General features: G+C 52.7%; 1 protein-coding gene across 5 annotated transcripts; it reads right to left on the bottom strand.

Annotated features, from left to right (window-relative positions):
* Positions 1-29,613: 29,613 nt before the first annotated feature.
* On the bottom strand, positions 29,614-69,680 carry CD6 (CD6 molecule). Of its 5 annotated transcripts, none has more exons than XM_047848565.1 (13): positions 69,421-69,680; positions 41,571-41,639; positions 40,148-40,498; positions 39,046-39,357; positions 38,001-38,303; positions 36,740-36,805; positions 34,485-34,625; positions 34,048-34,146; positions 32,877-32,999; positions 31,121-31,192; positions 30,769-31,023; positions 30,364-30,465; positions 29,614-29,837 (listed from the first exon to the last, which is right to left on the bottom strand). In XM_047848565.1, the coding sequence occupies exons 1-13, from the start codon at positions 69,479-69,481 to the stop codon at positions 29,773-29,775; spliced, it is 2,019 nt and encodes a 672-aa protein (XP_047704521.1). In that variant the 5' UTR covers positions 69,482-69,680; the 3' UTR covers positions 29,614-29,772. The 5 variants fall into 5 exon arrangements, with proteins under 5 accessions (XP_047704521.1, XP_047704520.1, XP_047704524.1 ...); XM_047848564.1 differs by having other exon boundaries at positions 30,346-30,465; positions 69,421-69,679; XM_047848568.1 differs by lacking the exon at positions 38,001-38,303 and having other exon boundaries at positions 30,346-30,465; positions 69,421-69,679.
* Between the last annotated feature and the right edge of the window lie 606 nt (positions 69,681-70,286).

Below are 70,286 nucleotides of genomic sequence, written 5' to 3'. Positions count from 1 at the left end.
AAGCGTCTGACTTCAGCTCAGGTCATGGTCTCACGGTTCGTGAGTTCAAGCCCCACGTCGGGCTCTGTGCTGACAGTTCAGAGCCTGGACCCTGCTTCGGATTCTGTGTGTGAGTGTGTGTGTGTCTCTCTGCCCCTTCCCTGAGGGTGCTCTGTCTCTCTCTCAAAAAGTAAATAAACATTTAAAAAATTAACAAAAACAAGAACAAGATAGGCTGGGTGGTGGTAAGGCAGCCGGGGAAGGTCCTGGGATGTGACAGGATGCGACATGAGGTAGAACCCAGTGGGGCCATGTGGGGAAACAGAGTTCTACGGAGCAGCACCAGAGGGACCAGGCTCAGGGCAAAGGCCTCTGGGGGACACAGAGCGGGCTTTGGTGGCTTCTCTCTGCTTTGGACTCCTGCGGTGCAGGCCTCACTGTGACTGTAAAACTCGGAGGAGCCTCAATCAATTCATTTTTAAAAAGGACAGCAAAGAAAATCAAATTAAAGGAATGATTTTCCATCACAAAGCCCTGTTTCATTACCAAATATAAAAGACTAGTGAAGAAAAGCATCCTCTTCCCCCGGGGGTGAAACTGCGGTGGTTGGTTATTCAAAGAAAACAGAATTCAGCTGAACGGGCTGTGAGAGTGTGTGAAAAACACATTTCAAGGGCTTTGAAAACTTAGAAGTAGTAATAACCGCCGAGCACCAACAGCTAGGATTTATTGAGCACTTACTATCTGCCGGGCACTGAGCTGCCACATTGTCCCAGATGGCCGCTGTCACCGTCATTGCTGGATGCAAGCGCTGTCCTTGAGGGCCTCTCACGCCCCAGCTCACTTAGAAGCACAACCACCCAGGGAGCTGAGGAAACAGACCGAGAAGGGAAGTAAACTGCCAGTTAGTCATGTGAGGTGGGCGCCATGATTACCCATGTTTCACCGGGTGAGAAGTTAGAAGCCCAAGCGGGCAAAGTCATAGCTCAAGGTCAGAGGTGTGCCAGCTGTCCCATCTGTGGCATGAGTGAATGAGTGTGTGGCCGGGACATGTGGTAGTTCAGAGCGTTTCTTTAGAAGCACTGTTCTGTGATGCTTGGCTGCGTGTTGGGGTTCGTCCCAACCTTGACCCCGACAGACCCTGCAGTGTGGAGCATTGACTCCCTCTTTGCCGAGGCCAGGTCTTAAGGACAGCTTTGAGATTTAGATACAAAGAACAGGGCAATGAGCCAGGCAGGTAGCTTTCTATGAAGTCACTTCAAACCATGCTAGCATGTTAAGATCAGGCAGCTACTGGGTTCCAGAAAAAAGCGCCACCCCCCCCCCCCGCCCCCACCAGCCCCCGGCTGCCTGGAGTTGGAGGTTGGGAGTTGGAAGCAATGACCTGCCCAACTGTGCTGAGCCTACAATAGGTGGAAAGATGATGGAAGAGAAAAGAGAGGGCCCACGGGGCCTGGAGGGGTTGGGGAGGCTTCGTGGGGGGGGAGGGGCGCACTCTGGGGCCTCACCTGGTGGCTGGGCCCGAGGGAGGGCATGCCAGGTTCGGGAGACAGCCAGCAGGACAGCTTAACGAGTGCCAGGAGGGGGCTGTTTGTTCGGGGCCGGGCAGACGTGCACCCTGAGTTGAGTGTCTTACTTGCTCTTCTGCAGAAGTGCGGGAGCTTTAGAGGGGAAAGGGTGTTGTTCCTTTTGTTTTGTGTTTTTATTTTTATTTTTTATTTATCTAAAAGAATTTTTAATGTGTATTTATTTTGAGAGAGAGAGTGAGTCGGGGAGGGGCAGAGAGAGAGGGAGACACAGAATCCGAAGCAGGCTCCAGGCTCCGAGCTGTGAGCACAGAGCCCGACGTGGGGCTCGAACCCACGAACGGTGAGATCATGACCTGAGCCGAAGTCGGACGCTCAACCGACTGAGCCACCCAGGTGCCCCTGTTTTGTGTTTTTAACTGAGACTTTTTTCTCAGCCACCTTAGAGCCAGGTAGGTCACTGGTTTAGAGTTCTGGATCCACAGGTGGCCTTTCAAGGGCAATTTTGATTGCCTGACTTTGTGGCTTTACCTGGTGGGCGAGGAGAACAGGTCTGTTTGGATGGCTGAAGAAACCGTAGAAAGGGCCGGTGACGCCCTTTGTTCTGAAGTTATCGACTAGTTGTGACTCAGATCATTGTATGACTGATAAGACGACACCTCCTCCTTGGGTGACCCAATCACTGAGTCAATGATCGGGTGACCGGTCCTCTGTCCTGCCCCTGACTTCTGACATTCAGTTACTTCCCTTCTCATTCCCCCAAGAATATGAGGCAGCAGTGGATAAAAGGGAATGGGATGAAAAATTAGAAAAACCTGCACGGGGCACCTGGGTGGCTCAGTCGGTTGAGCGTCCGACTTCGGCTCAGGTCATGATCTCGCGGTCCGTGAGTTCGAGCCCCGCGTTGGGCTCTGTGCCGACAGCTCGGAGCCTGGAGCCTGCTTCGGATTCTGTGTCTCCCTCTCTCTCTGTCCATCCCTTGCTCATGCTCTGTCTCTCTCTGTCTCAAAAATAAATAAAAACATTAAAAAAATTAAAAAAAAAAAGAAAAAAAACCTGCATGATAGGAAAAGAAGGCTAGAACATAAGATGAATTTGTCCCCATGATCCACCAGTGCTGAAAGGTCTGTCCATCTGACAGGTGGGGAACCATTTGTTTGCTTCTGAGTTTCCTGGTGGCCAAAGCAAAGAGGTAAATCCAGTGGCCTGAGGGCCATCTCTACTGCCTTTAAAGAAGTTCTCATAGGGGCGCCTGGGTGGTGCAGTCGGTTGGGCATCCGACTTCAGCCAGGTCACGATCTCGCGGTCTGTGAGTTCGAGCCCCGCGTCGGGCTCTGGGCTGATGGCTCACAGCCTGGAGCCTGTTTCCGATTCTGTGTCTCCCTCTCTCTCTGCCCCTCCCCCGTTCATGCTCTGTCTCTCTCTGTCCCAAAAATAAATAAACGTTGAAAAAAAAAATTAAAAAAAAAAAAAAAAGAAGTTCTCATAGCCAACATGAGCAGTGGACAGGAAGTTTCATGGGGCTCTTTCTCATGAACTCCCTCAAGGCCGAAAGGTCTGCCCCAAAGCACAATTCGGTGAAAGCAATTCGTCAGGGGCCAAAGCAAACACATGCTCTCGGAAGAGGCCTTAATTATTGTCAAGGCCTGGTTTTGAGGGTCAGAGACACTGTGTAAAGCTGGGATTCTTGGCGAGGGTTTTCCCTAAGGGTCTCAGGCACTGCCCAGGCCTCAGAAATAAAGTGACGCGTGAGCTGTGCTTAGAACAGTGTCTGGCGCGTAGTAGGTGCTCAGTTAGGCTGTTCCGCTGTTGCCGTTGGGCCAGCGCGGTCGTGCCCAGTCGAAGCGCGCTCTCGTGCTTGCTACGCAACATCAGAAGCTCTTTGCAAAGGAGAGGCTCATTTCGAGAGCGTCTGGAGAGGGTCTGGTGATGCTGGCAGGGGGATTATTGAGAGATTTGCTGCAGAGCAAACACCGAACTCAAGACACCCTAATGCGTGCATTTTCGAGGTTCAGGGAAAGATGGCAGGGAAGAAGAGGGGGGCTGAGAGGGGTCTGCGGGTGACGGGGCGGGCAGCACGGGGCTGTATCACCGTCGCACGGCTTCTGCCTGGTTGAAGACAGGGCTGCATTCCCGAGGGTTTGTGGCCCAAGATGGGCTTTGGAAGTCACTTTCCAGTCACTCTCTGGATCAGGAAGTGAGCCTGGCAGAGATCTGGGGCCCTTCACAGTATCATCTGAGAGAGGAACCCTATTTTGAGCTGTGCCATTTATTCGAAATTACACTGAGCACTTTGTGTTCTTGAAAACTCAGCTGCCATCCCAAGAAATCAGACTGCTGCAGCTGAGGCGTCTCAGAATTCATCTGATGTTCTCCACATCCTCGTGTTGCCAAGGAGGAGACTGAGGACATGATGGGGGATAGTGAATTCGCAGTAGATGTGACGAACTAGCCCGGAGGCTGACTCCCAGTCCAGCTCACTTACTGATACGCTAATTGCTAAGGGAAACATTGCCAACAACCTGCATGTGCATCAGTAGGGGCATTAGTGAAATAAATAATGGCACGTTCACCAACAAGATGGCTGGGTGGGAATATTTTAATGCAGACCATTAAAAAAAGAATGAAGTAGATTGACATTTATGGATGTGGAAGGATGTCCATGATGTATTGATGAACGGAAGAAGCAGTTTGCAAAACAGTATTTGTGTGTGTGTGTGTGTGTGTGTAATATCTATCTATTTAAAAAATTTTTTTAATGTTTCTTATTCTTGAGAGAGACAGAATGTGAGCGGGGGAGGGGCAGACAGAGAGGGAGACACAGAATCCAAAGCAGGCTCCAGGCTCTGAGCCGTGGGCACAGAGCCCGACATGGGGCTCCAACTCACAAACTGTGAGATCATGACCTGAGCCGAAGTCGGGTGCTCAACCAACTGAGCCACCCAGGTACCCCATGTATAGATTTGTTACGATAAAAGTGTATTAATTTTGAAAACCGTTAATGGCTCATTTAAAATAGGTTTGAGGGACGCCTGGGTGGCTCAGTTGGTTAAGTGTCCAACTTTGGCTCAGGTCACGATCTCACGGTTCATGAGTTCAAGCCCCTCGTTGGGCTCTGTGCTGACAGCTCGGAGCCTGGAGCCTGCTTCAGATTCTGTGTCTCCCTCTCTCTGCCCCTCCCCTGCTCACTCTCTCTCTCTCTCTCTCAAAAATGAATAAACTTCAAAAAAAATAAAAGGTTTTAAATATCATCAAAGAAATACATCGTGGAAAACTATTTTTTTAAGCTTATTTATTTAAGAGAGTGAGGAAGAGAGTATAAGCCAGGCTAGGGAGAGAGAGAGGGAGACAGAGGGATCCAAGCAGGCTCTGCACTGTCAGTGCAAAGCCAGACATGGGGCTTGAACCCACGATCTGTGAAATCATGACCTGAGCCGAAATCAAGTTGGATGCTTAACTGACTGAACCACCCAGGTGCCCTGGAAAACTGTTTTTTGGCTTTTTTAAATGTTTTTATTTTATTTTTGAGAGAGAGAGAGAGAGACAGAGCGCGAGCCAGGGAGGAGCAGAGAGAGAAGGAGACACAGAATCCGAAGCAGGCTCCAGGCTCTGAGCTGTCAACACAGAGCCAGATGTGGGGCTCGAACTCACGAACCGTGAGATCATAACCAGAGCCGAAGTTCGATGCTTAACCAACTGAGCCACCCAGGCGCCCCCAAAACTTTTTTTTTTAAATAGAAAGAAACAAGAATCCCAGCCAGCCCTACCACCCAGAGTATCATGGGTAATCCTTGTTTGCTGTCCATCGTTTGCTGGAATTTATAAAAAGAATCACTTCTGAGAGCGGCCTCAAATTCTATCTGATCTGCATACCGGAGTTGACTGAATGGTTCTCCTAGATGGTGGGCACCTGGTTCTAGTTTTTCCTTGCGATACAGATGCTAAAGGACATGCTTGTGCATATACGTTCATCCACACGGTGTTCTTAGCGGCTCCTACACGTGGGTCTCCTGTGCAGAAGCACAGGCATTTCTACTCTCGGCAAGTATTTCCCAATTGCTTTAAAAAGCCGCCTATCAATTTACATTCCAACTTGCGAGCCGTCTTTTAAAAATATTTGCTAAATTAGTCATCTTTGCGCAGGCTGAAAATCGGGAGGCCAGGGCAGAGCTCCTGGGTGCTGTGGGCGTCACCTACGGTTGGCTTCACGACCTCCTGCATCCCTTCCAGTTTGATCCAACAAACATCAAAGGACATGAAAGGAGGGTTGTCACAAAGGCATCCTGAAATATTGGATGGAAAGACCGAGGGTCATAACTTACAAGCTCAAGGCAATTCTCCCCAAACCCAAACAATATTGATGTGTGTGTGATGGGAGGGAGGGTGGACTTAACTCGTTTTCAAGTTCACGTAAAGGATAAACTGATGAGAGTTACCAGGGACATTTTTCAAGAATGAGAGTGGTGAAAGAAAGCTCGTCTTTCTAATTCTTAAGCTTTTAGTATTCTACAAAAAGAGAAGAAGGTGATACAGGGCAGTGTTTATCTGATTTAAGGACAAAGGAAAGACTTGCTAAACACCCAATCATGAAAAAGAAAACACACAAAGGGAAAATAGAAATAGATTTTAAAGTTCTGTAAATAAATACGCATTGTGGACAAGAATGTAAGCCATCTGATAACTAAGCACGTATTTGCAACATGTAATGGGAATGCAAACTGCTGCTATGGAGGTTCTTCAAAGAATTAACAATAGAAATACCCCATGATCCAGAAATCCCGCTGTAGGGTATACATCCAAAGAAAATGAAAACACTATGTGTCATAAGGCACCTGCACCACCATGTACATTGCAGGATTATTTATAACAGCCAGGATGTGGAAATAATCTAAGTGTCATCAGTGGATGAAAACATAAATAAATGATGGTGTATATATATATACTGAATTATATATATATATATATATATATATACTGAATATATATATATACACTGAATATATATACTCAATATATATACAGTATATACTGAATATATATATATCCATATATCTAATGGAATATATATCTAATGGAATATTATTCAGCCATAAGAAAGAATGAAATCTGGCCATTTGTGACCACATGGATGGACCTTAAGGGCACTATGCTAAGTGACATGAGTCAGGCAGAAAAAGACAAATACTGTATGATCTCACTTATAGGTGGAATCTAAAAAAAAGAGAAAAACCCCCCAAGATCATAAACATAGAGAACAGTTGCCAGAGGAGGGGGTGGGGTGGGGTGGGGTGGGGTGAGGGTGGGGGTGGGAGAAACGGGTGACGGGAATCAAAAAAAGAAAAATACCAGTGCAGGCATTCTGTCCAACAGTCTTGGACTTTCACAGACGAAGACATTTAGATTAAAATAGGATTCCTCCATATTCTCATCGGATCAATATTTTAAAATGTCGATGTGGAGCTAATTATGTGTCAGATATTGTACAATGATAATAAAAAGTAGTCATACACTGTATTGAAGTGAATGATATTGCACCGACATTTTCCCACTGTTGACAACGTATCCTGGTTATCTAAGAGACTATTACTGGGGAGAGCTTGAAGGGCCCACAGGGACTCTACTTGGGCAATAGCTAACGAGTCAATCTATTTCAAAATAAGAGAGGTAATATAAACAAAGAGCACAACCAAAAAGCATCGTGAGCAAAAATTTAAGCTGATAAGTGAGAGCACATATTTGCAACATGTAGGAAAAAAGACTAATATCCTGGGATTTATTCATTTGCTTCACATTTACTGAGTGCTTATGATGGTTGAGGCATTGTTATAAATGCTGGAGATCCACAAATACATGAAATACTTTCATAGTTCCATAAGAAAAAGATGAGACTTTAACGGAAAAGTAGGTGAACATAAAAGCGATTTGCAAAGGAAAAGATAGTAACGGAAGATCAGCAGATTCTAAACACCCAGCCTGAGCATCGCGAACCTGCAAGTTAAGTCAACAAGGAGGCATAACTTTGCACTCTAAAAATAGTTTAAATGTTTTAGAACAATTCAATTGAGTTTTGATCTGTTGAAGAGGAGAGTGGTGAAAACATTTTAGAGATAATAGGGTTTTTTTTAATTATTAAATTAAATTCTAGAAATTCTAACTGAGACTTTATCTTAAGCAAGATGAATGAATCAGAGATGCAGGCAAGATTTACTGAAAAGGATGATTATTATGGCATTCTCTCTCTCTCTCTCTCTCTCTCTGTCACACACACACACACACACACACACACACACACACAAAGGGTCTCATCCAAAGTGCTCAACATTTGAATAATAGTTGAATAAATTAAGGTGCATCTGTATGTGGACCTTAAGTAGACATTAAAAACTTTGTTTTCTAAGGAATTTTAATGACATATTACTAGGTGAAGAAAACGTTAGGATGTAAAAATCCTATGAATTTTTAAATTATACGTCTTTAAAAGCACGCAGTGTTCCTACACGTGTGTGTATGCAAAGGGCTGGACAGAAGTGATACATGTGGGCAAGATGCACAGCCGGTTGCTGGCTTTGGGGGAGACCTCTTCTTTCTCTTTTACAACCAGTATTTTGTTTTTGAATTTTTGCTAGGAGGAGGTAATGCTTTTGTAAATAAGGAGCTGTTTTAGGAAGTTAACAAAGCACAATTAGCATCATCGAACGCCCACACAGCCGTCTAGCAAAACACGCAGGAAGTAATTCTGGCATGTCGATGATGAGGATTTTGAGCTATATTTTTGTTCTTTTTTATATTTTCTGAATTTTCTATATAATAAGTGTAGCTTTCATGGCCAGGAAGTGAACCACAGCTGGTATTATAGAACGTCTAGAACGTCTAGGTGACCCCCCCCCCCTCGCCCCTAGTGATTTTTGCACGCTCAGGGTGTTCACAATCCCAGGAAACAGTATAAACTTACTTTAAACCATTGTTAGTTACATTTCCAATCTTCAACCTCTAGATGCTTTTTCTCCTGAAATACCTGTAAACTTGAAACAATGTGTCCAATCGTTAGTGTGGAAAAAAAGTGCAATAAAATATCGCTTTCCCAGACTTTCTGGACCCTCTGTAGCACCTGAGGACATCTAGCAAAGTATTTGAACATTTACCATGCTGTTTACAAACGACTTTCGCTGGTGGAACTATACACATGGAAATACACACTTTGGAAGACAGTTTGATGTTGTTGCGTACAGTTAAACACTCACGTGACAGACAGCACAATAATTCCGCTTCTGGGTGTTTACCCGAGAGAAATGAAAGCTATGTCCAGACACGGCTTGCCCATGAATGTTCCCAGCAGCACCGCTCATCACAGCTCCAAGCTGGAAACTGCCCACGTGCCCATCAACAGGTAGAGGGACAGAACTGGTATATATCCACACGTCATTGTAACAATAAAAAAGGACAGACAGCGATAACATTACCGCAGGATGGACCTCAGAACATGGCATTGAGGAAGAAAAGCAGACGCAGGAGTGCATATTGCACAATTCTATTTTTATAGGAGTCTGGAAATGACAAAGTCAGCCAGAGGGACAGAAAGCCTCTGGGTGGTTGCCTGGGTCTGGGATGGAGGGCGTGACCAGGCAGGGCAGGAGGGATGTTTCTTTCTTTCTTTCTTTTCCTCCTTTCTTTTTTTCTCTTTCTTTCTTTCTTTCTTTCTTTCTTTCTTTCTTTCTTTCTTTCTCCTTCCTTCCCTCCCTCTCTTTCTTTTCTTTTCTTTCTTTCTTTCTTTTTCTTTCTTTCTTTCTTTCTCCTTCCCTCCCTCCCTCCGTCTCTCTCTTTCTTTCTTTCTCCCTCCCTCTCTTTCTTTCTTTCTTTCTTTCTCTCTCTCCCTCTTTCTTTCTTTCTTTCTTTCTTTCTTTCTTTCTTTCATCTTTCCTTCTTTATTATTTATTTTATTTATTCTCAAATTAGTTAACATACAGTGCAGCCTTGCTTTCAGAAGTAGAATCCAGGGATTCATCGGTAACATACAACACCCAGTGCTCATCCTGACAAGTGACCCAGGAGGCAACTTTCTGGGGGGGTGATGGAGATGTTCTCTGTCTTGCCTGTGGTGGTGGTTACGTGAATACGTTTGTGAACATTTGTTCACCTGTCCGCTTCAAATGCATGCATTCTGTGGTGTGTAAATTATACCTCCGCAAGGTTGATTTTTTAAAAAGTGAGTTTATTCTATGCAGAGCCAGCTACATCATTAAGAAGGGGGCAGCAGACCAGTAAAGCATGCCTAGCGCCCTTCTGGGTGTGGGACCCTGCACAGGTCCTGCACATGAGGCCGACTCTGGTTCTGTTTTCTGATTTTTCAGAAACTCTCAGACACCCGTGTGTGTGTGTGTGTGTGTGTGTGTGTGTGTGTGTGACACTACTTTACATAAATGGGATCTCACTGAGAACGCTGTTTTTAAATTTATTTTTTCCCTCAAAAATATGCTGAGGTCTCCTCTCTAAACCAGTAAATCCAGCTGCACATCGTTCTTCAGAGAACATTCCACGGTGGGGTGTGCCATAACTGAGTAAGCCATCTCCTCGTGGTAGTGTTGAGGGTGTTTTCTGTTTTCACCAGAACTGGCACCCACCCCCACTGTATGGGGCTCTGTGCACAGAAATTTCTAGGCCCTTTCCCAGAAGCCGGGGCCCCTCCCCGCCAAGGCATTATCTCTGATGTACCTAAAGGTTGTTTGCTTTTCATATTTCCCTTCCTTCTTTCTTTCTTTCTTTCTTTCTTTCTTTCTTTCTTTCTTTTTTCTTTCTTCTTTCTTTCTTTCTTTCTTTCTTTCTTTCTTTCTTTCTTTTTCTTGAGCTTTAAATAGAGTGAGTAGGTCTCTCCAATCAACTTTCTTTAGCTTAAAGGCTTCTGCCACTGTTCCCCCTCCAGGGAACCCTGGCCCCTGACCCCTCACTGTGCCCAGATTATGCCTGTCACTCCAGAGGCCCTGAAGGAGGGCCACAAGGCTAGAAGCTGTACAACTGGGGTTCCTCAGGGCCAAGCAGTCCGTGCTCCTGCCGGCAGGATCATCCCTAAACGTTCCCTGAATTTCCCTCAGCCCTGCCGGGCCCTAGGACGTGTACTGAGCCTCGGGGCTTCCAGAACCTACGGTGAGAGGACGGGTTTATATCCCCACAGGGGACAGACACTGCCACATTTCAAAAGAAGGGAAGTGTCAACTTACATTTTTACCATATACAGCTCGGTGTGGGCTTTCCACGCCCAGCACAGTCTCGGAGGCCTCCCGCCGCTGGCTGCAGAATGGGCCGAGGTTAACGGAGGCGTGTGAGGCACCCGGAGCCGCCCTCTGTCAGTTAGGCAAGCATTAATTTGGCACATGTCACGTGCCAGGCCACGCAGCACCGTTTGCCACCGCCAGGCTTGTTTGAAAGGGAAGAGAGTGATGGCCTGTGACTAGCTCTGCGGCCCGGGAAAATCACCTGGTCCCCCCAGCTTCCACTTTTGCTGGACAATGCGATCTTTGCACCAGACGACCTGGAAGCATCTTTCGGGTTTCTTTCCAGGCCCCAAGTGTGAGGGTCCTGTCTGCCCCCTCCAGACGGGACGCACTTTCCTCAGCTTAGAAGGACAGCAGCATGTTCTCTAGGGAGTCTGCCCTAGGGTGGGAGGTTGGGGGGTTCGAAGCCCGTTGTTTTAACTTGGCCGGACGGGCTGATGGGGGTCCAGTGTCCGCGAGGGCGTTGAGCACTCCTGGGAAGGGTTCTCGGGCCCCATGTGGCCTCAGATCCCTTGGCAAAGAGCATCAGTAGTTTTGCTGGGGGGAAGGGAGATGCTAACTCCTGCAGTAGGGAGGGCAGTCCAGAGCGTCAACCGAGCTCAGGTGCCAGTCACACAGCGTGACTGCGGAGTCTGGAGAGAGGGTGAGGGTGCAGTGAGAGGGGGCCGGAGTCAGGGGAGCGACAGATTCCCAAGAGCAGGTAGGGGGGTTGGTGAATGTCAACTGATCAGGTCAGCCGGAGTCTGCTAACCGGCTTTTATCAAAGCCCGGATTCTACTCTGAGGCAGGGAGGCAGAGGCCCCGTCCTTCCTGACAATTGCATTCAAAGGGATGGTCCTCGGGTCCTTGAGAAAGACAGCCCTGGGTGGTGGGAGATGTGGGTACATCTCGGAGGGACAGAGAAAATGTTTACGATTCTAAGCTTTTTTTTTTTTTTTCCCAATAAATGCTCCGTGGAAAGGAAGCCATCCACGCTTGTCGGCCGGAGCAAACAGCACAAGGAATGAAGTGACCCCGAGAGAACAAATCACTTCTCGAGAAGGATGGGTTCTCGTGTTTTTATCCTCAACAGAATCCGAAAAATTTGACGCTGGATTACTTTGTGATGTTTGGGATCTAAGCTGGACACAGTTGAAAAAATGGACGGGCCTCACTAGAAAAAAAAAAAAAATCCCTTCCAGTGTCATCCAGCCAGCGTGTGCATCCTGTAAAAATGCAAAACGGAATGCTGGTGTCTGTCTGGTTTTAGCAATAAACAACATCCATCCGTGGGTGCATCGACTCAATGAGGAGGAGAAAATACCTAAACACCTCATTACGAGAGAGATGCCTTTCTAATAACATTTAGCCTTTTGTGGCTAATCATCATTTAGCAAAATTGTAATACCCACATTACTGTGATTTGTGTGCTAAGAATAATTGTAATGACCACCTGGTGGAGGGGGGAAATTTGATCAGAGCCTCATGACCGCGGAAGTGGTAAAGTTTTAATGTTTTAATTTATGTATATCGTTTTTTTTTTTAATGTTTATTTGTTTTTGAGACAGAGAGAGACAGAGCATGAACGGGGGAGGGTCAGAGAGAGGGAGACACAGAATCTGAAACAGGCTTCAGGCTCTGAGCCATCAGCACAGAGCCCGATGCGGGGCTCGAACTCAAGGACCCCGAGATCATGACCTGAGCCGAAGTTGGCGCTTAACCGACTGAGCCACCCAGGCGCCCCTATATCGTTGTTTTAAAACATGGTCGGAGGATTATTATGAGGCTTTACTCGCATACAACTGATGCTGGCACGACACGGGTTTGAACTGAGTGTGGGTCCACGAATATGCGGATTTTTTTCTATCGCTATATGAATAGTACTATCGATGTATTTTCCCTTTCTTATGATTTTCTTAGTAATATTTTCTGTTTTCTAGCTTGCCTTATTATAAGAATACAGTATGTAATGCATATACCATACAAAATATGTGTGGATTGGCTATTTCTGTTACTGGCAAAGCTTCTGGTCAATGGTAGCTGTTAGTAGTTAAATTTGGGGGGAGTCCAAGGTTATATGTGGATTTTTGACTATGTGGGGAGGGGGGTTGGTCCCCCGCATTGTTCAAGAGTCAACTGTAGTTTTTATTTTTTCATTTTTATTTTTCTTAATGTTTTCAAATTTATTTTTGAGACAGAGAGACACAGAGCATGAGCAGGGGAGGGGCAGAGAGAGAGGGAGACACAGAATCCGAAGCAGGCTCCAGGCTCTGAGCCGTCAGCACAGAGGCCGACGCGGGGCTCGAACTCACGGACTGTGAGATCATGACCTGAGCCAAAGTCGGACGCTTAACCCACTGAGCCATCCAGGCGCCCCATCAACTGGGGTTTTTAAATAGATGATGGCTGCACACTGGGGGGAGGCGAATGTGTTTTTAAGATTTTATTTTTTAGTAATCTGTGCACCCAACGTGGGGCTCGAACCTACAACCCCAAGATCAAAAGTCACACGTTCTGTGGACTGAGCCAGCCAGGGGCCCCCGGGGGAGGCAAAGTTTCACCTCCAAGTCTGTTAGGTTTCTGGCTGGGCTTGAGAAACTGACTTAAAATGGATTAATTAGCAGGAAAAAAGCACTGGGGGCCTTGTGATGAATGAAGACCCCAAGACATGATAAAAGCCTGCGTGCTTTTGTAACAGGTTAAACAAAGAGCGGCAATGGTGGGAAAGAAACTAAACCAGACGAGAGGCTAAAGGGAGATGAGAATTATTTTAACAGATTCTGTTCAGACAGAATTTTCCCCATCTCAACTTCTGGTCCTTGATGATAAGAAAGTTACTTTCCTTCTGGTCTTAGAAGGAAGACGTCTTTCACATGGAGATTTCATCTCCTGCTTTCAAGAAGAGGAAAGAAGGCCAGAGTGTTTTTCTTGTATTCGCTGTTTTCCAAGTGGCTTTAACTCAAAATAATCCTTATGCCAAAGTGGTGTATTTTAGGGTGGTATATTCTGCCGTGCTCCCACACCCATGTTCTTGGCATCACTGTTCACGACAGCTAAAATGTAGAAGCAACCCTTTGACAGATGTGAATGGATAAGCAAAATGTGGCCTGTACTTACAATATTATTTTGGCCCAAAAGGCTGAGTACAAAGGAAGGAATTTTTCTTTCTTTCTTTTTAAAAAAAATGTTTAGTGTTTATTTATTTATTTTTTCAACGTTTATTTATTTTTGGGACAGAGAGAGACAGAGCATGAACGGGGGAGGGGCAGAGAGAGAGGGAGACACAGAATCGGAAACAGGCTCCAGGCTCTGAGCCATCAGCCCAGAGCCCGACGCGGGGCTCGAACTCCCGGACCGCGAGATCGTGACCTGGCTGAAGTGGGACGCTTAACCGACTGCGCCACCCAGGCACCCTAGTGTTTATTTATTTTTGAGAGAGAGAGAGACAGGTGAGGAGGATGGGTAAAAAGAGAGGGAGACACAGACTCTGAAGTAGGTTCCAGGCTCCGAGCTGTCAGCACAGAGCCCCATACACGGGGCTCGAACCCACGAACTGTGAGATGGTGACCTGAGCCGAAGTCAGACGTTCAACCAACTGAGCCACCCAGGTGGCCCCAAAGGAAGGAACTTCTGACACCTGCTCTGACCTGGATGGACCTTGAGGACATTATGCGAAGTGAAATGAGCCAGTGGCAAAAAAACAAATCCTACTGCATATTCCACTCCTGTGAGGGACTGGAAGTGGTCAAAATCATAAAGACAGAGAGCAGAATGGAGGCTGCCTGGGGCTGGAGAGGGCGAGGGTGAGCCAGTGTTTCATGGAGACAGAGTTTCAGTTTTCCGAGATGACACAGGCTATGGGCATGGCTGGTGGGGACGGCCGTGCCACGTTCTGAATGTATTTAATACACTGAACTGTGCACTTAAATATGGAGAAGGTGGTAAAACGTGCCTTGTGTGTATTTTACCACAATAAAAATATTTGGAAAGAGAAAGGGAGGACGGTGGATGTCAACATTCTATTCCACTAGGTTCGTTGAAAAGGATAATGGTAACTTTTTTTTTTTTAAACATGTCAGTATTTAAAATGTGACATTGAATATGAAATATGAATCACATCCTGCCTCATCAGACTCTTGATGCCACATTTTAGAAAACAAGCAGAAAAGGTCCCAGGATGTCTGATGCAGTTCTCTCGAAACCATTCACGAGACCAGAGAGGAAGCAAACTCTCGCCCTTGGGCGGTCGGGGCCCGGGGCTTGGTTTTGCATGGCCTGCAAATTAAGAAAGGGCTCCTGCATTTTTATGGGATTGAAAAGAAGTAAAAAGAAGAATAGTTTGTGACACATAAAAATGGTATGAAATTCAAATTTCAGGGCCCATAAATAGACTTCGATTGGAACGCAGTTAATCTCATTCATCTACGTCTCGTCCCTGGCTGCTTTCCCAGCACGAAGGAAGAGTTGAGTAGTTGTGACACAGACCATATGGCCCGCAAAGCCTGGAATATTTACTATGTGGCCATTTGCAGAAGGTGTTTGCCTACCACAGACTAAGGAAATCGGGGAAGTGGTTCCGGCTCTGCTCCCAACCGTGGACAAACCACTCCAGGGCTCTGAGACTCGGGCTTCTCATCTGAAAGAAACGTGCCACTTGGACAAAGTCGTGTTTGAGTTCTCTATCATCTCTAAAAACTTGGCAAGCTTGGGAAAGCAATGCACACTCAGGTATTAATGGCCAATACCTCCCAGGAGTACTCACCTTTGACAGTGACCCCGGAAGAGGCAGCTTCTTAACCCAAAGAGGTGGGGTGCTACCCCACCATGGGTTGGTGGCCGCCATTTTGGTGAAGGGGTTCTTTCCAGCATCGTCCATTTGCAGTGTTTGTGGTGAACAGACAAAGGTTTGAACAAATCAATCTGTCCAGTGACGAGCATCCACCAACATCCCCTAGAGGCCACTCCTGGTTCGTTCCCAGCCCACCGACTTCCTGTAGAGGCCTCAGGAAGGCCGGGCACATGCAGGACAGAGTGGGCACTTTTCATGCCCTCTGTCTCTGTCTATGGAGAGCTCTTGTTTCATGCTGGGCTTGCAGGGAAGGCGAGGTTACAGGCAGACCAGGGGCAGGCCACACTGAGTGAGGCAGGCCATGCTGTGCAGGCCCCACCCACTCCAGCGGGCTGTGCACTGGGGTCTCCCACAGAAGGAAGGGAGGGCTGGGCGTTCAGGGTCTCCCTCTGACTCCCCCAGCTTCCCCAGCCAAGGTGCCAGCATGCCCTGCTCCCCCATGGGTCAAACGTGGCCCTGCTGGCTTTTGTGGAAGGCCAGTGGGGTGGGGGAGGGGTGACGAACCCAGTGCCAACAGGGTCCTAGTCTGGGTGACAGGCAGCCTTGTCCCATCTCAAAGGGGCCCCTCGTCTGGCTCTCGTCTGTAGCCGATTGTTGAAATTCCAGGTCTGGGGTTGCCAGCATTTCCAAATTTTCTAAAGAAACCGGAAATCTGGAATTCAATGGGAAATCTGATTTCCAAATGTTGGCAGTTCGTTTCAAAAACATTAAAAAACCGAGCTGGTCTCTCAGGAAAGCACATCTATGGGTCAAAATTAGGTTCCAGGCTGCAAGATCAAGGCCTGTGAGGGGGCAAAGCCTAAGCTCTGGACTTGGGAGCCCAGGTGGGCCTCAGCTCTGCCAGTGTGGTTGACTGAGGCCCCCAGAGCATCGATTTCCTCACTTCCAAGGTGGGATGATCGTCCTCACGGGCATCCTCATGAGCGTCCCTCCTTTCCTGACTCGGAAACTGGCCATGTCTCCTGATGACAAGAGAAATGAAGGGGCCGGTTGTAGGGTGGGTTTGCTGTGCTGCCCACCGCTCCATTTCTGGATGCTTCTGGAAGGGCGGGCGGGACTTACCTGGGTAACTGTCTCATCTTGCCCTCTCAGGCACTGCCTTGAGGCACCTCCACCCACCCGAGGAAGCCTGTCAGACGGGAGATGCTTAGATCCCACTGATCGCCACCCTGGGGAGGGGGGGGCTGCTGAGATGGCCCTGATAAGAGTTTTGCAGCGAGGGTGACTCTTTTCCGGTTTTCGTGTGGGCGTTTTCCCCTTAGAGGAAGATTAGAGGTGGGTCCACCACGTTTTCCCTGCCGCAGGTGCCTTGACCGTGATGGTGACCGCACGAGGCCATCCTCGTGGGGCGCAGCCCCGGGTGCTGCCGGGTCGGGGGGCCCGGGCGGGTGCTGGCGGACCCGGGTTTGAATCCCGCCCGCAGAGCAGCGTGCAGAGGGAGGGCCGCTGGAGGAGGAGCAGGATGAATGGGGATGGCACCGAACGGATGAGTGAGGAGGAACGTTTGCTGTAAACCCCGGATGGCGCAAGAATGACTTCTCTCTGCTTGGGGAGTGCGTTCGATCCCCATCGCCACGCCCCAAAGGCTTGTTCTCTAATTCCGTTGCATCTTTTCGTCTTTTTAACCCCAATTAAGCCTAATTAAATTAAGCCTAATTTAATTAAGCCTAATTAAGCCTACTTTAAGCCTAATTAAGAAGTTACTATAGGGTGGCTCGGTCGGTTAAGCGTCTGACTTCGGCTCAGGTCACCATCTCGCGGTTCGTGGGTTCGAGCCCCGCGTCGGGCTCTGTGCGCGCCGCTCGGAGCCTGGAGCCTGCTTCCGTTTCTATGTTTCTGTCTCTCTCTCCCCCTCCCCTGCTTGGGCTCTGTCTCTCTCTCAAAAATAAATACTAAAAAAAACCATTTTTTAAAATAAATAAACGTTAAAATATTTTTAAAAAAATAAAAAGAAGGGTGGTACCCAGGAGACTTTGGTGTTCAGAGGCATCACTCCCAGCTCACGCCGGGCTCTGTGCCTGCAGGAGGGGGTCTTCTAGCTCCCTCAGGTGGGGCCTGGGCTCCTATAGCATGGGTCTCAGTGACAGTGAAGAACAACCCCTGCGTGGGTCTGGGACCTTCAGGAAACCGGTGTGTCCCCCAGAGGGCAGGATGATGGAGGGGTGCACAGCAGGAGCGGGCAGGCAGGAGGGGCGGAGGGAGCGAGAGAGGAGCGAGGCTCAGCCCCTTTATTGTTTTAAATTGGGGCAGAAATGAGGGATGACAGTGACAAACCATTCACAACTTAAAAAAAAACACAACCCTTTTGGGGACACAGATGTTCAGGTTGCAGCATAATCTATTTATAGAAACACCTCCAAGGAAGGAGCAAGCCCACTTTTCAAACAGAGAGACAATTAACCAAAGACCAGCCGAGGCCCCGTAAGAGCTGTTGAGTCTATTCCTCAAAAGGCAGGTGTCCCTGTTGTGCCTGACAAACACTCCAGGGAGCGCCTCGTCTTTCCATCCTTTCCCAGCCCCCCGGGAGAACTCATGACACGGGTCCTGAGTCCGGCCAGACTCTGCTCTGGGTCCTGCGGGTACCCCAGGAACCAAAGGGGGCAACACTCACTACCTGCCCGGAGCTGACGCGGCAGTCTGTGTCTCCTTTTTCTGGGGCCCTCCTCTTGTGATGTGGCCGTCTTGGCACGCCAGGCAGGGGCCCAGAGCTTTCGTTCAATGCTCAAGGAGGATTTATCGGCAGTGGGAGCCATTAGAGAGTCAGTGTCACATCCTGCTCGTCTTCGCATCCCTAGAGATGAGCAGAGAAAATGGCTCATAGTGGACACTCAACAAATATATTAGGGGAAGCCTGGGTCGCTCAGTCGGTTGAGCGTCTGACTTTGGCTCAGGTCACGATCTCACCGTTCGTGAGTTCGAGCCTCGCGTCAGGCTCTGTGCTGACAGCTCGGAGCCTGGAGCCTGCTTCCGATTCTGTGTCCCCCTCTCTCTCTGCCCCTCCCCCCTCACGGTCTGTCTCTATTTTATTTTTGAGAGAGAGGGAGAGAGCGTGAAGGGGGAGGGGCAGAGAGAGAGGGGGACACAGAATCGGAAGCAGGCTCCAGGCTCCGAGCTGTGAGCATGGAGTCCGACGCGAGGCTCGAACTCACAAACGGTGAGATCGTGACCTGAGCCGAAGTTGCTCAACCGACTGAGCCGCCCAGGTGCCCCTAAAATAAAAAGTGACTTTCTAAAAATTAGATATGCCATAAGAAAAATGGGGGGAAAGCCTCACTTGCCGTCTGAGCAGGGAGCAGGGTGGGTGCGGACTAAGAGGGGCAATCAAAACAAGACACTAAAGACTGAGTCGGCTTCATCTGCTCTGTCTTCCTGGGCGGGACAGACCGTGAGGCTGGGTCCTGCCACCTCGTTTCTCACACACTGACGATGTTCTCTTTTCTTCTCCAGCTCCCAGTGGCCGCTGCTGTGTGCCTGCTCCGTTGGCACCTGCTGGCCCTGGGGTCACCGCCTCTGGATTCTGGAAACTTCGGGAGAACTGGATTCAGAGAAGCGAGCCCTACCCGGGCACTTTTCCATTCTAGTGCTGCCCATAACTGTCTCTGTCCCACAGTGAGCTTCCTGAGGGCAGGGACCCTGTCTTCTTTCAGGGCCAGGGCCCTGAGGGCGCCCATTAAACTGTCACGAAATGGGTGTCCCTGAGCTCGTAGCCATAGGACAGGGCTCTAAATACCATCAGATCACAGATTGAGAAAACAACGCCCTTGTCAGCCCTGTGCCAGCTTTTCTCTGACATCAGGAACACCTCAGGCCAGTGGGAGGACGTCCCTGCACCTCCCCTCTGTTGCCCATCCCCACATGTAACCAAGAACAGGCGGGTCTTAGGCTCAGACTCAGCTGACTGATGTATCTAGCAAGAGGAGTGGCGTTGCCCTTGAAGAATGACCTTCAATTTGTAGCGAGCGAAACTGGTTTCCCCCTCACATCGGCAACACAATACTTCCTTTAAATGTGTTTTACATTTTAAAGCAATTTCAGACTTAGAGAAAAGCTGCAAGAATAATATAAAGAGGGGTGCCTGGGTGGCTCAATCGGTTAAGTGTCCGACTCTTGATTTTGGCTCAGGTCACGATCTCACGGTTCACGGGTTCGAGTCCTGCGTCGGGCCCTGTGCTGGCAGCACGGAGCCTGCTCGGGATTCTCTCTTTCCCTCTCTCTCTCTCTCTCTCTTTGCCCCTCCCCCACTTGTGTGCACGTGCATATGCTCTCTCTCTCTCTCAAAAATAAATAAATAAACATTAAAATATATATATATATATATAGGGGTGCCTGGGTGGCTCAGTCGGTTGAGCATCCGACTTCAGCTCAGGTCATGATCTCGCGGTTTGTGAGTTCGAACCCCACGTCGAGCTCTGTGCTGACAGCTCGAAACCTGGAGCCTCCTTCAGATTCTGTGTCCCCCTCTCTCTCCGCCCCACCCCTGCTTGTGCTCTGTCTCTCTCTGTCTTTCAAAAATGAATAAACATTAAAAAAAATTAAAAAAAACATATGAAATTCCTGGAAACTGCTCATTGCTGGATATCCCCTAATGTTAATATTTTACAACGTAATTACCCCCTCCCCCTACCTAACCCCTTTCCCAAACAGAAAATTTTTTTTATGAACCACTTGAAAGTAGGCTGTCCCTTTACTCCTAAATACATCAATATTTTAGTGTGTATTTCCTAAAAGCAAGAATTTTTTCTTCCATTAACCGTAGTTCACATATCAAAATCAGGGAGTTAACACTGATACAACACTATTGTTTTTTGAAGGTAGAGAGGAGTTTATTCTCTTTGTTTTCCTTTATTTTTATTTTTTGAGAGAGAGAGAGCGTGTGGGTGCACGAGCGCACGCAAGCGGGGTAGGGGCAGAGGGAGAGAGAAAATCTCAAGCAGGCTCCACACTCAGCACAGAGCCCCACGCAAGTCTCGATCTCACGACTGTGCGATCATGACCTGAGCTGAAATTAAGAGTCAGATGCTTAGCCGACTGAGCCACCCAGGCGTCCCTGGATACAGCACTATTTTCTAAACTGTAGACATCATTCCTATTTCTCCGTCTGCCCCAGTAATGTCCTTTATAGCGAAAGGAAATCCCAGATCACAGCTTGAATTCAGTTGTTCTCTCCTCAGCTCCTTTGGTCTGAAATATGTCTTGGAACTTTGTATTGGGTGATGTTAGTATTTTTGAGAAGCACACAGTCGATGTTTTGTAAAATGGCTATTTCCTTTACATTTACGTTTTCAAAACTGTGAATCCATCTATAGAAAAATTGCAGGCATACGTAGGACATATCATAGATTCGTTCCAGACCACCGCTGAAATAAAGCGAATCAAATGAACTTTTTGGTTTCCCAGTGTATATAAAGGTTATGTTCATACTATACTATAGTCTATTAAGAGTGCCACGGCGTTATGTCTAAAAATAAAAACAATGTACATACGTTAATTTAAACTATTGCTGAAAATTGCTACCTGTCACCTGAGCTTTCAGTGAGTCCAGTGAGTTATCATTTTTTGCTGGTGGAGGGTCTTGCCTGGATGTTGCTGGCTGCTGACCCATCAGGGTGGTGGTTCGCTGAAGGCTGGGGTGGCTGGAGGCAATTTCTTAAAATGAGACCATCAGGTTTGCTGCGCTGATTGAGTCTTCCTCACCTGAAGGTTTCTGGGCCGTTGTGGGCTTAGTCATTTCCCAAATTTCACTCTTGTTGCCTCTCAAGGAACAGGGAGGCCCCAAGGAGAGGGAGGGAGACCGAAACGGCTGGTGGGCGGAGGGGTCAGAACACGTACATTTATCCATAAGGCTCGCTGTCTTGCACGGCGCGGGTCACGGTACCCCCAGGTACCACAGTCGCATCAAAGATCACTGATCACAGGCCAGCATAGCAACTATAACAATAATGAAAAAGTCGAAATGTTCTGAGCACGACCAGTATGTGACCCAGAGACACGAAGTGAAGCCAGTGCTTTTGGAAAAGTGTGCACGTGAAGACATTTGATTGTTGCTGGGCGGCCAGGAAACCTTCAGTCTGTAAAACACGCACTATCTACGGAGCGCGATACTGAGAATGGCAATCAAATGAGACGTATCTGCGGAGCGCGATGCAGCCAATGGCGATAAAAGGAGATGCGCCCGCATTAAGCAACCAGAGAACAAATGGTCCCCCGATAAAGCAAGACCGTGGAGACACACGGAAAACTGAGGTTTAAGAAATGTTGATGGTTTCGATCAACTTCCTTCTGCCCCTGGCTCCTCGTCCCCTCCGGGGGGGGGGGGGGTTCCGGCCTGGGGGGCTGGGTTAGAGCCTGTGAGTCACGCTGGGCGGAAACTCAGCCTCAGGGGGCAGGCATGAGGGCGTTGGGCTCCCTCCTGGGTGCTGGTCAGCGGCTGGGGGGGGGGGGGGGGAAGGCTTGCTCAGATCTGAACGAATGGTTCATAACATGGAGAATGGAGGAAACAGCCCAACAAGGCAGCAGGAAGACTTGAATGTGGATAGGAGAGTTTTCTGGAAGCAGAGGAAGGTATCTCAGCAGCCTCAGACTCACAGCTATTGCACCCCCCTCCCCTCCCCCACACTCTGGAGTGTTCCCCAGATGTTGGAGGAGCAGGATGGCCTGCCTACTTTGGGTCCTGCGCTAACTATCCCCAGGGTAGGTGGCCTGGGGACAGAAGGCCAAGATGGTCTTGTGTCACCCAAGACCCCACAGGGACCTTCTCCAGGGATAGGCTGTTCTTGCCAGAGCAGGGGTGTGGGTATGAGCTGGGGTGGTCCTGTAGGCTCCCGGGAAGGAGAAGGAGTGAGGGAAATGGAGGAAGCCCTGGGAGGTTGGGGCACTGGTGCAGAGAAGAGGGTGGCTGTCGTGGACGTGTGACAAAAGGTATCGCTACATCTCAGTCACTCAGAAGAGCTGGGGGTTACTGACTCCAGTTATGTTAGCATCTCCTCAGACGAGAGCAGGCCTCCACCTGCCTTCACGCCAGGCCCTGGGGGCGCCGAGCGAAGCCCACGAGAGGGGTGGCCACACCTCAGAGGGGAGGCCTCGGCGGGGGGCGGGGTGGGGAGTGGGACCCCATGTTCATGCTCGAGTAGAGTGTGGCTCACAGGTCCATGAGGGAGAATGTGTTTGCGGGTACAGATGGGGATCATTTTTCTCTCCCCGCTGTGAGAGACTGGAGGGGGTCGAGAAGGGCCTGGCCCCCCTCTGCCGTGGCGGGGCGGGCAGGAGACCCCATAGGCAGAGGGGGTTGCTCAGAAGGCAGTGACGGCTGGAGGATGACTCCTCCTCTCTCCTTCTGCACTTGTGGAGGTGGGGGGCGGGGGGTGAGCCCGGAGAGAAGGAGCCAGGAAGGGACACCTGCCTTCAGCCAGGATAGGGCTGGGGTCCTCTTGGTGGGGCGCAGTCCCTCCCCAAGAGAAGACGCTTCGCGATCCTTCCTGGGCTCCAACCCATCCCGTCTCATTCTCCAGTCCTTCCACTCTTCCATCATCTTTCCTTTCTCCTTCCAGCCTACTGACTGGCTTCTCCATCCGGGTCCTAGCTGGGTGACCTCAAACAAGTCCCATGACTTCTCCGGGCTTCACTTTTCTCACTTGGAAGACATTGGAGATTAGAATATCCTGCTGCCCTGAGAGGCCCTTGAGGTCCAAGGGATGCCCAAGGCTAAGGGACCGAGGACGGTGCCCCGCTCCAGGGGAGGGGGGGTGGATAAAGTCAGCTTTGGCTGCCTGCTGCGACCCACGCGTTGCCTCCGGATTACTTTCCTCTCTGTCTCATCACGCACTCTCTCCCTCCTCCCCGCCTTTGTCTCTCTGTTCTTTGTCTTCCTCTGTTGCTATTTCGGTCCTTCCTCGACGATGCTGGTGAAGGGTGAGCCTCTTTTCATGTCAGGATGCCAGCACCGCGTCAAACTGGTAAACAGCTGAAGGATGTGGTGGGAGATGAACTTTCCACTGGGGCGACTTTGAACTTACCCCTTCCCCGATGGGTCTCCCTGCTCCCCCCGCCTTGTGGAGACTCCATCCCATCTTCGCAAAGCCAGGACGGGGGGTCTGGGGCCACGGCCAAGAGAGGCCCACGCCGAGCAGCCGCACGGGGCCCTGGCCACTTCTGCCCGCCTCCAGGGGAGGGGTGGAAGTGGAGACCGCAGACGGGGAGGCGGGGAGGATGGGGGCCCGAGCAGGGCTTGGCAGATGCACTCTGGGGCTGAGGTTTCCAGTGGAAAAGTTCGGATCCCAGCAAGGCAGGGAAGCCAGAGCCCGTGCCCCTGGGAGTGACCTCAGAGCCACATGCTGCAGCCCAGGGACGGGCCTCTGGCAGGATAATCGAGCCCAGGCCTCCTTCTGGGTTCAGCCCTCAGGGTCCCCCAAATGCCTGGAGGATGCAAATGAGCTGCGAGGCCTGAAGAGTAAGTGGTATGGTGTTCTGGCTGGGCATTCAGATCAGTAAGCACAGAAATGAGCCTTTAGCTTGGCCCGTCCCACCTCAAGAGGCCACGTGGAGGGGGAGCCACGGCCCGGCCACACCATGACCAGCGGACAGCTCTGGCGAAAACTCTGGATCTTTCCGAGCCTTGGTTTCCTTAGCTGTGAGATGGAGATAAATATTAATACCTCGCAGAACATTAATGTGTCAGTACCTGGAAAATGCCCAGAACAGCACCCGACGGAGTACTCAGGAATGGAAGCTGTTTTTAAAATTTTTTTTAAATGTTTATTCATTTTTAAGAACAAAAGAGAGAGAGAGAGAGAGAGAGAGAGAGAGAGAGAGAGGTGAAAGAGAGGGAGAGAGGGAATGAGAGGGGGAAGGAGCAAGAGGGAGACACAAAATCTGAAGCAGGCTCTGAGCCATCAGCACAGACCCCGGTGTGGGGCTCGAACCCTTGAACCTTGAGATCATGACCTGAGCTGAAGTCAGCCACTCAACCGACTGAGCCACCCAGGCATCCCAGGAATGGAGGCTGTTTTATTGTCACTGTCATCATAATTATCACTGTGGCTGGGGGTACCGTGTCAGAAAGTCATCTCCCGTGTATGTGCTCACCCTCCACGTCCTGGGACCCTTCTCCAGCCCCCAGTCCTGGCCATCAGTGTTCAGTGACCACTGAACTGGTCTCCCTCCAACCCACCCCCAACTCACAGCGGTGATCTTTCTAGAGCATCCGTCTCATCTGGTCACTTCCCTGCCTTAGAAACTACTCACGACTCCCCAGTGCCTGTATGACCACGACCGAACCCCTGGCTGAGGTTATAGACCCTCTGAGATGCTCCCCAGTGTTTCTTCCCATGTGCAGTAGACTCCCTGCTCCCCACACTTCAGCCAACACGCTCCACACATGTTGCCTCTGGGAACACCCTTCACTCTCTTTTCTGTCCATCCGACTCCTACTCATCCTTCAATGGCCAATTCATTTGTTCTCTCCTCTGTCCTGCTTTCCCCAGCTTTCCATCAAAGTTAGTGGCTTCTTCTTCTCTGTCTGCACAGCCCTCTGGAGCACTGTGTTGGAGTCACCCATGAAATAGAGATCGTATGCTTGACTAGCACATGGGACAAAACTCAAATATGGTCAACGTTACTCTCAAAGATCCCTCGGGAGAATTCTCTCGCATGCTTTAAGAAGTGAAAAGAAGCAAGGAGCCTAGGACTGTGGGTAGAATGCCATTTTTGGTATTGGTTTTTGTTTGTTTGTTTGTGTTTTTAATAAGCAGGGACGTGGGGGAAGCAAGAGATATTCACAGTTGCTTGTCTTTGTATCACAGAAACAGTACTGTTCACCTGGGAAGGGGGCAGGAGGAGGGGGAGGGCGGATGGGTGGGTAACAAGATTTTAATGATATGCATGTGTATGTTGTTTGCAGTTTTGAACCACGTGACTATTTAAAAGAAAGAAAACGAAGGGGCACCTGCGTGGCTCAGTCGGTTAAGCGTCCGACTTCGGCTCAGGTCACGATCTCCTGGTTCGTGAGTTCGAGCCCCGCGTCGGGCTCTGTGCTGACAGCTCAGAGCCTGGAGCCTGCTTCAGATTCTGTGTCTCCCTCTTTCTCTCTGCCCCTCCCCCACTCATGCTCGTGCTCTCTCTCTCTCTCTCTCTCTCAAAAAATAAATAAACATTTAAAAATTAAAAAAAAAGAAAGAAAACGAAAGAAGGGGAAAAAGAAAGAGGACTGGAGGAAGGGAGAGGAAAAGTAAACGCTGTTAGGAAGGCTCTCCCGTATTTGAGTCTGTCGTGCATCGTCTCCAATTTAGATGTTTCCCCCTCCGGCGCTGGCTGACCCAGATGAAGGGGGGGTGGGGGGTTGTGTTCGGGCCCACTGTGCACGAGGGTTTAGTTGTTAGTAACTAAAGTCTTATCTGATGTGGCAGGATGCCCAGGTGATGAATTGTTCTCAGGGTCCGAGGGAACAGAGGGCCCCCGGCTCCTCCCTCCCGCCTCCCTCCTTCCCGCCGGGTGTTTGTTCACTGAGGGGGACTGTGGGCTCCATCGTTCCTTTCCTTTCTCTTCTGCTGCTGGGCAGATACACTGAAGTTTGTGTGGGTTAAATATGGCCATGGTGGGCCCTCACTGTGCAGTGCAATGGTTGGTTTCACACTGGGGCTTTCGAGTTAGGTAGAAAAGTCGTACTACCTGCCGGGCTGTGTGACCTCCGGCTTGTCACTTAACCTCTCTGGACCTCGTTTCCTTCTTTGTAAATTAGGGAGGATACTACCTTCTCAAAGAGCTCGTAGGAGGATTGCGTGAAATGATTTAAGCCTCGCACGTAGCAAATGCCACTCACCCCCGCCATCGCCATCGCCACCGTATCCACACCGTGGCTACTGGTCTCTGTGTGTCTGCCGCAGAGACCTTCAACTCTGCAAGGGAAGGGCTCAGTCTCCCTCCTCTCTGTGCCTGGTTCCGCACAGGTGCCCGGGTAATGAGTGCGGAGTCCCAGTACCCAGCAGGTGCCAGTGCTGGTGTTTCCAGGCTGGTGTTTCCAGATCTCAGAGCTGGGTCGGGGCTCTGGCTGTGCCCAGCAGTGTGACTCCAGGGGGCACAGGGACAAGAATAGGTTTCCACCGGAAGTGCCATGGTTAATGCTCAGACTCTGAAGCTAGACAGCCCGTAAAAGCTGCCGCTTTTTTAGCTGTGTGACTCCGGCATTTGACTTAACCCGTCGGGGCTTCGGTTTTCTTACCAACAAAACTGAGTTGGTGTGAGAGTTGACTGTCCTCAGCCTCTGATCAGGCGGGACCACCCTTTACCTTGTGAGCGACCTGGTTTCCTGTGCTGTCTCTGCTCGTGCCATTGCATTGACTTGGAATGCCCTTTCCTCTCCTCTCCCAGACAGCAAACTCCTACTCATCCTTTACAGCCCAGCTCAGGCAGCAGCGCCCCCCACCCCCACCCCCACCTCGCCCAGATCTTTCTGGATGGCCTCCCTCCAGCTGGGTCAGGGGCTCCCCAGGCCCCCCCGAACATTCCCGGGGCTCATTCTCTCGCTGGCTTGCAGAGCCGAAGAATTCCTGCCGTGCCTTTGTGCTCAGAGACAGCCCCTCCCGCTGTATCGACGTTTCTGAAATTGGGATGCGGCTGCCACATCCGTTTAACATCTTGGTGTTTCCTCTCCCAGATCCTTGAGGCTTATCGTAATGGTTGGTCTCTGAAGAGTGGACGGTGAGCACACCAGCTTATGATAGGGACGCTTCCCTGCCAGGCTCCCACCCTCTCCCCTCTTCGGATCGAAGCTGGATGCCATTCGGATCTCTGCCTCTCCACTCTGGGCGCAGTCTGGCTCCATAAGGAACCCTCCACGTCCCCCGGAGGCATAGAGATGGCTGCGGAAGGCCAGCTCTGGGAGCAGCCCCCATCACCCAGCGCAGGAGGCCTTGTGGTTCTGGACCCCAGCCGTCAGAAAGTCCCCCTGACGCGTGTGACCCTGGTGCCACCAGGCTGCAAGGGGGCAAGGGAGACACGTCTCAGAGCTTCCCACTTTCTCTCAGACTGGTGTGTGTGGGCAGAGAAGGGGCCGGGGATGGGGAGGTGGCTCTCGTCAGAGAGGAGCCAGAACTCAGAGGGCGTCAACAGCCCCCTGTCTGAGTCCTGGGTGGCGGCGGGGGCCGGGTGGGGGCGTAGGTGGGATAGGGCTGAACTGTGACTTGACTATTAATGCTCTGAGTGACCTTGGGCGAGTCCTTTCCCTCCTGGGGCTCAGCGTCCTCATCTGGAAAACGAGACGGTGCTAAGACCCAGGGATTGGTGGCTGTCTTCTCTTCTCCTCCCCGCCCCCTCCTTTTAAGGAGCTCTCTCACCTCCACTGAGAAAGAACTAAGCCTCTAACCCTTGCCACCAGCTGTGTGGTATCACTGCCATGCCCCCTTTCCAGATGAACTTCACAGCAAAGGCTCAGAGATGCCGAGTGGCTTGCCAGAGGCCACACATGGAGGAGACGGGATTTGAACCCAGGCTGCAAAAAACCAAAAAACTTTCACAAACCACCCTGGGACTCTGTCCCGGCCCACCCCAGCCCTGACTCCTCCCCCAGAAATCCCCCCCCCCACCTCAACCCGAAGGCTGGGGAGGGTTCAGAGGGCCAGAAGGGGGCCATCACCGGGAACCACATCCTGTGACAGTTGCCCTGGGGAGAGCTCGCTTTCTCTCCAAGTCTGGGACAGGTGAACGGAAAACAGGCCCTCCTCAGCCCCGCTGGGCAGGACCCACAGCCCAGCCTCCTGTACCATCTGCCCGCTCTGGGAGGAAACCTGAGCCCCGGGCAGAGCCGGCCGCTGGCCCTTGCCACTGGGCCCAAACCGCGGCCTCTGGGCCGACGGAGGAAAAGGATTCCTCTGTACGACGCCACTCCGCAACCTGTCCCCTCCGGGCATATGCCAGGCTCGTTTCAACTCCCCCGGGCCTGGGAGCGATTCTTTGCCAGGCGGCAGCTCTGAGCGTCAATCACATGACCCTGCCTTGGAAACCCGTGGAGCTACTGAGCCAGCGTCGGCCGAGTGGGGCAGAGAAGAGAGGGACGTAGCCACTGACCTCCCTCACGGGCATGTCTGTGTCCACCTTGTCCCGCCCTCCACACACACACACACACACACACACGTGCGAGAGTTCAAGGACTTGTCACTCAATGCCCCATTTTTATTCAGCAATTACTTTAATCTCAGGACACTCGGAACAGGACACCAGCAGCCGGCCCCGAGCCCTCGGGCCTCTCTCTGGAGGCTGCCGGGACGTGTTTGTGGCTCTGGGTGCGACACTGTATATTCCCAGGCTCCTCGGGGAAGCTCCCAGCAATCCAAGCAGACAGATGGGTGCGAGGTACTTCGCACAGCCTCTGGGCCCCTCCTGCTGCCGTGGGCACTGGTGCCCAGCTCTGGGTCTATGGGGGAGCTGGGCTAAGGCCATCGTCGTAAGCCATGGGAAGCTTAGAATTAGGATCTTCTGTCCAGGGACGGTCACCGAAGAACAGGGCTGTGGCCCAGTGGGCTCCGAGGGTCTCTAGAGGCTGGGCTGGCTGCGGGCGCCAGCACCTTGGTTGTGGGGGAGGGGCAGTCGTCCCGCTCGCGGTCAGCTGGCGGTTCCCAGGAAGGCTGGACTCCGTGCCCGGGCCCTTGCCAACCTGGGCCAGTGGGTGTGCCACCCCCAGCCCCAGAATCCACCTGCCGAAGCAGCCCAGCAGCCTCTGCACATGGGGCGTCCCTGGGCAGCGCTGGGACCGGGACTGTTTCTGTTCTCTCAGCACCTCTGGGCCCGGAGTCGTCGGAGAACCCGGGGAAGCAAACGCATCGCAGACGCCCGAGGACCCAAGAGGGCCTCAGGAGTCATTCAGCTCAGCCCCTCCTTGCAGCCTGCTGAGAGGTGGCCCAGGCGGCTCGTTCATCCTTGAGACGGAGAGCTCACCACCTCTCCGAGGCAGCACCCTCCACCTTGTGGCTGTTTGGGGCCGGGGGAGGGCTGGGCCAGCAGCTTCTGTTTGATGGACGGAGACTGAGCGGTGCGAGGTGAGGGCTTTCCTTGCATCTCTCCGGGGGAGGCTTCTCAGCCCCCTGGGGGGGGGGGTGGCGAGCTGGGAGGACGGGGTGGGAGAGCGGGGGCAGGTAGAGCAGGAGTCCAGCGGAAGGGAGTCACCGGAGCCTCTCGTGGGCCCGGCCTAGGATGCCCCGATGTCGTCATAGTCCTCATTGCCAGTGGAACCAGGCTGGGGCCTGGGGGATCCTGTGTGGCCAGGGAGCTCGGGTTAGTGGGAGGCTGGTCACCGCCCCTCCTGCCGCATGGGACGGAGCCAAGCGGGTCCGAGTCCGCCCCCTCCCCTGTGATGCCGGGCGGTGTGCAGTGATGAGACTGCCGTTGTATGTTCTTGGTCGCGGCCAGCTCCCTTGCTGGCCTGTCAGCCCAGAAGGCAGAGCCTCGTCTGTGCGGGGTAGGGCTGCAGTCCCCAAGCTTGCACAGGACGTGCTGGGCGACCGAGTGCTGGCAGACGCCCGCCACCTCAGTGTCCCCCCCAAGGGACCATCGGCCACTTCTGTTTGAATGCTTCCGCTAATGGGGAGCTCACTTCCTCCCAAGGCACTCTTTGAGTCTTTCTCTGTCTCATCCCCATCCATGTTCCCCACCTCATTTTGCTTCCTTTCTTTTCCCCTTGGGCCGACGGATCCGATGGATCCAGAGCTCCCCCTACGCGTGCACCCGCTGCCCCTGACCACCCCCCCCTTCCGGGACCCACCTCCCCTGCCGCTGGCACCTGGATACTGAAACTGGTCCGTCGAGGGAGGCTGGGGCGGCGGCTGGAAGTTCTGGTACCACTCCCCGGAGGAGGTGCTGGAGCTGTCGTCAGCCGAGGGCCCTGCCGGAAAGCCCCGGAGCCGGTCACTCTCTGCCTGGGGACAGCCAGCTCACGAGCTGCCAGGGCTAGGAGGCCCTCCCGACTCACAAGAGTGACGTCCCTGGCTTGACCGCGAATAAGAAAATGAAGGTCCGGAGAGGGGTGGAGGCTTGCCCAAGGTCACACAGCACGTGGCTGCAGGGCTGGGGCCGGGATCCCGAACTCAGCCTGGCTCAGGGCTTCCGGCTGCACGCTTCCTCCAGCCAGGCCGGCTACGGGATGGGAGGCCGGGGTACACGCAGAGTCCTCCTGGGCCCAGCTTACCTGAAAAGGTAGCCTGGGAGCCAGCCAGCTCCAAGTTTGGGGGCTGCTCCAAGAAGGGGCTCCTCTCTGTAGAAAACACCTGAGGGGTCCACAGAGGTAGCCTGCTACTGGGGCTGTTGCAGTAATCCTCCCCGGAGGACGTGCTGGATCCCCTGTTGCTTTCTGGGTGGCGCTGAGAGCCCAGGGAGGGCGTGTCTGCGACGTAGTGTCCAGCGCTGGTGGGTGGGACCTGAGGGGCACTCGCCTCTTCAAGTCCTGGACCAGGAAAGGGAGGATGGTGAGGAAAGAAGCGGCAATGCATCAAGGGGGCTTTCAACTCGGTCGGGGCCGACATCCCGTATCACCGACTCACCTTCCTCCAGGGGAGGCATCTGGAACCTGCTCTGCTGGATCTCCTCCTCCGTGACCCGGTGCCGCTGGGAATCTACAAGCAGAGGGGTGGTGAGGAAGGGTGAAGGTCCACCTCCTGGTCCTGGGAGCCCGGAGGAGGGGCGGGTGGGCCTCGGGACTTGGGAGGGGGCCCTGAGGCTGAACAGTGGAGGAGGACAAGCCCAGGGGTACCGAGGGGCTTAGAATTTCCCATCACACCCCAGGCTCTTGTCCAGCCAGACCCCAAACCTCAATCGCTAACCAGCACGGGGACAGGCTGCTTCTGGCCAGAGACCCCAGTGCCTCGCGCCTCTCTGGCCCGCCAGCTGCCCCTCCTCCTCCTTAAGGAAATAGGAAGAGTCCTGGGCTCTCCGCTCATGCCCTGGAGACTCTGGGCAGGAAAGGGGCAGGCGGTGCCTTCTAGGAGCACCTAGAACTTTCTAGGAGCACCTAGAACTTTCCGGAGTGGAAGCCTTGCTTACATCCAGTTCCCTGTTTCAGAACTGGAGAGATGTGGATTTGTTGAGTCTTAAGGACTTGAGGGTCTGGAACCTTGCCGTCAGCTCTCTCGGAACCGGTACCCCTGAATTTCCGTCACAATGTCACAGGATTTTGGACTCCTGGTCTTGCCTCTTACGTGCCTGGGCTCAGAATCCCGGGCTCTAAGGATGCCTCATCCCGGTGGCTCCCAAATGCTGATTTGTGGCACAGAGCAGAAGTGGAATCACCCACCTCCCACCCCATAGGCCCTGGTGTGCCGGGTGGGGCACAGACAACCGGTGGTCCCCAATATCCATTCTCCCCTCTGGCCTTTATCTGGACACACAGCTGCTTGGGACAGAGGTTTCGTCTGTCGTCCTCTCTTACAGCTGGGGGGGCTTAAGTTCCAGCCGGGGTGATGTGGGTGGCCGTGATGTGGGCATCTCTGGCATCCTGCCTTTTAGGGTAGGGCATGCCCCACCTTCCCTTCCCGTCCTGCTGCCCAGAATGTGGATGTTGTAGTGAGCCACGCTGGACCATGTGGACAAGGGCAACAGCTTAGGGATTGCACAGCGGCAAGAAAGGAGGAGCCTGGGCCCCTGCCGACTTCTTAGGACGCTGTCATTTGGGGACCTCCGTCACACACAGCCAAACTCTCATCCTCGCTTATATGGTGGGTCCCGGGGAGAACCGGGGAATGTTTGACAAGCTCCCAAGGGACTTCACAACAGGCATGGGATTCTGTGCTCTAACCTCCAGCATTGCATGGGCCCTGCCTTAAGCACTGTCTTTCCTCGTCCTATCCCCAGCAGGCGGGAAGGAAAGCTGGAAAAGCCGGCTGAGAGGTTCAAGCTGGGCTTGCCCGTGAAGGGAGGGGAGGGTGCCAGGTTGATGGGCAGAATGGGACACAGAAGGGGTGTGGGAGAAACCATCTGAATGAATGTCTCTTGCTTGGACTTGCTTGTCTAACACAGCCACAGCCACCTTCCGGTGAATGTCGAGGGGCGGGTCTTAAGACCCCACGTGGCCAGAGACAAACGTGGGAAAGAAGGAAGTTGGAGCCATGGAGAGGTCTCTAGGGTCACAAAGTATTGTGAGAGCCTCAGTGTAGGACCATCTGCAGTGGATCCAGTGGGTAAGAAGGGGCATTCAACCCATGTCATGCGGGGGTCACCAGATGGAACCTACGGAGGGTCCCCAGCCACATGGGCCCTCTCCCTGGTAGGGGCGGGTGGGCCCTCGGGAGCCCAGGAACTCACTGTAGAAGGTGGTCAGGGCCACGGGAGGCTGGGCGCTGAAGTCATAATGCTCATAGTCTGAGTCCGAGCTGGAGTCCGAGTCCTTGGGGGGTAGGGCCTGGACCTGGATGGGCAGCTTGGGAACTGGGGAGAGAGCAGAGTTGGGGCACGGGGGAGTGGTGGGCAGAAAGGCGCAGGGAGAGACAGCAGAGAGTGTGGGTGGGGGGGACCAGAGACAGAGCGGCAGGGAGAGCACGGGGTAGCCCATCTTGTACAAGCCCATCCAGCCTGGGTTTTCCAAGCTCCCCCCCCACCCCCTTCAAACACGGGGAACTAATAACACGTGTTTATTTCACAAGCACGGAGCAGTCACTACATGTCAGGCGCTGTTCTAACATTTAAAACATGATCTCGTCTGGATTCTCGGAACCACTCTGTGAGGTAGGTGCATTACGGTCCCTCTTTTATAGCCGAAGAAACTGAGGCACAGGGAGGTTCTCACCTTGCCCAGAGAAGCGGGCAGTGTGGCTCTTAACCTCGAGACCATAACATTCAGTGAGCGAATGCTCTGGGCCCAACTTGTGTGCTAAGTTCTGTATTCATAGTCTCTTCTCAAATACACGGATACCGTGCAGAGAGAATATGTATATAATTTGGCTGAGTTTTGTATTGCTTTTCCAGTCACCAAATGCTTTCAAATAAAGGTGATTTAATACAGTCATAATGCAATGCGATGAAACTCGAGTTCCTTTACAAGACTTTCAAGAGGTATAAATCCTTACGTTGTAAAAGATGGATGACTGATCTGATTTTTTTTTTCATTCAGAAAAATGAAATAAAATTATGTTCCAGGAAACCTGGATGGGGCTCTGCAGGAAGGCTGATCGAGGCTATTGAAAGAGGCGATAATATCACAAACCTACCAGCCGATTAGCAGGGCAGAACTTTCCTCTGAGAAATGCCCTGTATTATTCCAGAACTCTAAAGCCTAGTCTAGAATGACTGCCTTGGAGGGTCCTCTGCACAATTTGAGGCACGACATGCTCAAGGTCCCACGGGCACCAGTGGGCTGGCTGAGGTCTCATCTCCAACTGGGGTGCTGCTTTGACCTACACAGTTCTGACCCTCCAAAAAAGGATTCCTTTCCTGTCCTCCCCAGCCTTCCTCACTCCCAGGGTGGTGGACATCGTACCTTCTTCTTTGGAAATGGTGATGGGAACATCTTGATAGCTATTGATACCCTCTGGGGTGGTGGTGGGTGGGTGCTGGTCGTTCACCATAATGGGCAGGGCTGAGAGAGGAGAGGCAGAGACGCTATAAGTCACTTTTTGGTCTCTCCCGGTCTAGCTGGTCCTGTGCTCACGGAGATGCCTCTCTCCCCACCTCTCCCTCAAATCCACACGCACGCACACAGTCTAGTCCTCCCATGGACCACTTCCGCCAGGCATGCTGGGAAAATCCTGCCCATCGGGAGGTGCTCCCAGGGGTCTGGGCTGGGTGGCCATTGCTGGATGGTGCTCCATTCTGCTGAGTCCCTTGAGGCCCCCATCCCCCTGAGAAGGCCACACCTCAGGCCTGCTGCTTTCCCTCTCTGGGCCTTTCCTGTGGCTCCCAGAACTCTGCACCTACCGTATTTTCCTTTAACTTTCAAGAAGATGAAGGCTGTGGAGATGAGTAAGCCAAGGAGGAGAATTCCCAGGATGATGCAGAGGATGAAAAGCATTAGTTCTCGCGATTTCCAGGCTTCTGCTTTCTGGATCATAGTAGGTTCTGGAAGCAAGAACCCCAAATCAGAAAGAGGAACGGACATAGACTTCTTGCCTCTCCAGCATCTCTGCAGCCGACCTACTTCCCTTTCGGACTTATCTTCCTCCTCTCTTCTTTTTTCCGAATGTCCCCATCTGCTTTTAGACACTTTATATTGGGAGGTGCCCAAGAAATGTTGAATGAACAATTAGCTGAGTGAGCCTTTCCCCTGGCCACCCGCTCAGTAATCATTGAGTGCCCACTGTGTGCCCACTAGGCTCTAGGGATACAAATACGACATCGGCATCATTGGCCTTGAGGGCCACTGTCTAGTGGGGAGATCAACACGTTGACTCAATCCAATATGGCGCCAGGCTTACTGGGAAGGAGGTATGGGCAGGCATGAGGCCTTACAAGGGGCCTTCTCTGGTAGGGCAGGGTGGGAGGTGGACACCGAGGCTGGCTTTCCAGAGAAGGTGACGTGGAGCCACCTCTGGCAGCGAACAGACCATCAGGAGGGCGAGATGTCCTTTCTGTGCCCTGGATGCATCGTTCCCATCAGACACGTACTCCCTGAGGGCAGAGGTGAGGGCCGTGATTCTGGACCTCCCAGCTCCGCAGCCCTGATGTGACTTCCTGTCTTCACCCCTCTCTCGGTGCCACCCCTGCTAAAAAAGAACCCAAAGCCTGCAAAGAGGCTATAATGAGGCAGGTGCTTGGAGCCCTCGAGAGAGGAGAGACGGGACTCATCTCCTCCTCGGCGTTAGGCCACAGGGCTGGATGAAGGGTAGTGACAGCACCACAGGGGGCTGGTGGGACGCGAGCATCCTGACCCCCTGGCTGGGCATAGTGACTGCTCCCCACTGCCAACAAATTAGCCTCTCCCTGTTCTCATTTTTTCCCCTCCCCTGCATCTGCAAAGGGCTTGACTTGAACCAGGGTGGGAGGTGGGTTTAGCAGCAGGAAGTGGGTGTAAGAGGGAGGCTGGGCTGCGGGGGCCATGAAGAGACCAGTGAATTCGGGCCCAGAGGGACAGGCTGAAGGCAGGGCTGTGGGGCCAAGGGCTAGAGCGTGGATCTTTCTTTGCTCTTTGAAGGCTGATGAGGCTTCCCACCTTGACCTCAGAGAGAGAGAGAGAGAGTATGCGAGTGGGTGTCTGGGGTCCTGGCAGGAGTTCACCCTACAGCCCGTACCCTTCCCAGTGTCCCATTCCCTCTCTGTGCCTTCATCCATTGCCAGTTGTCTGTCAGGGCTTAGTGCCCCTCCACTCCGTCCCCAGGCCCCTGTCTACCTTCCTCCAGTGGAAGGAGGGGACGGCACCCAGCCGGTGAACCCCCTGCCTATCCCGGGGTTGCCAAGGGGCTCCGTGCCCGGACTAAATAATCACGAGAACACCTAATGCTCCGACAGTGCTTACCGTGTGCTCTGCCCTGTTCTAAGTGCTTTAGAAAAATGAATTCACTGGAGACTCACAGCAAAGCCAGGAGAAAGCTACGGCGATTATCATCCCCACTTTATAGTCAAGGGATCTGAGGCTCAGAGAGACTCAGCCCAACATTACCCAGCTAGCAGGGGACACGGCTGGGCTTTGAGCCTCAGGAGTCTTCCTGGAAGTCAGCCAAGCTACACACAGCTGGCGGGCAGACCAAGCCTGGTTCAGATCAGAGCCTTGGATGCAAACTCCGGCCAAATGCTGGCTGGCTGCGCCTTCATCCTGTGAGCGCGAGCTTTTTTCTCCGTGTAAAGGCTCTAATGAGACCTCCCCGATGGGGACACCAGGAGCATCACAGGGCCGGGAACTAATGATGGCAAAGCTTTGGATCGGTGCCTGGGATGTTACTAACCCACTGACTGTGAGCTACACTGGCCCGTGTCAGACCAGGTCAGCGCTGGCTCTCTCCAGCTCTGTTCTCCTGCCCGACAGGAGAGTGGGCTCCTGTCCATGAAATACCAGGATTCGGGAAAGCTGGGGAGCTTACATGGGAGGGAGGGGAGAGGAGAGGGGCAAAAGCACCCACAGAATGGAGCCCGAGGACAGGGAGGGGGTGGAGGGAGCGGCAAGTCCATCGGCTGGAGGTAGGGGACGTGGGAGGCGTGCACCCACCTCCCTGAGAAACCGCACACCCAGCAACACTCACCCACAGTGACCGGCTGAACGCTTGCAGGGGCTTCAGAAGTGGACAGATTGAGCAGACTTCGGGAGCCTGTCAGAAAGCACCGATCACTTACTCAACACGTATTACCAAGCACCTACTGCGTGCCAGTCCTTGTGTTAGAAACTGAGCAAGACAGACAAGTGACCTGGAACTTGGGGGTGCATATGGGTAAGAAAACCTGCCTTTCCCACCCCCCACCCCCCACACTAAGGAAACTTCATGCTGGGAAGTTTCTTGGGTTAGAGTAAGAGGCTGATGGGAAAAGAACGATCCTTTCTTTCTGTAAAATCTGCTACAGACCCCAAATCTCGTTTTCTGTCAAGTCCTGGGTTCGTTCTTCACATTGGCCCCGGGAGCTGGGAAGCCGACATTACGATCACTATCATAATCGCTTGACAGGTAAGGGATGGGGCTTACAAAGTCCCTCGGTGGATATCACCCGATTTCCCAGCTACCCTGCGAAAGGGCAAGGATCGGCAACCACACGGTCATGGAACTGAACCCCCCCCCCCCCCGCCCCAGTGGGTAAATGGTGGAGCTAGGCTTCGTAGACAGGTGTCTGAGCTCCCTCGCGACACCTAATGCCATGTTTCTCTGGGTCTAACGCTCTGGCTTTGTCACAGTTTAACACCTCCGAAATTGGGGCGATGGCATCCATTGTTACAACTGCTGGCGTGCCACGAGTTTATTTTGGCAGCATTGTTGTCCTTTATGGTACATAAAACAATAACTGTGACCTCCCGATGCCGCCTTAGATTTGGCGAAATATGGCAGAGTCCGATTCTTAGTGGGGAAATGAGGCTTAGCGGAAATAAGCGGCACTGGGTGCTCCCCGATGCCTGGCACGTGATCGGGGCCCCAGACTCTGTCGCTGATGTTACTATTAGTGTCTCCCACTGTTATCCTTCGATGCCACCAGCCCTGGGATAGCAGTTGGTTTCATGTCCTTGAGCCAGTTCCGGTCAACAGAGACCATTGCTTAGCATGCAGGAATGTCTCACCAAATATTGGACGTCACGATCTGGGGGCTGGATCGAGGAATCTGGGGGCAAGAGTGCCCTGATTGTTTAGCCGTGTCTCCCTGGGCATGGTAAGGGCAACGGTCCCTGGAAGGCCAGTAGTCGTCATTCCTGACCTAGTCCAAGCCGTGGTCCCTGGCCTGCCAGTTCTCAGGCTTCAGATTCGGGTGGAATCCTAGTCTACATCCGGGGGTAGGTGAGGTAGGGGTGGGGAGGAGGGATACCTGAGCAGAGGACTCTGGCTGCCCTCGACTGTCTGCAGAGATAGGGGTTGTTGAACCTCCAGAAGCAATCGGAGGGGGTGGGCTCCTCCCCTTTGCATGAGTAGTACATTTTCCCCGGCAGGGAATGGGGCAGCCCCTGGAGTCTTGTGGCCACGGTCCCACAGCCCAAGGTCCGGCAGAGCACCTGGGCCTCCGAGGAGTACCACTCACTGTCACACACTGTGCTCCAGACCCCACGGAAATGTACTTCCACCTGCCCCTCGCAGGAGTCGGCGCCCCCAGTCAGGCGCCAGGACTGGTGCTCTGCAGAGGAGAGGTGCGGGGGGTGGGGGTGGGGGCAGAGTCAGGTCAGGACCCTTCGGGCTGAACCCCCCCCGCGCCCCCCCCCCCCAAGCAGGCCTGGCTCATGGATGCAAACACCCTACAGCCAACCAGTCTCCAGAATCCGTGTCCTTCCCCGTCTATATCTGCCCACACATCCCCCGGCGGTCATCTGCTGCATCTACACTGGCCCATGCTGCTCTGCTACTCAAACTGTGGTCCGTGGATCTGCAGCATCGGCGTGGCGTGGGATCTGGTCAGAAACTCAGACTCTCAAGCCCTGCCCGCACCTACTGAGTCAGAATCCCTATTTACCAAGACCCCTTCTCCCCAGCCCCCGTGCCCGCGCACAAGTAGAAAGAAACACTGGCTGGACCAGAGCTTCGTGGCCTCATCTGGAAGGCTGACAGCCTCCTCCGGCCGGCTCCCCTTGCTGCTCTGAACCCGGTGACCGGCTGGCCCCGGGGAAGAGTCTCACCACCGATGTGGCTTCCTCCAGGAGGTGGGCAGGCTTACCCTCCAACTCTGGAGTCCTGGCTCCCTCTAAACTCCACCTGGCTTGCTTTCTTAGGGCGCTTGTCACTCTCTCCCTCCGATGTTGCCTGTCTCTTATTTGCTTGTCTCTTATTTGCTTGTCCCCGTATTTGCGAGGACTCGACCTCGCTCCGGCAGGGGTCATCCCTCCCGGCTCCCAGTAAGTGCGGGTAGATGACCCCCGGCTCACCTGAGCACAGCACGCCGGCGTCCTCCTTGTGACCGCAGTAGCCGTTTCCTGGCAGCCCACGGCAGTCCCACAGGTGGTCCTCGGTCCCCGAGCAGTTCACCTGGTCCCGGTGGATGGGTCCTTGGCCGGGCGCGAAGTGCAGGCCGGGCAGGGCCTGGACCGCCCAGCCGCAGTTCAGCTGCCGGCACACCACGTGGGCGTCCTTCAGGTCCCACGTGTCGTCGCACACCGACCCCCACTGGCCGCGCTCTAGCATCTCCACGCGGCCGGCGCACGGACCGCTGCCGCCCACCAACCGCACCGCGCGGTTCTCTGGGGAAGGAGAAGAGGTTTGTGGGTGGTTGGGAAGAGCGTGGGGGGAGGGGGGAGGGTGGTCCTAGCGGTGGATCCGATGAGACGAGCTGGTAGCTCGGTGGGCAGGACTGGAAAACCCAGTCAGGGCTGAGGACCTAGTGGGCAGACGTGGGGGACTCCACAGGACTAAGGACCTGTGGGTGGGCTATGGGGCCGGTGGGAGGGGCTAGTAACCTGGTGGGCGGGACAGGGGAAATCTCTGGGCTTGCGGACTGGGTGGGCGGAGCTGCAGGCTGGTGGGTGGGGCTAGAGGCCTGGTGGGCGGAGCCCGAAGAGCAGGCGGTCCTCGGGGCTGGAGAGCCGCGCTGCTAAGGGACACAGGGAACCTGGCATATTTATGCACATGGGAGGTAGGGGTAGAGATAGAGGTCCTGAGAGAAAGCAGAGGCGGGACCAGTAGGTAAGGGCTAGAGACCCAGTTAGGACTGGGGAGCCAAGGGGTCAGGTTGGGGACCACAGTGGCGGAGCTGGAGATCCAGTAGGGGGAGAGGTCCGGCGTCCAGATCTGAGGACTTTCTCAGAGCTGGAAATGAGACAGTGCTGCAGTCCACCAGTGTGGGAACCAGCTGTGCTTGCATTGGTGGCGGGTGGCCGGTGGCGGGCGGCGGGGGGTGGGGGGGTAGAGGAAGGGAGCGTCCGGCGGGCGGGCCTTGGGTCCAGTGGCCAGGGCTGGGGACAGGAGTGAGGGACAATGGCTTGAAGGCCTGAGGGTAGGGCAGGCAGGGCCAAGATGACAGTCTACTTGTACCTGCGCAGGTGACCTCAGCTGGCCTCCTGTCGCTGTCGCACGGACGCTCCACCACGTCGCAGAGTGGCCACTCGGGCCCTCTGCACAGGACGGCGGGCGCCAGGGCCAGTGTGGCGTTCAGGGCCTCGCTGGCGTTCCCCGCGCCTGGACCAGGCGGCAGCTCAGAGGGCGGCAGGGTGGGCTGGACGGCTACCCCCGCCCCGCCGCAGCTCAGCGCCCGGCACGCGGCCTCGGTGGCATTGTGGTTCCAGAACGCCCCGCACGCGGGCTCCCACGACTGTCGGATCCAGACCTCCACCGTCCCGCTGCAGTGGCTGCTCCCATTCACCAGGCGGATCCCGAGCGGCTCTCCTGGAAGTGCCAGAAGCCAGCTGAGACCTCCACCGATTGGGACTCTGCAGACCCCAGGGATGGCAGTGGGGGGTGGCGGCTTCCAGGGGCTCCACCGCTGACCTGCTGTGTTACCTCAGACTATACCTTCCTGGGCTCTGGGCCTCAGCCTTCCCATCTGCAGAATGGGGCCGGGCTGGTTCATCCCCAATCCCCCTTTGGGGCCTGACCTGGTTCTCCTTAGAGTCAGGAGACGGGGGCTGAGGGTGACTGTAGAGGTTAGGATGCCTTTGTTCCATCTAGGGTGACAGAGAACCAGGGGTCCAGTCCCCGCAAACCTCCCTCTCTTGCCCCTGTCTCCAGGGCACCCTTGTGTGAAGGAAGGGCAGAGTTCTGGGTGCCAGGCCCTGCCCTTGTACTGTGGATGCCATGCGTCCACTCTTAGGCCCCTCTGCTGTTCTGAGAGTTACCATTGAGGCCGCCATCATGACCTTGAAGCCCTGGAGGATGGATATGGGGTTGGTGATGGGGTTGAAGACGGGCTTCTTGGGATGGTGGTAACCCAGACACCGTCCTTGGGGAGTCACCTGCCTATTTTTGCCCAGGACTACACCCTCAGGATAGGACACAGAGTAGGTGCTTAATATGTGTTGAGTTAATCAAGGACCCACTTGGCAGAACCCCCCCCCCCAAGAGTTCTTCAGCTTGTTCTCAGAAAGTCTCCTTAAAATGCTTACTGAACATTTTGACCTCCCATACGTGACATTTTATTTTAAGGTAAGCCCCTTGCCCAGCGTGGGGCTTGAACTCATGACCTTGAGATCCAGACCTGAGCTGAGATGGGGAGTCAGGTGCTTAATGGGCTGAGCCACCCAGGTGCCCCAAGCATATGTGACATTTTATCAGTGGCCTTTCAAAGATGGCAGTTCTAAGATCTCAGAGGGAAGGTGATGGCGGGACTCAGGCACTGAGCCAGGAAGTTAGGGAGCCTCCCTGATACCCTAAAAGTCTGTTTCCTTTCCCCATCACTCAGGACACCCCCCGCGTGGTCTCAGAAAGCTGGCTGTGTGCCCCAGAAAGATTGTTTCCTTACCTGACTCCAAGGGTTGGGTCTCTGTGCTGCTGGTGTTGGGCTGGCCGGATGGGGTTGGAGTCGGGTGACCTGAAATTAACCAGCAGCGGCCATGGTGGGTGAGTGAGCACAGAGGTAGAGGGCACAGAGGTGACTTCAAGGACAGGGGACACTTTCTGTGGCTACGTGGGGACCTTGACACGACATGGCCCTGGGCCTTGGGCATAGTTGCCTCCATTCAGGGTAGGGAAATTCTTAAGCTTTCTTCTGGGGCATTTTCCACTTCCCCTTTGAATTGTGCAAACGTGCTCAGACATCAGAGTAGAGCAGGGAGGAGTGACTGGGGGCTTTGGGGACACACTTCCTGGCTGAGTGACCATGGATGGGCTACTACCCTCTCTGGGTCAGAGTCCCAGTTTGTTGGCAGTAGCACTCAGGCAGGTATTGTGAGGCTAAAAGGAGTCAATACCTATAAAATACTAGACCTACAGAAGAAGCTCAAATGGGAGTTATTGTCAGGAAGAGCATTGTTGTTTGGAAAACTGAGAAACTCACACCAGGCTTCTGGGTAATCGTTGCATCTGGGGGCGGGACCATCAGACTGCAGAGTTTTCAGATGCGTAGAAACTAACATTTGCCAAAAGCTGAAGTTATGCAAGGTCCTCGCAGATAGTATTCCATTTTCCTCCAAACAGGCAGTGAGATAGATATTAGCGTTTGCTTTTTACAAATTAGGAAAGGGAGGCCCAAAGAATAGAAACCAATCACCTGGCCCAGATGGTACCCCTTTGTCCTTCCAGAGCCCTGTCCTCTTGGCCCCCTGGGGGCTGACCTGTTTGGGCTACACCAGCATCTCCCTGGGCCCTTTAGCTTTTGCTTGGCTCAGCCAATGGGGAGCCCCAGCAGAAGTAGGAGGGAGGGAGGAGCGTGGAGTGGTAGGTGCTTATTCCCCTGGCTTCTCCTGTCCTTGACTCTCTCCTTCCAGGTCTCACTGACCACTCCCTGGTCTTGTCTCCTTGGGTCCAGAGTGGCAACAGCTCAGCCACTTCTGGTTCTTGCTTACCTTATCCTTTGTAAATAGTCTTTTTGTTTTTCTGTGTGTTTTTAAATGTTTATTTATTTTTGAGAGAGAGAGAGAGAAAGAGAGAACACACAAGCAGGGGAGGGGCAGAGAGGGAAGGAGACAGAATCCCAGGCAAGCTCCACACGGTCAGTGCAGAGCCCAACGCGGGACTCGAACCCACAAACTGAGATCGTGACCTGAGCTGAAGATGCTTAACCAACTGATCCACCCAGGCGCCCCCGTAAATAGTCTTTTTGTAAATAAGCCCCTTCAAAGTCTCCTATTTTGAAAGCGCCTCCCGTTTCCTGTTGGGACCCCGACTGATATTGGCCCGAGGCACCCCGCCCCAGCTGAGAAAAAGCAGAGCTTGGATTTGAACAGTCTCCGAGGAATGGGCTCCGTGCTGGGCAGGGATATTCCAGTTTGCAGACGCAGAAAGGGAGGGCTGTGGCCAGGGCCGCTGTGCTCCCAAAGGAGCGCCCTTGCATTCAGGGTCTCTCCCCTGCATTCAGAAGGGCGTGTGCTCGCTGATGGGCCGATGTGGGGAAGAGGCAGCGAGCCTCCTTCGTCCCTTCCTTCTCTTTTGACCCAGTATTGGAGGCCCTGATGCAACCACAAGATGGAGGGAAATGCGGACCCAACTGGAATTTTGTGTAAGAAGTAAACCTTTTTTCCGGTTCACATCCTGGTGCCCCCTCCGAAAAAACATACGCAAACCCTCCAAAAAAAACCAAAACACCCAGAAGTGAACCTCTGCTGGGGTAAGCCATGAAGATTTCACCCTATGTTTGTTACCCCGGCCCAGCCTGGCCTGGCCTGACTGATCTAGGGGCTGCAGACTCAGGCACGGCTGCTACATATTCTGAGAAGCTTCTCCGGACTCGTACCCAGTCGTGCGCGCAGGCGCACCCGACGCTCAGGCCTGCAGACACAGCTCTCCTGTAGGCACCCATGTGGGCCACTCCATCACTCAGACAGAAAGTAATCAGGCCTAGAATTGCCTGTCCTTGCCAGCTCCCTGCTTGGCTGCCTGGCCTGACCCCCTGGGGGGGGAAAGGACTCAGAATTCAGAGCACAAACTCCGTGGCTAATGGAATATTCAGAACCAGGATCCAGACGCCCCGAGGTTAGGACTGCAGAATCCCGGTTCCCACAGCAATGGTCCCAGTGCCACAGAGTAACAGTTTTCAATACGTGTGCCAGGGCCCCGGGGTGGGGAATGGGGTCTTGGCTGTGGCGTGTGTGTGCTTGTGATTGTGGTGGGTGTCTGAGTGTGTGGTTGTGACCATTTGTGTGCAAGCGTCTCTGTGTGTGTGTGTGTGTGTGTGTGTGTGTGTGTGTGGAGGGCCCTAGATCGACTGTGTGTGTCTCTCTGGGTCTGGGAAACCACTCTCGTGTGCAAAAACACACATGCTTTCTGTTAGACCAGAAAACCCTGGAGGGCGGGGCTCAAAGCTGAACCAGCCCTGTGTCCCAGGCTGTCCAACCCCGTGGTTGCTGATTGACTGGCTGATGGAGGAGTGAGTAGACCTGCCAGGTTTTATTTTGTTTTTTTACATTTATTTATTTTTGAGAGACAGACAGAGACAGAGCACATGTGGGGGAGGGGCAGAGAGAGAAGGAGACACAGAATCCGAAGCAGGCTCCAGGCTGGGAGCTGTCAGCACAGAGCCCGACGCGGGGCTCGAACTCACAAACCGTGAGGTCATGACCTGAGTAGAAGTCAGACACTCAACCAACTAAGCCACCCAGGCACCCCTAGACCTGCCAGCTTTAAGGACAGCTGTCACCAAGGCAGTTTATTCATCCTCAAGGGTTTGTTTCCTGTGTCCCAGGCATTTTCCTGCCCCCAATCCCAAGAAGGGATCCTGGCTTTTGTGTTCTCTGAGTCCTGTGCCTGTAGGAACAAAAGAAGAATTTCCCTCCCACCCTCCTCGCATCCAGGCCTCGGCTGGCACGCGGGGCCCAACGCAGCACCGGTGCGTCCCAGGCATCATTGCTGCCTTTGACTGCGTTTCACACTTTTCTTTGCATTTGATTCACTTTTTGCTGGAGTAAATTTATTTGAAAAGGAACCATTACCTTTTCCCGGGAATCTGCTCTACAGCATTAAGATACTCAACTATAAAAGTGTTGATTGCGGTGTCTTGGATGGCTAATCACTGGACACAGAGTGAATGCTCATTCGTTGGGGAAATGGAATGAATTATGGCCCATTTACAGCATGTCCTCTGATGCTGCCTTTATAAAGAATGAAATGGACACACACCGGTTGGAGGGGTTTCCATCCTGTGTTGAGTAAGGAAGCAAGATGCAGGGAAGGAGGTGTAATGTGATACAACTTTGGTAAAGCGATGGCCAAAAAGAAAAAAAAAACACCTTTTATGAACTGGTACGATTATATGGACACGGGCAAGAGTGTGGGGGGAAAGACAGAGGGGGCCAGATTTATGGGCGTGTGACCTGTGCATTCACAGGCCCCCAACTCAGAAGGTTCCTTGGACGTGGTTCAGTGCTGTCTCCATCCTGAAATTCTTAACAGTTTTTTAACAAGGGGCTCTACATTTTTCTATTGCACTGGGGGGAGGGGGGCCTTCACATTTTGTAACTGGTCCTGGGGCCGAGCCGTATGCTGGTGGGAGAAGTGAGGGAGAGAGAGAGAAAGCAAACAAGAAGGAGATAAAAGGCTGTATTTAGGAAACCATGTGTGCTATGAATGCATTTCTATAAAATCAGGTACCGAGGTAGACGTGCACAAACTTGGCGAATATAGAGCACAAATGGACTTTTAGTACGGCGTGCCCCACATGGAAGCTAACTGTGAAACTAAGTGTACCAAAAGGAAAGCCACATGAGAAATATTAAAAGACGCGTCATCATCGAATAAAGACGGTCTCTTTGATAGGTTCAGAAAGAATGACAGAGCCTCGAAGAGAAAATCATTAAAATAATTGAATCTTTTTCTTCCCACGCGGCTCCATGTTATTGGATACTAAACTCGGTTAGGCTGTGTGCCCCACAAAATCATCTTGAGTTGTGCGCCCCTCCCCGTTCTGCAAAAGTATGGACCCACAGGGATGAGAGATGGAGGGGAGGGCTCCGACTGGGGGGAGAAAAGCTTACCCCCCCCAGCTCAGGACGACGGACAGCAGCTTTTCCAGACGGCCCCGAGCAGAACGGGCCAGGACCCTGGACAGGGTAGCCAGGGGAAGATGCCAAGGGAACGTGAAATGTAGGCGACCGAGGACAGGAAAAATGAAGAGTCACCTTGCCTGGAGGCTGAGAGACACTTGTCCTCCTCTTGTGTCACCCAGGCCCGTGGGACTCCCTGGGGCTTGGAGAGCTGGAGGACATGGAAAAGGAAGAGGCGTAGACACTGAAGGAGAGGCCGAGGCCCAGTGTCAGAGCAAGTGGGGGAGGGGAGCTGTCAGGCCCCTTCGGGGTCACCAGAACACCGCCCTGGGCACGCCCGGCACACAGGGTGAGAGAAACACCAGCTGAAGGCTCCAAAGATGTGCCGAGAAAGGCATAGACGTAATAAGTGTTTGCCGAGAGGATGATGCTGCAGGGCCGGGGTTTGGGGGAAGGCAGGGTGGAGACGGAGGGCTACAGCCACGTACGTGGAGGGGGCCCACAGAGAGAACCAGCGCGCAGAGGGCAGCATGTGTCGCCTGCCACAAGCACATTGTTTTCTTTTTAACATCAGTATAAAGTGTCATGAGCCCACATCAACAGCCTTGAGAACAACAACAGCAAAGCCCTTTTGATCCAGTCATTTCGTTTCTGGAAACCTGTCCTAAAGAAGTAATCTGGAATACTCCATAGAGATTAGAGGCCATGTGTCAGAATTGGAAAGTTCTAGATTCCTTTCCCCACCTGAGCCCTTTTCTGTTGTTGTTTTTTTTTTTTCCTTTTAAGCGAGTGTGAGTGGGGGAGGGGCAGAGAGAAGGAGAGAGAGAATCCCAGGCAGGCTCCGTGCTGCCAGCGCAGAGCCCGATGCAGGGCTTGAACTCACGAACCGTGAGATCATGCCCTGAGCCTAAATCAAGAATCGGAGGCTTAACTGACCGAGCCACCCAGGTGCCCCCCGAGCCCTTTGCTAACTGTGCGATTCAGGCAAATCATTTAACTTCTCAGAGCCTCGGAAATTCCCTCTGTAAGACGGGAGCAAGAAGGACCCCCAGTGCAGGCTCACCGTGAACATGGAAATATACGACACACGTTAGACAAAGCCTTCCCTTCCCTTGTTTCTAATAGGAACAAAATTTACAGTCCTCCAAACTGGGGACAACTGAATTGTCTAAAAGCAACTGGCGGATCGGTTAGGAGGATCAACAGTAAAAATATTTGCAAAAAGATATGCACAAAGAGTTTTTAATGATGTGGGGAAAACTACAAATACTTTGGGCTCTCCCCTCTGGCCCCCGCCCCCACCCAGCCCGGTTTTAAGCTTCTGAAGGTCTTCTGAGACCCAGAAGGAGCCCGAGTTCGGTCCCCCATTCTGTCCTCTTCCTTGAACCCTGGACTTTTTCCCTCCGTGGCCCCAGTCACATGCAGTTACGGTGGTTTTAGTGATGTGCTGTTGATTCCCATCAGGCCCGCTGGATTCTAAGGGTCACAGGGACAGAGATGTTCCATATCCCCGACACTTGGCACAGTGCCTTGCCCAGAAGAGATGCTAAAAGGATATAAATAAATGAAATGTGATCTCTACTACAGAAAAAAAAAAAAAACATAGGAAAAATAAAAAACATTAGCAGGAAATATGCCCATACGGCGAGTTTTGTTGTTTTCTCTCTCTTTTGGTTGCTTTAAATTTTTAAAATCTTCTACGACAAATTAAAAATTAAAGGTCTCCAAAGAAACAAGCGGGCCTTTTTTTCGGGGAGAACATGTGGTGGGCTCGCAGTACTAATACAATGAGTTTTTTTAGTGTTCGTTTCTTTTTGAGAGAGAGAGAGTGCGAGCCCAAGTGGGGGAGGGGCAGAGCTGTCCGCACAGAGCCCGACACGCAGGGCTCGAACTCATGAACCACGAGATCATGACCTGAGCTGAAGTTGGACGCTTAACCGACTAAGCCACCCAGGTGCCCCCACAATGAGTTTGAAGCCAGCTGTCCACTCATTCCGTTCACCCGAGCCTGTGGTGAGGGTCCGGCAGACCACATGGCCAGTGTCGCCGTGTCAGCCAGAGCCACACTCACGCCTGGAGGGGAAACAAAGAGCTCGTGTGCTCCGTGGGTCAAGCCGTTTCTTCTCTGGTAAATGTCAGGATTGTTGGGGGCAGAGTGGAGGGGTCACACCGGGGCTGAGTGTTAGAGGAGGCAGGTCCGGGCTGATTTCTATCATTAGCTTTTCTGTGTCACCTCGGATGGGTCTTTTATACTCCCCCGGACCTGTTTTCTCACTTGCAAGACAACAGACTGATAGCTTTCTGGTCTCTTCTAGTCCCTTCGATCCTTTCATTATAATTAGATAAAATATATAATGAAAGGCAACTCTAATGAACACTCACTGTATGCCCCAGAGATGATGAGTATTATCAATGCGCTTTAATCCCATGTAGTATCTATTCGAATCCTGAAACTATCCTATGAAGTGGGAACTATCAGCCTCCCTGTGTCATCACAGAGAGAACTGCAACACAGAGAGGTTAAGCAAATCACCCACGGCCACCCAGCTGGTCAGCATTAGAGGCAAGCGTAGAGCCTGGGCAGTCTGGCTTGAGAAGCCACTCTTAAACCACTACATCGTACGACTTCCAATATCCTATCGATATAAATGGAAAATGTGTCCTGTGCTCTCAGTCTATCATTACAGGGGGCGGTTCATCATATGCAAAGAGTTCGTATGTACCAATGCGGCAAGAGGAGTAGAAATCTGGAGATGTTAGAGATCCTTTTGTCCAAAATGGAGAACTGTGTTGTGCTGCACTGTCCGATACGGTTGCAATTTTCATTTTATTTTAATGCAATTCGTTTAAACGTCATCTTACAAACTGATACTTGATCCAGTCGTTGGAAAACTTCAAAAACCGTTCGAGCTGCTTAGATACATGAACCTACCTTTGCCATAGCGAATTTTATGAAATCTGAATACAGATCAAGTACCCGCTGATGAAACTTTAGGGTCCAGACTGAGATGGGCTTTAAATGCCAAGTATACACCATATTTCGAAGACTTGGTAAGAAAAAAAGTGGACTGTGAAATAGCTCATTAATAGCTTTTTATATTGACAGCATGTTGAGATGATATTTTGGACATATGGGTTCAGTAAAATATATCATTATGTTAACTTCATCTGTTTTCACCTTTTTAAAATGTGGCTACAGGACAATTTAAAACGACCAATGTGGCTCACATCCTATTTGCATCAGACAGCACGATGTGGGGGAGAACATGGGCCTTGCATCCACAGGCTTGGACAGGAGACCCAGCCCTGCCCTTACTAGCTATTTTTTTTTAAGTTTATATATTTATTTTGAGAGAGAGAGAGAGCACGCGTGCATAAGTGGGAGAGGGGGAGAGAGAGCGAATCCTAGGAGGGCTCTGTGCTGTCAGTGCTGAGCCTGATTCGGGGCTTGAACTCATGAACCATGAGATCGTGACCCCAGCGAAAACCAAGAATCAGATGCTTAACTGACTGAGCCACCCAGGCGCCCCTTCCAATACTTTAGAAGAACTCATTTAATTTCATTTCATTCCCACAGCAAGCCCGCAAAGTGGGGACACTGAGGCACAAAGACGTTTTGTAATTTACCCAGGACGACACGGTGAGAAAATGTCGGAGCTGGGATTTGGACCCAGGCTCTCTGGTTCCAGAGCCCACACTGTCAACCGCTCTACTCCACTGGTTGGAATCCAGGGTCCTGGTTTCAGCTTCAGTGACAGTGCCGGGGGCAGGGGAGTGGTGGGGGGGGGGGGGAGTGGAGTCGGGGGGGGGGCAGGGAGCTCTGACAAGCCAGGGGATCTCCCAAACTCCTCCCACCTCTGCACCGCTCAGCAAACCCTGAACTCAGACATGAAAGCTCCCCCCCATAATGGTGGTACAGCTTCCGGGGGTTAATTTCCGAAAGGGGTCCTGACTCCCAGGGTGAGCTGCCACCGTGAAGAGACCATCCTTCCTGGGGCAGAGGCTCCTGGGGTGGCATTTGTCCCACTGCCCTCATAACACGGAGGACACAAGTCTGCCGGCTGAGCCACGAGCTGCCCCTGCCCCTTCCCCACCAGCTCCCCAACCCAGGCTGGGTCCTGTACTGTCTGCCCCCCCACCCCCGTTTCTATTGTGAGGAGGGAAAGGGACACTTAGAAGACCAACCACCAGTGGAACCGGGGTGGGGGTGGGGCGGGTATCGGGGAAGCAGCCAGGAGAGGGGGGGTGGCCGGGACTAGGCAACTGGTTCTCTTTCAAGAAATTCCCTGGAGGTTGTTACTGGGCAGCGATCCGCCGAACGGCTGGACAGAATAAAGGAACAAGCTACAATTCCATTAAATTTGGAAAGAAGCATGGTGCCCGTTTACACAAGTAACTTGCAACCGGAGGCAGAGCCAGTAGCTGTGTTCTGTCTTCGAAGGGACTTGGGGGGAGATTGTGACATCCAGTCGGGCTGCGTTTACTTTGTCAGGAGACCGAGGCTGGCCCAAGGGCTTGGTGGGACAGCACAACCCTCGCTCACTGGTGTCGGTGGCTGTGGTGAACAGACCAGGCTGTACCCGCTGGGAATCTCTAAGTCCAAGAAGGTTGGGGTGACCTTCCTCCCTTTGGAACCTATAGAGAAGTTAGGGGGCTCCTGGGTGGCTCAGTCGATTAAGCATCTGACGTTCGGTTTCCGCTCAGGTCATGATCTCACAGTTCGTGGGTTCAAGTCTTGCATGGGGCTCCTCACTGACAGTGCGGAGTCTGCTTGGGATTCTCTCTCTCTCCCCCTCTCTCTCTCTGCCCCTCCCCCCACTCAGTCTCTCTGTCTCTCAAACTAAATGAACTGAAAGAAACAATTTTTCTAATTAAAAAGAAAATGTAAGGGGAAGTCAATGACTTGGGATTTTGGCTTTATTTTATTTGACCGGCGTTTTTGTTTGATTTCACTCTCTCCACTTCTACCTAGGAAAATCTTGGGGACACAGAGGAAACTCAGTGCACACGCTATGAACTGGACCTTTGTGTCCCACCCCCCAACCCACCAAATCTTTATATTGAAGCCCTACTCCCCAGTGTGATGGTTCAGGAGGTGTGGTGCTTGGGATGCAATTCGGGTTAGATGAGGTCATGAGGGTGGGGACCTCCTGATGGAAAAAAGAACAGGAGACAGGCACTCTGTCCCTCTGCCATGTGAGGACACAGCAGGAAGGGGGGGCAGCCATGAACGAGGAAGAGGTTCCTCACCAGACACTGAGCCTGCAGGCACCTTGACCTTGGACTTCCCAGCCTCCAGAACTGTGAGACCACGTTGGTACTTTGAGCCATCCAGTCTGTGGCATTTGGCTTGGCTCTAGCAGCCCAAGCTGAGACAGCACATGATTGATGGGAGTTCAGAGCTCCAGAGGACTCCACTCCCTCAGGGCAGAGAACATCCAGCCTTTTTAACTTTCTTGCGTCACCCTGTCACACGACAGAGGATGTTCATCTGCATGACCCCCTCCCTGCATACCCAGCTGGAATTTCTGTCCCCTCCATCGCCACATCCGATGGCCATTCATAATTTCCACCGAAAGGGAAGCTCAACCATAGGAACAACTCAACATAACCCCACTTTGGGGCCCGTTAGATTTCTGGAAGTCCCCCGTTCTCTCTCTTGCTCAAGAGAGCGAGGCTGTGTGAGTGACACTGTGCCGAGAGCTGAGAAATGAGTCTGTGGCTGGCCTGCGTTCAATTCCATTCACACCCGTTGACCGCTCGCCACGTGCCGGGACGGGAGCAGGTGTCAGGGACACGAGCGTGTAACTGGGAAGGTCTGTGGGTTGCCCTCGAGGGCTGCGGGGAGAACATACGTGAAATGCCTCGGATGTGGTATCTGGAAGCTGTCGTGATGACCCCCCCATCCTGAGGCTTTGGCCTACTTTCTCTTGTCCGGTGCTGAGTGGATACGGGGGCGGGGGGGGCATCTGGCCGTCGATTACACGTTCCGTCCCAGACACGAAGACGGCTCTGAGGGGCCCTTCAGCCTTCTCTGCAAAGGGGACAGTTCCAGCTCCCCCAAAGACCTTCGTTATTTCCTCCTTCCTCCCCATCCCTCTTATGAACCTCAGCAGAGCTGCCCCACACTCACATTTTGCTGCCCCCCTTCCCTGGCTCTGCAAGTCCTAGAAATGTTCATTCCGGTGGTCCTAGAGACGAGACGGGGCCTGCGGTTGCCATGGTAACAGGAGTTCCTCCAAAACCAAAGGGCTCCCGTGGTCCTGACCCCACAGGCGCCTCCGCCAGACCCTACCTTCTGGGCCGCCACCGCCCGGTGAGACGAGACACAACCACCCATGGAGAGTCATGAGCAGCTCCATACTAAGCCCAAGGGGTGACAGAAGGGATGTGGTTCCAAGAGAGCCCAGCAGGCCAGAGGCACTGACTGGCCTTTCACAGGTCCCACCTGCTCGATCCCCCATAAGAATTCAGACCACTGAGTGCGCGAGGCAGACGTCCGGTCCCTCCTCTAGAATTCTGATTCTAGTAGGTCTCGGGTGGGGGGGTGTTTGAACCAACCCCTGCCCGGGTTTGGAACCCAGCTGCCTCCACGCCATGGGCGTGTTGGGCCAATCTCGTTATATGCCAGCCTTGCTTCCCCCACCTCACAGATGTAAATGTCTCGTGTGACTGACGTACGATCACAAGAGAGACCCAACGCTGGCCCTGGTTAAGTACTCAAGATCTTGCCGGGTCAACGAGTATAAACGTGTATATGTGATAGATGTGTGTGTGTGTGCACATGGGCATAGGAGGTGGATAGAGCGGATTATAAACACATCACGCAGGATGGTCACATCGTTACACATATAATGGATCGAAAAATGGCCAATAATACCTCAAAAAGCTGAAGATGTTCAGACCTTGACCCCCAAACCTATTCCTTTCCATACATATCCTAGAAAAAATTATCTGGCATGTTCACATGCAAACATCCACAGGGATTTTTACTGCAGAAAGAAAAATTAGGAGTGGGGCGCCTGGGTGGCTCAGTCGGTTGAGCATCCGACTTCAGCTCAGGTCATGATCTCACAGTTCGTGGGTTTGAGCCCCGCATCGGGCTCTGTGCTGAGCGCTTGCTCAGAGCCTGGAGCCTGCTTCGGATCCTGTGTCTCCTTCTCTCTCTGCCCCTTCCCCACTTCGCTTTGTCTCACTCTGTTTCTTTTTTTTTTTTTTTTTTTTCAACGTTTATTTATTTTTGGGACAGAGAGAGACAGAGCATGAACGGGCGAGGGGCAGAGAGAGAGGGAGACACAGAATCGGAAACAGGCTCCAGGCTCTGAGCCATCAGCCCAGAGCCCGACGCAGGGCTCGAACTCCCGGACCGCGAGATCGTGACCTGGCTGAAGTCGGACGCTTAACCGACTGCGCCACCCAGGCGCCCCTGTCTCACTCTGTTTCTTAAAAAATAAATAACTGTAAAAAAAAATTAAAACAAACAAAAAAAAAGAAAATTAGGAGTAATCTAACAGCCCACCAGCAGGAAATAAAGATACTGTGTTATATTCATAGACTGGATTATTTCGCTAGAAGCATGAACTAGATCTTTATCTATCCACTTGGATAGATCTTGCAAACATAATATATTGAATGAGAAAAGTAAGTGTTAGAACAGCCTGTCCAGCATGCTAACACTTATATAAAATATGGCACATGTGCCCATCCATTGGGTATTGATACATTTTTGTGTAATAAAAATATGAAAGCACGGAAGACAGTGATATACATGTCACACTTTGGAGTGTGTGAAACCTCTGGGGAAGGAAGGAAAAGAATAATACGTATTTCAACAGTATCTATTTGGTTTTCTTTCTTATTAATATAGATCATTTTGCCAAATGTAGCAAAAATGGAAACATTTCTTGTTTGTTTTTTTTTTTTTAAATGTAAACATTTCTTTTTTTTTTTTTTTTTTTTTTTTTTTTTTCAACGTTTATTTATTTTTGGGACAGAGAGAGACAGAGCATGAACGGGGGAGGGGCAGAGAGAGAGGGAGACACAGAATCGGAAACAGGCTCCAGGCTCTGAGCCATCAGCCCAGAGCCCGACGCGGGGCTCGAACTCCCGGACCGCGAGATCGTGACCTGGCTGAAGTCGGACGCTTAACCGACTGCGCCACCCAGGCGCCCCAATGTAAACATTTCTTAAATGAGAGTAGTGGGGATGCAGAATCCGAAGCAGGCTCCAGGCTCCGAGCTGTCAGCACAGAGCCCGACACGGGGCTTGAACTCACGGACCATGAGATCATGACCTGAGCCGAAGTCGGATGCTTAGCCGACTGAGCCACCCAGGCGCCCCCCGTTATTTTTAATAGAAGTCTGTATAAGTCGCCTTACCTCCGCCCACGTTTCCAGGGTCATGCCCGTGGCCAGGCTCTCTCTGGGCTCTACTGTAGAAAAGTGGAGGTGAGGGAGCCCCAGGCCAGCCTGCAGTTTGGGGTCCAGCTGGGAGGCCCAGGTGGCAAGAGTTGGCTAAATCCTGTCTCTCTGGCTGCACAAAGGGTGTCCCCAAGGAACCCTGAGGAGGGTGAGTCTAGAAAGTTCCTGCAGGGGAGGAGGATTTGGGCGAGGCCTTGATGGTCAAGGAGCGTTTTACTAGGACCGGGTGAGCAGATGCACATTTACCAAGGGCTTCCTCTGTGCCGAGTGCTTTCCATACGTTATTGTACAGAATCCTCATGACAACCCGGTGAGGAAACCCGTCTTCCTGACAAAGAGGCTCGGAGAAGTTAAGTTACTAGCCCAAGGTCACAAAGCTTGGTGTTGACAGACCCAGAATGCAAATGCAGGTTTGCTCCCCATATTTATTCTTTCCATGACTTCATGCGGCATCAGCCAGTGAGAGGAGGCAGAAGGGCATTCTGGTCGGGAGTATGGCACGAGCGAAGGCCCCGGGGCAGGTCAGGGACTGGTGTGTGAAGGCAGAATGAGATTCAAGAATAAAATCCTCCAGAGCATGGCCCCCTGTGCAAAGCTCAGGGCTAGGTTTCTGGGTTTCAGTGGAAGCCGAAACCCTGCTGGGCTGCACAGGGTTTTCCAGGGGGCCTGTCCCCACCCACTGGCTCTCTGGAGGGACTCTGGTTTGAGTCTCTGAGAGCTGCTGGAACAGCAGTTTCTGGGTGAATGAAGCTTGAGTGTGGGCACGGGATGAAAATCCCCCCAGCTCCTAGAGGCGGTGCTAACACCTTTCTGAGGGGGCCTAAAGCCCCCTTAGGAAAAGGGCCCCCCGGATGTCAGGCACCCAGAGCTGCTGGAAGCCATCGGCATCCCTCTAAGGAAGGAACCAGGGCCCCTTCCCGAGCACGTGACTTCAGGCTGGGACTGGAATGTCTTGGGGGGAGCGGGGGGCGGGGGACAGAATATCACTTCAGATCCAGTCCGAGCCCACAGTCTTAGCCGCCAGGCCTCACGGTCGCCCCACGCTTCCCTCCACAAGTCACACGTAGGCTTGCTTTTGAGGGGGCTCAAAGTCCTTCCACGTTTCCGCCTATCTTAACCCTTAGCCAAGAAGGTGCATTCTTTCGGTCCTTCGTTCATTCCTCACCGTTGGCCAGGCTGTGCGCACATCGCGGTAGGGCTCACACGTGTACTCATGGCTCAGTACAGTCGGGGAGAATTTCTATCCCAGGGGTCAGAGCAAAGTGCTCTAGGAGAAGTAGAGGTGGGTGGGAATAACTTGGACTCCAAAGAGCAGGGGACCATCAGGAGGGGTCTTAGAGGATGTGTAGGAGTTCTCAGGGATGAGAAAGTGGTGGGGAGAGAGAGAGAGAGCCATCCAAGCCTTGGACAAAGGACTCGAGAGACCCAACCTGCACCTTTCCAGAGGTGAGTGGGCCAGGAGGAGAGATCACCAAGGGCAGCAACAACCCATTCCTCTGTCTGTACCCGCCTCGTTCTCCCGGCCAGTGGCCTGGCCTCACAGGCCTTCCCATCATTCTCTGCCAAGGTGCTTCAGCCCCGATTTATACACCGGAAAGACATGCTGCTTTCTCAAGCCCCTGCTCCCAGTGACGGCTAAGATCTCTGATCTGCGCCTCTCCCCAAGCCTTTAGGCTTCAAACCAGGATACGCAGAGGCCCGGCTGAATGTTTGGTCAGTACCAGAGTACGATGGGCACTTGGCAAGTTCGGCAGAGTTTTGGGGCGGGCGTCCCAAGCTCCGGCCACCGGCACCCACTGCTTTGGGGTGAGGGTCTGGCTCAGCCAACGGAGCCACCGCTCACTCCCAGCTGTGCTCTGCCCTCCCAATCCACTCCTCTGGCTTGTGACTTTGTTTCTAAACTCTCAAGTCCTGGGGAACAGAGAAACCAAGAAGCCACCACCAGAGGGTTGGACGTCTGTGAGCCCTGGAGTCAGACCGATGTGGGTCCAAGTCCCCCTCTTCCTCTTCATACCAGGAGCTGGATTTCTTAGCCTCTCCGTGCCTCGGCGACGCTTCTCCAACGTGAATGAGGATGGTCATGTCACCTCCCTGGAGCAGTCAGGGGGATTAGCCTATAAAGGGGGCACCAGAGGGCCCAGCTTGGGGTTTCCGTGCACACTCCCTTACCGCGGTCTGGGAGCCCCAGAGACCCCCAAACTGAAAGTGTTTTCATAACTCTGTTGGTGGTGGCACCTGACCTTTACCGAAGCAAGGTCTTTGTTTATTCCGTGTGGTGTGGACAATCACACATTGTTGCTGCAGATATATTAATGTATTTGATGCCAGTGGCTGACCGGGCCCTGCCTGAGACCTGACAAAGTAGAGAAGAAATCCAAACAGTCTCGGTTCTGAACCACACCCGGCCCCACGGATTCCAGAAGGAGACAGAGGACCCAGAGCGGTTTTCTGTTTCTCTCCCGAAGGAGTAACTGTGCAGGTCAGTCCTCCACATCTAAGGCCACAAAAGATGCCCTAACCTCCCCCTCCCCTTCCCTTCTCCTCGCCTCCCCTTAAAGGAAACCCTCCTTAGAAAAGGAGATTGTCTATAAATCAATAAGGAAAAGGCAAGTGATGGGACACTGGGCAAGCGGCCTGGATAGGCACTTCACGGAAGCGGAAACACGCGGGACCCATAAACTCATGGGAAGTATCCAGCCTCACAGTCATCAGAAAAATGCAAAGTAAGGCCACGGGAAAACGGTATCATACACCCACAATTGAGAAGTGGGGTAATGCTGAGTATTGAGAATGGGGGTCAGCAGGGACTCTGTAGATTGCTGGCAGGAGCCGAGCCCACACAACGACTTTAAAAACATTTCCATAGTCATGACCCAGAAATTCTACCCCTGAGTCTCTCTCTCTCTCTCTCTCCTTCTCTCTCTCTCACACACACACACTCACACACACACACGCACACACACGGCAATGGGTGGAATTGTGTCTCACCAAAAAAGATATGTTGGAGTCCTGACCTCAGTACCTAAGAATGTGACCTTATTTGGAGATAGGCTCTTCACAGAGGTAGTCAAGTTAAAACGAGGTCATTGGTGGGGGCGGGGGTGGGGAGGGGCGGCTGGTCCAGGAGGACTGGGGTCCTCATGAAAAGGGGAAGTGTGGACATGGGTGTATGCGCGTAGGAAGAATGCCACGTTAAGACGAAGGCCGAGATCGGATCAGGGCTTCTATAAGCCAAAGAATGGCGAAGAACGCCAAGCAAACCATCGGAAGCTAGGAGAGAGGCCTGGGAGAGATGCTCCCTCCCTGCCTGAGAAGGAGACCCTGATCTTGAACTTGCAGCCTCCCGAGCTGTGACAGGATACACTTCTGTTGCTCACGCACCAATCCGTGGCGCTGCCTTATGGTAGCTCTAGAAAACAAAGTCACACATACTTGCAACAAAGGTGGCCTTCCAGAGGCAGGGGCTGGGGGCGGGGGGAGGGCCCCTGGGACTTCTAGGGAATTCCAGGAGGTGGGTGGGAGGGGGCAACTTGCAAGATGCATGGTTGTGCCCCCTCCTTCACTTCCAGAGGGCCAGACCCTAAACCCGCAAGTGCTCCCGGGACTGTTTCATGGCTTCTGTTGACATGGCTGGAACCGAGACCATCCATGCACGTGCAGGTGGCTAGAAATGGTCCGTAAAGATCTTCAGGGAAGGTGGAAAGTCCATCTCGAGGGTAAGAATGGAGGAGCTGGCGTTGGGGCGTAGGCCCGTGTCCCCTCAGGAGGTTCTGGACCTCGCCCCGGGCCACCGAGGAGGTGGTGGGGCCTGGAATCCAACGCTCGTCTCCCGGACCCCAGATTCCACGTGCTCACAGCGGTCCTGACAAACACTGATCAGAGGCAGCACGATGCCCCCCGCACCCACCGTCATGCTGATGAGGGACGAAACACGCGCCTCGCTCCAGGGACTTGCAGCCTTCCTCCTTCAAGAACGAAAGGCCGAGTTTTGTGCCGGGTGACAGTTCTTTTCATGTGGTTGTTAGAACGATTTTTACAATAAGGATGACTAATGTTTACGGCGCGTGTGCATTTTCGGCTGGAACCCGGTGGAAGTGACAACGGAATTTGGCAGAGGTGAGACCAGCTAGGATTATGACCTTGGGTAAGTCCCTATGGGACGGGGCGGCGGGTGGGGAGGGGGCTCAGTTTCTCCAGGGTAAAATGGGCCAACCGGGCCAGATGGGGTCTGACGGCTGGAGGGAGGGGGCTCCCTTGCCTCTGACGGCTGGTTTGAGGGTGCCCGGCAGACTGCACTTCCCTCCCTCACGGCATGGCCCTCCAGTGTCCCCAGACCATTTGAGAGTGGGTATTAACTAGGACTGAATCCCACAGTAAAGGAAATTAGTCCTTCTCCAGTCCTTCGGTGCTTGGGGTTCCAAGTCTTGGCTGGTGCCGCCCAGCCTTGAACACCCAACACTTCGTACCAAGGGGAGAGTGACTCAGGCTTGGATAGCAGGCTCTTTAAAGCTGCTTTGTTTTCAGTGTTTTGTTTATACGGACATATTCTGTTTACCGAAGTAATATTTGTTGGAAATGGATGATGGGGACAGAAGGTCCAAACAAACTGACTTAGGTTTAAGTGTGGAGTTGATCATAAACCATATTTGTTAAATAATTGTATATGCCTAAACGCAGATCGGGTCACGTCTTTTCATACCTAAAACTCTCTGAAGATTTCCCATTTCCCACGGGTTCATTCCAAGCCCCTGCGTGACTGATGATCCCTGACATCTGCAGCCTGTCCGTCTCTATCTTCTCTGCTCCCCACTCCCTCAGCAATCTCCTCCAGCACCTCAACTGGTCCACCTCGGGGCCCTTGCACCTGCCTTCCCTCCGCCCGGAAGGTCCTGCTCCCTGATCTCTCCATCTCCATTCCAGGTTAATCTCATGAGTCACATCTCTGCTCAAATGCCCCCAGAGGCCCTACCTGGACCCCGACCCCAGTCACTCTCTGTCCTTCGGACTCTGCTTTATTTCCCTTGTGCAGGTACTTCCTTTCTGATGTGATACTGATTTTGAAACGTGCTTGTTCATTTGTCTGCTTTCCCCCCTCTGGACTATAAGCTCCTCGAAGTCTGAGGCTGTGTCCCGTATCCTCAGTGGCTGAAAACGGTGCCCGACGTGTAGCGGGAGCTACAAGTGGATGGCAAAACTTGTAGGCGGGGAGGGAAGCGGCCCCGGAAGCAGAGAGGAACTGAACCAAGCTCTAACCTCTGAGGCGGAGCAAGATGGCCGCCGCCAGAGGCCCAGCCTGAGGGGCCCACACCTTGGCCTCTTCAGCTCCAGCCTTCGAGGCGCTGAACCAGTTGGCTCCTACCCCCTGAACCTGAGCCAAGAAAGCCAAGCCAGTGACTAAACTTGCAGAAGGAACGATGGCGTTGTAACATCGCCATGGAGAAACGGTAGCGATGGTAACCGATTCAGGCCAGGGTCATCACTAATGTCACAACTAGAGGGTAGAAGTTTGAGGGGAGCTAACGTGTTTACACATTCTCACAGAATCTGCCCCCAGGACGCACATGAGTCACAAAGCAGAAAAGAGCAACCTTACCTACAGACATCCCCTTAGCCACGCAGTCAAAATTAGAACACCGAGATGGGACAAGCCGATGGGGCGCGCCCCTTGACACGAGAGGCCGACGATAGCACCACGGCACTTCTATGCTATTTCTGCCATAGAAGGCATGGCTAATCACAAGGAATCATCAGACAAACCACGACTTGGGATACAGATCACAGAATAACTGGACCATACTCTTCCAGAGGATCAATGTCATGAAAGAGAAAGAAAATCTGAGAAATTATTCTAGGTTGAAGGAACAGAAAGAGACATGAGAATAAAGCACAGTCCCCTAACTGGAGTTTTCTTTTGCCTTAAAGGACGTTATTGGCACAACTGGAAAAATCTGAAAAAGTTCTGTGGATGAGGGTTAGTTTCGTACTGATGTCAACTGGGGAGAGCACAGGACCCCCCGCTATGCCCACTGCAGGCCCCACTTTCCACTCCTGCTCCGTGACCTTGATCCCGTCTTCGCTCCCCCCACCCCCCACCCCACCACTCTGCGCCTTGGTTTTCTCCTCTGACAAACAGGAGTACATGATTGGCAGCCCTCTGGGGTTTCTTCCTGCCCAGATACTGTCATGATATTTCTAGAATCCTATCTGGAGAATGTGGCACATTTCTCCAAGGAGTTGAATTCATTTGGCAAGTGACTTTAGTTTAGTCAAGGGAAGTAGGGAAAAGTGAATCTCCCTGAGCAGACTCGGCAGGGGGTGGGGGGTGACACGGTCCAGGGATGGTTTCCCACCTCTGCCCACCCCCCACCCCCACCCAGCCCAGCTCTCACGCACTCCTCCCAGATGAGGTGAGCACCCTAGCAAAAAAGAATTTTAAAAAATGCATAGATCAAAATCTTTCCCCTAAGCTCCATTTAGAAAGAGGCAGCTGGTGGGGGTGGATTGGTGACCAGAAGGTGGCTAGGGTCCCAGTTCTCTCAGCGACTGGCTGCATGGCTGGAGTTCTCTGAGTATCAGTTTGTCCTTCTGTCAAATGGACAGAGCTTGTGCTTGGCTTTGCACATAGCTGTGGCGACACGGTGACTTCACCTCTGTGCCCTCCCTTGCTCAGGCCTCAGCAGTTGACTTCCAGATAGGAAGTGGGGTGCTCAGGTGGGACCCCCAAGACATCTTGAGAAGCTCCCAGCGCTGAGGCCCTTCCTCACTCGCACAGTCTGCGGCCCCATGCACAGACCCCCTGGGCATCTGCGAGCACTGCCTGGAGAGCCCAGTTCAGCTTGGCCATGATGGAGGGGAGGCATGAAGACATATAGGGTAGACCTTCTAACGTGTGCCACTACCTTCTAACATAGGTGGAGACACAGGGGAAAGCCAGGGGATCACTTTCCTCTTATGGGATCCCAGTCTAGCATCCCCCAAGGGCCTGGCAACTTCTTCTTACAACCCCTCCGCCCTCTCTCCCTGTCCAGGCTGGCATCTCAGAGGCTCTCTCAGCTGCCATTTTCTGGCAGAAGGCGGTTGAGCCACAGGACTCTACAAAATGGTGGGCGGAAACGGGCTTCCTTCTTCTTTTTCTGCCGTCCCCATGAGCTCCTGTCATGGCCCCTGGCCCAGCAGCAGTTATGGCCATGGGACTCTTCAGCATGTGCACGGACCCCATATTTTCCCAAGTACTCCAGAGCCAACATCTCTTGGAGCCTCATCCTAGACCCGGGTTCTGGAAGCTGACATCGACCCTGCTTTACAGCCAGGGAAACTGAGGCTCAGAGTGGCTCCTTGGCCAGGAAGTGGCTTCTGACTCATGAGTAGCTTCAAGGGTTTTTTGTTTTTTTTTTTTAACCGGGTTCCATGACCGCCCAGCCGATAGTGGGTGAGATGAAAAGTCTCCAGAGAATGGGGAGACCTTTCCCGAAGAAATCTTGAAGTGGACGGGGTCCGTGGCCCAAACCCTGCCTATTTTTCCAGGGCTGGGAAAGAACATGGATCAGGAGTCACAAGGTCAAGTTAAAGATCCACTAGCTGTGCATCTATTAGCTGTGTGATCTAGGAAAAGTCCCTTCGCCTCTCGGAGCCTCAGCCACTTAATCGGCAAAATGGGGGTGGTAATAACTCCTATTTCATAGGGCTGCAACGAGGAAATAGATCTATGAATTTACAGAGTGCTGTCTGGGAGGCCGTTACCCTTGTGACTGCCCGGCTAACATCCTTAAACGTGTGTACGGTCTATGTGTGTGCTTTCTGTGGGCTAGTCGCTGGCTTGGCATTTTCATGAATATCAGCTCATCGAATCCCCGCCACACAGCAGTCCAGATGAATCAGGAGGAAGAGAATGTTCCCTATAGGACCAGCAGGGCCGGCTGGTCAGCCACCCCCCATAGCCAGCCCGTCCTGGGCTTTCACCTTGACTGCCTCACCTCCAGGCTTCTGCTCAAATCGGTCCTTCTGCAAGGAATGTTTTCCACCCAGTATAGCATGGAGATGAGTCTCGTGTATCCATCGCCCGGCTTCCCCCCAGTGATGACATATTATGTAACTAACCAGAGTAACTTACCAAAACCAGGAAGCTGACATTGCCACAACACAACGGACCATTTACACTTTCCTCAGGCTTCATTAGTTTTTGCACACTTTGTGCCCAGGATGTTTGGACCACTCTTCTCTGTATGTCCAGCCCCCTTGGGACAGCCAGGTTCCACCCCACCCCCCTGCCCCTACCGCCATCGCCCATCTGAGAAGCCACCAAGTGTCTCCAGGAGGCTCGGGCCCTCCCCCTCTCAGACTCCCAGCTCTGGAAGGCAGTGTAGCCCTGTGACGGAGAATGTGGGTTTTGGAGACCTACCGACCTGGATTTAAACTCCGGATCCGCCCCCAGCCTGGGACCAAATACATAAACTTCTGAGCCTTAGTTGACCCAATCATAAAATGACCCAATGTCAGGGCGGGACAGCATCCGCTCAGCCGATGCTTACAGAACAGTAAGTCCCCTGCAATGAATGGTGGTTACGGCTGTCAACGGATTGCATCTGTTGTCACACGTACCCCAGGCTGACCCTGTGTGTTTTATCATCTTCCTCACAGCACGTAAAGTGTTCGAGGACAAACCTTCGTATCTCACATCTCGGTGTTGTACAGGGCCTGGCATGCAGCAGGCGCCCAATAAATGTGACTAGATGGAACCTCCCGCCAGACAAACCGTCCCCAGGCTCGCGGTGCCTCTTCAGCTTCCCCTTCATTCATTTCTGGCCTAGGCGGGCAGGGTGGGTGCACAGCAGGACCCCACAAGGGCGCAGCCACATTTGACCCCATCTGTCCCTGAGAAGCCTTCCAGGAGACCCCGGAACCTCAGAGGCCCCTCAGGCTGCAAGCCTGGGGGGGGGATGGGGGAGCTGGGGGAGAACCTCATATTTGCAAGGAGCCCCAAGGACAACCCTCCAGGAGGCCGCTCTTCCCTGGGAAAGAGCCAGAGCTGCGACCCCTAAGCTCAAGTCCTGTCACTTACTAGCTACAGACTTTGGACCGGTCTCTCAGCCTCGATAAACCCTGGTTTCCTCATCTATACCCTGGGCTTGTCATGTGGGTAAACGAGCTCACTGTGCAAACGGCGTGTTAACCGCTAAACCCTGCACTCGCATTTACAAGACCCTTCTCCTGGCTGTGTAACATTTATAACTCACATTTTTAAGCACTACTATGTTCAGGCATTTTCCGATGCAATTATCTAAATTTCATAATGTGGTGAGGTGGGTGTTTTTATTTGTAGCCTGCAGGCACGCAGAAGCTGAGAAATAACCCAGGTCACCCAGAGCCGGGACCGAGAAGCCAAGCCGGCCTCCGGCCAGGGTCCACGATTCCGCGTGGCAGGTGCCGGCCGGGGGTTACCATGTCGCGCCCATACTCCAGTTGGTTTCTAACAGCTGGATCTCCGCTGCCCTGCTCCACAAACGGTAAAGCCACAGAGTACGAGGGTTTTTAGGCTGGGTTTTTAGTGTTCAGTTTGCCCATTTTTCCTTTGAAGAAACTAAGGCCAGAGGAAGGAATGGGCCTGCCCAAGATTCCCCCGCAATCGAGAGCCAGAGTGAGTTCTAAAATCCTACGCTCACCCGTCTTCCTGGTTCCTTGTCCCCACACTACAGGGGCTCGTTCCCAGAGGTAAACTGGGGGGATGTGAATCTGGGCACCATTCTCAACTGCAAGGCTCACCAGGAGTCTAGGGGCTGTCCTGGGGGCCTGGGGACATCCCGAAACGGGGTCGCCATGTTCTAGGATGTCCACCAGGAAGGTAAGCAGAAGGCTTCCCCAGGCTCTGTCCCGTAAGGGGAACAGATTGCCCACCACCCTCGTCCTTTCTCCGGACCAGGGTGAGGCCCAGAGCTGAAGCCTTGAGAAATGATTTAGGTGATCACTGACATGGTGTTAAGTTACATGAAGGCAGTTATGCCCTTTCAGCTTTTCTGACTACTTGGAGGAGAAAATCTCTCAGGGCGCTAGTCCCTAATGCCTCTCTGACATCTAGAAACCCTCCCATTTGAGCTCAAGGAAAGCAGCAACACATTTGGCTAGAATTTAGTGACATTTTGTTTCCATGATGTTTATTTTCACCATTACCACCATTAAGGTGATTTACAATGGCTTTATCTTTAAGGGAGCAAGATAAAGTTTTTTTCTAAAAACGAAAGTATTTACACCTTGAAACATCAGCTTAGGGGCACCTGGGGTGGCTCAGTTGTTTAAGCATCCAACTTCAGCTCAGGAAATGATCTCAAAAATATAATTTGAGCCCTGCATTGGGATCTCTGCTGTCGAAAAATAAAAACAAAAATAAAATATCCACTGAAAATATTAAGTAAATTATCAGTGAATTGGCAGCTTTCGAAAACCCTGGGAAGGGACAGGAATGAGGGCCCCCAGGAAGTCCTGCTCTGAGGGACTCTGGTAGCCCTGACTCTGGGGGAGGCTTGGGGGGGCGGGTAGGAGGCAGTGCCAGGGATTGGGATGGAGAGTCTGAAGACACTGTGAGTAGAGAGGAGATGGGCTTGGGGATTCCAGCCCCCACCAGGGTCTGTTCAGTGCAGGGCTGAGCATCAACATGGGTACAGGTCGGTGGTTTCACAGCCATCCACATGGCCTAGTCTTTTCCTCCAAGCCCCTGTCCCAAAGCCTCCATTGGGGCCACCTGCTTAATCCCTCCCTTGTCCTCAGGAATAGGGCTGATTCTTCAGCCTTTGAATCCAACGGCTGGGGGCCCAATGTGATGCCTGAGCTTCCCTATCAGGCAATGAGACTGGCTCCCAGCAGGCCTCAATAAACGCAGACTGAGTGAGGCAGTCAGTGGACAGTGTTTCTTACTCATTCTAGATGCCTCTGTAATAAGCCACGTTACCCTAGGAGCCGCGTCATCCCACATCACCACGATGGTGACCGTCATGCCAACGTCCCCCACCAGTCATTGACCTGTGACCAGAGAGCCAGACTAAGCCAGGAGAAATACACAGATGCCAGTCATATATTATTTATACATCTGTCTTGCCAGCTGGGAAGAATGAGAGGGGGGAAAAATGAAGAAAAAGAAGAAGAATAGAATAGCAAACACATTTGTTTGATTTAATCCAATCGGGTGGATTGGATTAAATCTGATCCAGGACACATAGAGAATTAGGCTTGCAGAAGTTGGGTCCAGAGGTCACAGGTCAAGGGACTGGCTCAAGTGGAGGGCACAGCCTATCCAAAAGCTCATCTCACACGCATCAGCAGCACAGGAGAATCTTAATCTTCTATTTCGGCAAAACAATAGAAAAGCTGACCTCCTCTCAATGCACTAAGACAGACCCTCCAGTCTCCAGGGGGATAATCCGTGTTATCTGCTATGGGACAAGCCTTTTCTCCTTGGTAAGTGGCTTTGAAGCCCAAGAAGATTAGAATTTGAAAAATAAAGATGATGGAAAGACGTGGAAACCCTGAGTGATTATACATTTATGTTAAGTTTCGGTTGGATCAATTTCCCTGTGTTGCTGCATGAAGTCCTGTTACCTGTGATGTTTAAGAACACGTGGCCATTGGAATTTCTTGTGTGTGTGACCGAGTAATTGACTTCAGTTGAAATTTTGAGTTAAAAACTTAAGAGAGTTTGGTAATGTCTGTAAACATTATTGGCATATTTCAGAGAACTTAATACTCACTTTGCTTAAAAGTTAGGGTTTTAGATCTGTAAGTATTCTCTGAAATCCTTGGAACAGTTGTGTTTCTTAGAGCTGTTTGAAGCATTTATAAGACAATCGAGTTCGTTAGATGTACAAATGCAGCTTAGATTAGGTAAGGCAGTGCTATCCGATATAAACACCATGCAAGCTACCTGGGTCATTTAAAATGTCCTAGTAGCCACATTTTTTAAACGTGAAAAAGGAATAGATCAACCTAATTATAATGATAAAATGTATTTAACCTAACATATCCAACAAATTATCATCTCAACATACAATTCACATAAAAGTTACTAATGAGGTATTTTGTGTTCTTTTTTTGAACACGTCTTCGACATCTGCTGTGTATGTTACCTTTCCAACCTTCTCAACTCAGACTACCGCGTTTCAAATGCAACTTCCCGTGGCCGCTATATTAGACATTACAGATCTAAGGGAATTTAATTAGCTACCTTTGTGAGTGGTATTTATTATTTAAGGTGCTTACTCCGTTCAACCTGATTTGATGAAATATTCATCAAAGGCTCCCTGAGAGTCATTGTCGAAAATTACTGGACTTATAAATAAAGTGATTTTTGTATATTGAATTTATAAGCGAAGGGAAAAAAATCGATGTTAAAAAATTTGTTAATTTAAGAAACTTTTTTTTTTTTTTAATAAAGTAACCACAAACAGCCTTTTTAGTGCACAACAGAAGCCCTCAACCCACCACCGTCCAGATGGAATTAGAGTCACCAACCTCGGCACGGCCCTTGGGGGAGAGGCCTGGTTCTATGTTATCGCTCTGCACACAGAAATGTCAGGTCTGACCGAGCCCTTAGGGATCGTCCACCCAAAGCACCCCATTTCACTGGCGCAGAAACCCAAGTCCAGATCAGAGAAGAACACGGGGTGAGTCAGAGACGGGGCCCAGGCAATACCCTGGCCTCCTGACCCCACCCAAGCTTCCCCAGTAAAAAGGCTTCGAGTCCATTCCTTCTCCCTCTTTGTCCCCAGATGACTGATCAGGAAACTGAGGCACAAAACTGGAGGGTATGTGGACAAACTGGTCCTGGACCCAGGTCTCCAGGGAGCACCCGCAGAACTGGAAAGCGTGGTCCCTGCCCTGGTCATTGAACAGCACGCACCCAGACCTGAGGAGAGAAGGGCCCAGACCCCAGGCCAGCCTGGCCAGAGAAATGGCTGTGTGAGACCCAGGATGGAGCCTGGTGCTAGGACTGCAGAGGACAGAGGAGAGGGGAGGCCTGCTGAACGTGAAAGAGCCATGGCTGGGTCTTCCGGGGCCCAGGACGGCCAGCCTCCGGCCTCCTGCGGCCCCAGACGCAGCCTGCTAACCCCTCCGGGGCTCCATGCAGCTGTCAGAGTGAAGGCCCTGGGACTCCCTCTGGGGCCTCATTCTTCCAGGATCCTTTCGTCCCTCGTCTCTGTTGTTTTCCTTTCTTTCTTTTTCTTTCTCTCCTTGGAGACCCTCATTTCCTTTCCCCAAATCTGATCGGCCCAACACACTGATTTCGCCAAGGAGAACCCCCCAGGCAGATCGGGGTCCATCTTGCCCGCCTAGGGCTCAGCTCTGCTGGGGTTTGGGCCTGCTGGACCTGGGCGGGGCGGGGAAGAACATTCTGGCAGGCCCGGGGAGCAGCCTCCCTACACCAGCTAGCTCTGGCCTTCCCCACCTTACTCCTGGGGACACCGTTTCCTTCTGCCGGCAATGTTCTTCCTGCCAGGCCCTATTTGCCAGCGGTAGGACATATGCCTCTGGGGACCCTTTAGGAGGCTTTCGGGAAGCAGCATTTAGTGCCATTAAATCACACGGCAGGGAAACTATTCCCCATTCCGAGTGCTATCAGTCCCCCTGAGAGATCAAGAAGAAAGTAACAATTTGGAGCCAGGGTATCTCTATCGCCACCCCATCTTCCCTTTAACAGAGGGGACAGGTGTCGGCTTCAGGCTCAAGGACCTTTGCTTTCTTTCAACTTTTTGCTAGCACGTAATAGAAATTGGTTTCCACCCCCATTTATTTTTATGCTTACCTTCATCTTTTATTTATGGCACATGATGTCGGTTTTCCACTTAGAATCGTGACATCAAGTTTCCTTTCAAGACTAAACTGGTATTAGTAACAAGTGAGACCATTGAATATGAATGTGGCTTTAGAAACACAGAGTGAAATATCCGTGCTGGGAGCGGGGTGAGGCGGGCAGGAGTGTCAGGAGGGGACAAAAAGGGCTGGGGTGTAGGGACCTTGGCTCCAGGAGTCCCTTCGTTTCACCCTCCTGGGCTCTCCCGGGGCCCTGGGTTCCCACCTGCTTGCGGCACCACTCAAGGCCGGTTTCCCGGGGCCCAGGGGCCGGCCAGCCACCCTCTCTGTCCCAGATTTCATTCTGAGCCTAGGCTGGCGGTCGGGTCTCATGGACAAGGACGGAGGGTGGCGACAGTGGAGACGGGGAAGGAGGGGCCCCTACTCTGACCCTCTGTCCGTCTTAGGTCTTAGCTCTTAGCTCAGGGGCAGAAGGCGGCTGAGTTCCGGGTGCTCCTGGTAGAGCGAGAGAGACCACACGACCCCGCACGGAGCTGAAGGCACGCGCGTTCCAGCTAAATGGCTTTCCCCGACCTGGGGTGAGTTCAGGAGCACATGCCTCTAGATGGAGGCCGAGAGAGGAGTTGTCCGCCATCCCAAATAACTCCCCGCCTCTCTCAGCTCTCCGAGTCGGCTTGGGCTTGGGTGGCCCTCCTGATGGGGCCTCTCTGGGTCCCCTTGTGAAAGCAAAGTGAAAGCACTTGGTACCTCCCCTGCCAGGCGGACCCGGTTTCCCTGGCCCAGAATTCTGTTTCCATGAGTCTCCCCATCCCCCGAAAGGTCCCAACAGGAGCAGGATCTCTAGCAACTCTGGGCCCCCGCCCAGCTCCCGCCAGCTTGGACCCCGCACTCGACAGAGGCCAACGGCGTCTGATGAACACAGCCAGCCCCCAAACTGCCTGCCTGACGCCCCTGCCTTGGCACCCTGGGGGAGCTCAGGAGGGGGCAGGAGGGGGCCCTCGAGAGCTCTCCTATTCACTTGTGCCCTAAACTACCCCTTACTGGTTGCATGTGAGCCACAAGCCCCCAGCTGTCCTCAATTCCCATTGGCTTCCCTGAATTCTGTCTCCGGACTGACCGTTCTCTCTCTCCCTGAGAGTCGCCGAGAAGTGGGGATGGGGGAGTTCCCAAACTTATGGTGGGAGGCGTCTCCCTCCTCAGACCCTGGGAGCCCGCTGACAAGACAGCACGCGCGCATGCTGAGTCTTCTGGGACCGTCCAGGCACAGCCCAGCTCCCCCAGGGGGATCCTGGCCCCTCTCCAGGTCCCAGCCTCTGTTGCCGTAGCTGGGGCCTCCCTGGTACCGTCTCGGCTAAAAGGTTCTAGAAAGGTGAGTGAGAAAATGACCGGAAAGGGGACCAAGCAAGAGGCCAGGACCCAGGTCGCCCAGCATGAGCGGCAGGAGGTGGGAAAGGGGCCCTACCTGATAGGGCTGCCGACAGCAATCCAAGGATAGCAGAGAACAGCCACATGTCCGGGGCCATCTCTGGCTGCTATGCGTGCCTGCCAGCGGGAAGCGCCATCCCCGGGGCCAGGAGGTGGACGTGGCTGCTGGGTGCTCCTCGCACCCGCTCGCTCGCTCGGACCTTGGCTGCTCCTGTTTATGACTCTCTCTCCGCAAGAGAGAGCACTCCTTTGCACGCATGCGACCAAACCAGCCTGTGAGTGTGTTTCTCACACCTCTGTGCTCTCTTCTTGTGGTTTTGGTCTCCAGGAAGCCAGGCTGGTATCACAGGGGCTGAGGGGGAGAGCCCAGCTGCCTGTGAGCCCACCCAGCCCTGCTGAACCCCAGAAGTCATAGAGAGGGACACACACACACACACACACACTTCCTCCAAGTGTCTCCCAAAGAAAAGGGAAACGCGGACACGCTTCCTTTCTGGAGACCTGAAGCACAGTAGATGATCAATCAGTCCATGTGGGAAGAGTGAGCGCATGACCCACCCCCTGTCCCGGTCCACGGAAGCCAGCTCCTCTGGGATAAAATCGCGACATTTACCTCGCCCTTGGGTGTGTTTGTGGCTGGTCAGGAGGAGGGTGGGGTCCTGCACTTTTGAGAGGGGAAAGTCCCAGATGCCCTTTGGAGAATTGTAAATGGAGAAGGGTCTGAGAGATGGGGTGTCCCCCACATCCTCCCAGGCTGGACCTGTCCCCTGAGATGGCACAGGAGGCTCCAGTGCCCCCCCCCGCCCCCACCTATGGGCTGGGTGTTCATTCCCTGGTGAGAATCAGTCAGGGGAGCTGGTCCAAGAAGGATGAGCAGGATTTCAACAGGCAGAGATGGTGGAA

The sequence above is a fragment of the Prionailurus viverrinus genome, unplaced genomic scaffold (genome assembly GCF_022837055.1).
Source record: "Prionailurus viverrinus isolate Anna unplaced genomic scaffold, UM_Priviv_1.0 scaffold_86, whole genome shotgun sequence".
Taxonomy (NCBI): Eukaryota; Metazoa; Chordata; class Mammalia; order Carnivora; family Felidae; genus Prionailurus; species Prionailurus viverrinus.
The sequence above is the reverse complement of the archived record's forward strand: the minus strand, read 5'-3'. Positions and strand labels throughout refer to the sequence as shown.

Excerpts from the sequence above, each read along its gene's own strand:
- CD6 (XM_047848564.1), bottom strand. The coding sequence starts at position 69,481 with ATGGCCCCGGACATGTGGCTGTTCTCTGCTATCCTTGGATTGCTGTCG. Across the intron at positions 40,499-41,570 it reads GACCCAACCCTTGGAGTCAG|GAGAGCCGCTCGGGATCCGC; the intron begins GTAAGGAAACAA and ends TGGCACTTCCAG. Across the intron at positions 29,838-30,345 it reads AGGTGCCAGCGGCAGGGGAG|GATCCCCCAGGCCCCAGCCT; the intron begins GTGGGTCCCGGA and ends CTGGCCACACAG.